Source organism: Xiphias gladius, chromosome 22 (genome assembly GCF_016859285.1).
Source record: "Xiphias gladius isolate SHS-SW01 ecotype Sanya breed wild chromosome 22, ASM1685928v1, whole genome shotgun sequence".
In the NCBI taxonomy this organism is placed as follows: Eukaryota; Metazoa; Chordata; class Actinopteri; order Istiophoriformes; family Xiphiidae; genus Xiphias; species Xiphias gladius.
Window position 1 is genome coordinate 9,118,463 of NC_053421.1, and position 72,089 is coordinate 9,190,551.

General features: G+C 39.3%; 2 long non-coding RNA genes across 3 annotated transcripts; both read right to left on the bottom strand.

Annotated features, from left to right (window-relative positions):
- Window positions 1-6,900: 6,900 nt before the first annotated feature.
- LOC120784546 lies at window positions 6,901-42,093 on the bottom strand. Of its 2 annotated transcripts, none has more exons than XR_005706460.1 (4): window positions 42,023-42,093; window positions 40,952-41,012; window positions 17,810-18,014; window positions 6,901-7,062 (listed from the first exon to the last, which is right to left on the bottom strand). It is a non-coding gene; the product is annotated as an uncharacterized LOC120784546 (long non-coding RNA). The 2 variants fall into 2 exon arrangements; XR_005706459.1 differs by lacking the exon at window positions 6,901-7,062 and adding an exon at window positions 17,556-17,600.
- Window positions 42,094-42,723: 630 nt separating this feature from the next.
- On the bottom strand, window positions 42,724-44,260 carry LOC120784661. Its single transcript, XR_005706472.1, has 3 exons — window positions 44,236-44,260; window positions 43,253-43,356; window positions 42,724-43,154 (listed from the first exon to the last, which is right to left on the bottom strand). It is a non-coding gene; the product is annotated as an uncharacterized LOC120784661 (long non-coding RNA).
- Window positions 44,261-72,089: the final 27,829 nt, after the last annotated feature.

Here is a 72,089-nt window from a genome sequence, read left to right on the forward strand (position 1 = left end):
CACACCACCATCGCATCTGGGTCATAAGATCCTGTAACTTTTTCTGACGTGTACACACGATAAAAAAATACTAAAGAAAACAGATGAAATGCCCAGTCATTATTTTTTACTATGTATTTTACTATGTCTACATAATTTTTTATTTTTTTTCAGACATTTTACTGTACATATAGGATACATAAAAATAGGGGTACAGTACAGTTTACATTTAAGAAATACTGGTACTACAGTCACAGTTTTCATTTTTATCATATTTATTCAAAAACAACTTGAGCTATAGAAGCCGTGATTTATGATTAACACTTTTTCAATGTCCTTCACTAGCAATTGAGACACAAATATTTCCCGTGCACAGAGCAAATGCTTGGCTTCTATTGCTCTGGTGATTTGACATTTAGTTACTCAGAATGCATATATCAGTCCAAGATGATGGAATGACTAATAATCTACAGAGAATTCAAGAGAACATGGGATTTAAAATTCTGATTGATTGATTACTCCATATATAATTCCAGATGAAACATGTCATTGTATCCCCATACACTTTTGTCTTCTGTCCTCTTCTGACATCCATCTTCTTTAACAACTTTACAGTTCTGATGCCAAAAGATTGAACTCTAGTTGAAGTTTTTATGTCATGTGTCATGGATTTGTCGGGTGTATATGAAAAAGCTTTTTAAAGTCACACAAGAGCATATATTGAAAACGTTACAGACGTTAACTGCGCTGCGTGCTCCGCCAGTTTTATACATGAAGTTCAGCTTGTAATGCTGAACTGACGCAAAAGCCCGACTGAGACTAAAGGCGGTGTAAACGTTCTGTAAAGTCTTTACTGAAGCAAAGGTCAGTACACAGGCAGCAAGTCAGGAACAGGCAAAAAAAACAACAACAAAAAAAAAAATAACAGAAGGCTACTCAAAAGACGAGGTCCAAAAACAGAAGAGTCCAACAGAGAATACAAACACTACCAAGAACGTTGGAACGCCTGTTTCTGGGAATGAAGACAAACTGGCACAGAGGGAAGGGAGCACAGAGACTTAATACAGTAGGAAAGGGCAGAAACTGACACCCAGGGGCAACTAATTAGTGCGGGGCAGACAATCACAGCGGCTGAAAACACACAGGGGCAGGAAGTGAGGATATGGAAAAAAGAAGAAAAGAGGGTGAGAACACAAAATAAAACAGGAAATGAACAATACTCCTGAAAAAGACACCCTGATGTTGTCATAGTGATGTCATTAGGGTTACCTCTACTTGGGCTTGAGACTTAAAATGTCTAGCAGAAAGCCTGTGTTACAAACTGGAGGTGTAGAGTTTGAAAGAATAGGGCATTTAGGAGGCAGGTAGGGTCTAATTGAACCTACCGAGTTGCATCATGGGAAATGTTGGAACCAGTGTTTTGGGGGGTTGACAAATGTTAGGCACCAAAGCTCAGGATATCTTTGTCTCTGCCACTTCGATTTTGACCATACTATTTTAAATCTGTTTCTCCCAAGTCCCCCGATTTTATTGAAGTGCAATACTAAATATCTGGAGGAGCCCTTTAATGCCTAAGCAGCCACTCATTTCTCATTAGCTTTGCTTTACAAGTTTATTAGATCACATGTAATTTTTTTTCCCAAAAAAATCAACCTCTCCTCACACTTCCCTTCTGTCAGTAACAGGGGGGCACACACTCGTATAACTGTTCAGGTCTGAATGACATGTGTGAAGCAGGAAGTCAGCTGGTCATTCTTTACTGCCTCTGCTGTCCTCTCCTCTGCTTCAAAGAGTTGCTATTATCAGAATAATTGTTTTACTCCGGGGACTCAGTGGCTTTTATCTGTGAGCTAAATGATGGCTATAAATTAGTAATGGGTTCTTTCTGACTGGCTGGAAAACCGGTGGCATTGCTTGGTTGGCTGTGGAGTGATTTGAATCAAATACCGTGTCTTGTGAGTACGTGTTTTTACATATTTTGATCTGAAAACAAATTTTATTGAAAGGAGATGTTGTGTTTTTTGTGATAACTAAATAGGCCTCAATGTTGAAAGATTTACTCAGAAAATGACATAAGTGTTTGAAATTCGTGCTAATTCTTTGGCACAGATCAATCGTCATTATTCTCTGTTTTCACATTTATTTTCAACTGTTTGAGAAATCTGTTTCTGGAAATCTGTTTGAAATCTGCATTCTTTCTCACTCATTCACTTACTCAGATAAAACTACATTCCAGTCTTAGCTGACAAGCTAAGGTGTTTTGAACTTATAACACTTGAACTAATATTATTCTCTATCTGATTCTCCGCCGTAAAGACACAATGATCATTATAGACAACTGGTGGCCTTGGGTTAAGGATTCATCATAAGCTGAAGCTGGTTATAAAACACTTCCAGACACTGCAGCCTTTGTCTTTAAATGAGCATGACAGCATTTTTCACTAACAGCTGTGAGGCTGGAAGTGGGTATTAAAGAGAAGCAGGCCTCGTTGTGTGTTGCTTCCTGTAATGGATGCTACAAAGCATGACAAAATTACTCCCTATGAATTGTGAGTCATAGATGTAAATGATGACTGTGAGGGGTGGATGACATTATGACTACACATTCTCTCATGTGTTATCAGTTAAATATTGTTCACGTTGTAATGGATGCTTATTATCTCGTTAGTCTTCAGCATACACATGTAAAGTAGGTTAAAGTAACAGTAAACTTCTTACTAGTTTGTAAACCACATTCATTTCTGTTTTTGTGGTCAGCTGATTTTAAATGATAAGAAGTGAGACATTTATGGTGATGAAGGCCATAAAGGGAAACTAGTGGGATTTTTGCAGGTACCTATGCAGGATGTTATGGATCTATGCCTCATAGACAGCCAGTATAACTAACTTCATATAATAGCCAAGAACCTGATCTGCGACATGGTGTTACAACCTGCTCCACTGCAAAGGAATGGCAGAATTACTTGTAGATTCAAGATATTCATTTTCTGAACAATTAAATTTATATTAACACTGACAAAAAAAATCACAAGACCCTTTAGTAGCTGCTCTAGTAATTTCAATCACAATCTTTTTTAGGAGATGGAGTTTGCCCAGATGTGATGGAATAGTTTTTTTTTCTGAGCACTTTGAGCACACCATCAATTTTTCTTCCAAGGTCAAGAATTAACTCCCAATGTCATATCAACTTTGTTTTACAAGCACTACAGATTTTAAACTTTGTACTTATTAATGACTCAGATGTAGCAAAAACTGTTATGAAAGACCTCAGACAAACCACCTCTCCGCATTACTGCCAGTCACCTTCTCCTTGCTTTTCAAGCCATTGTGGATCCAGTGAAGCTGTTTGCAGTTATTTCTATAAACTGCAAACCAGAGTCTATGAGGATACTGAGGGCACTTGCTTGGTAATTTTGTTTGACTACAAGGTATTTCTGACCCTCTTTTTACAAATCAAATTAATTCATCCTGAAATACCAAAGTACTGTCAAAAAACAAGTACTGGTGGCGTACCTTACATTTGACTCAAAAAGTCACATTTAGATGGCTATAAATGCGCCATTTAAAAAATTCATAATAAATGTCAGACGTGGTGTCAGCCCTTCAGAAACCAACAGCTAGGGTTTCTAGGGTTTCTATAGCTAGGCTATAAGACGTGTTTTTCACTTTTGTTTGGGTGGAACTCACGTAATAAAACAGTCAATTAATCAATTAGTCAATCTTCAGACAATTATTTAGACAATGTATTAATAGTTTCAGTCATTTCCCTGCAGAAATGTCCAACATACGCTGGTTCCAGCCTCTAAAATGTGAGGAAACGCAGCTTTTCTCTGTTTTATATAATTGTAATCTGAGTAGTTTGGGGGGTTTGAACTGCTGGTTGAACAAGCTATTTGAAGATGTTACTTTGGACTCGGAGAAATTGTGGTGGGTATTTTTTGCACTACTTTCTGACATTTCATTGATTAAACAATGAATTGTTAAATTGAAAAACTAATCAGCAAATGAATCGATAGTGAAAATACTCATTACTTGCAGCTCTATGTATCTTTTTACTCTGCTCAGAGAGCCGTGGAAAGGTAAAAAAAAAAGGGAAAAGGGTGTTCACAAACAGTGACAACTTCTCATCATAAAATGACTCTGCAATAAATGGAATGTTACACATCAATGATTGATGGGCAAGACGACTGCCTTTGAAGGGCTGCCTGACTGACCAACCCCTAACACCCCCTCTCCCAATAACCCTAACCCAGAATAAAGCGGCATTAAATGACCCATGAAAAGCTTAAAATGTGTAGACATAACACGCAAAATGTCTTGAAAAGCAGCGTGCTATTCATAAACCATCACATGATATCATATAGCAACACATGGCAATCACACTTCACCAAGTGAGACCAGCCTTAACTCAGCTGCACAATCACAGAGTGCACAGAGGGTGAATAATGATCATAAGCATGACATTAGTTACTGATGTTTCACCAGAGCCCTGCCCTCCATATATCAAAGTGTGTTAGGTACGAGATCCCCATAAGGTTACTCAGGCGACATGTAGAAGTAATGTATGTATTCATTGTCTTTTAAAATTAGAGGGTGTGGAAGTGCCCACCATGACGGTCTAAATTTACCACTTGGTTGTTCCTGTTTGGAACCTGCAACCTGAATTTGAAAAAGATTCACATTAGCATTAGTTCTACCATTAAACTAATGCAAACAGTGGGGCTAGATGAGAAATTTGGAAGACACAATATAACATGCAATAAAGGACATGAACTGGAAATGAACCCAGGCACACATGCGTATATAATGTTCATTCTGGAACACTCCATTAAAGGGATATCCTGTGGCTTCATACTTACACAAATTAATTTTGGAAAGTTTCTCTACTTTATGGGGGCTTATAATAAGAGAAGTAGGACAAAGAAGACAGTTTTTGTGCAACAAACTAAGCCTGCTGCTTATCCACCCTGTCTTTGTTTCTGTATTAGCTTTATTGTTGTAGGCTAAATGTCATCTACATCTTACTTTCACCTTTTAATTAGCTTTATCTTCATGTTGTCTTAATTTAGAGATTTCTTGATTGCGGTTCTCCTGCAGCAATGACACAATAAAAGCACTTAATCTTATCTCACATCTTATTTGACGTCTGCATAGGAGCTTCTGAAGATGTTGGCAAGTGATATGTCGGCTTTAAACCATTACATTATCAGTATGTCCTGCTGTCTGACCACTCCGTGGACCTTTCTCTGTGCTCCTTGGTCTTATCTGAACAGACAGGCAAACATGTGACAGACCTGGACCCCTGCTAGTCCAGGATCAGAGGAAGTTTGCGTCAAATTCTTCTATCTCTGCAACACCTCCACCTTTGGTGTGAGAAACACTGGTTCTGTCATGCAGAAATGCACATACCCACTCTCTCTCACAGACACGTATACAAACAGGAACCACCTCTGCGCCCCTGCATTTCATCCTGAAGTTGATTTGTTGACTGGGTGGCCACACACTCGCACATAAACCAAAGCCCTGCTTTCCCTTTGATTCAGACGTGGTCAGTGGCCAGACATAATCGCCTGCGTGATCTCTAGCCTCAGGGGTTAGAGTGCAGAATGTCAGGTCCAGGGTCCCAGAAGTTCACGGGTCACATTTGACCCTCCAGGTCTACGGACGCAGAACCAGCTGGAAAGTCATGTATGAAAGAGCTGCAAAATGAAGGGGTCTTAAAACTTTGTAAGCCTCCAGCAAAAAACAAGAATGTCTAAAAAGACTGCAATATTGAGAGGTCTGGACCTTTTTTGGCCTGTGGAGAAAATTTGGGTATTTAGAAAGTATTAGTGTTGGTTTTAATTTAATTCAAGATGAATATCTGTGTAAGAATTTGCACCAACTCATCATTACACACTGATATACACTATGCACAATTGCACTTGAACATGAACATTGTATCAGAAAGCCAGGAGCGCTATTGTTTCCTCAGGGATTTCAATGCTATTCTATTGGATTCTATTTCTCTCTTTTTTTGACATAACTCTTCTAGTTTTAGCATGTATATGCCTGTATTGTTTTATTGGGAATCAGAATACGTCATTATTGTCTTTCCTGCATGTGATGAAGTCATCCACCTCAGTTTCCTCTGCTTCTGTTGGTCTCAGTCTCTCCCAATTCAGGGTTTAGAACCTCATGGGATCTGTTGATATGAACATGGAAGTGGATAATGTAATACAATGACTATTATCATCTGTAGTTTTATTTTGGCATCTTGTAAAGACCCCTGGAAGCTCTTGTAAAAGTCTGGGCAAAATAGTCACTGAACCATACATAAAAACAGCATGATTTATATTAATTTGGATAATGATAATTCTTTACTTGTGTGATATTAAAACATACAATATCTTCGTTTAAGTTGCAAGTATTGCAAGAATTTTATGCATAAAAACAGTGCAACAATGGGAAAAATAAGGAATTTAAAAGAAACCAAAATTAGATTTATTAAGTCTTTTTTCATTAGCTTTTCTTAAGTCAGTTTACACACTTGTGATAATCACACTAAAGAGACAAAGTGGCCATTCGTGAAGTTGTGTAAAGATCAGTGGGTTAAAAATGAAAACAGAACATAAAATAACCACAAAATTGTACAATAAAGCATAGCAAGGATACTGCAAGAGTCACTTATCTGCATATGGGCCATAACAGCTTTGAGATTTCACCAAAAATGCTCTATTAGTACAGTGCTACAGACACCAAAGCACACCCACAGAGAGGCTATCAGCTCTAAATCTCACAGATACATCACTGTCAGTGACCTGTAAACCCTGCTTCCTACAAAGGGAATCCTATATGTTTTAGTACTGTCATTCCAAACAGTCATCCTTCAGGATGTCTGCTAAGTTAGTGATAAGAGAATAAAAGAGCATCCATGATGTAATACCCAACATCTTACAAAGGGGAATGCATACCTGCTAATGGGAAGGTATTTAAATTACGCGTCTTCAGCCTTCATGTTAAAGCCTCTGCAGTCCTGTTTTGTCACAGCTTTTAAAGAGAAGGACTGTCAATCTTTCGTTTTTTATTCCTTTCCCAGCAGGCCTGGCGGAGATAAAGAAGGGAGAATATAGGACATGCTGTTGAAGCGTAGGTATATTTCAACCAGAGGTCAGAGTGGACAAGCCACAGCTGTCCAGGGTGGGATGGACTGGTGCCTGCAGTGATCAATAATCCGGAGGTTCCAGCCACCGCATCCCACCCCCTCTCTAAACCGCTGACCCACCCGCTGATCTCTCACTCAGTGGCTCTCACACCCTCTCATTCATGGTCACCTGATCTTTCACACCAATTCTCTCTGACCCAAAAATTAGACTTACTTATTCTTTACTTTTTTTCTTTCTCTCAGCCTGTGTTCTATGTGTGTTCCTTGTGTTTAGTGTCCATTCTATCATTATCACACGTTTTTTTTTTTTCTTTTGTCATCCTGTAAACGATTTATTTTCCAAAGGAAGTTTTGCATTGGGTTTTAGATCAAACAAACTTAGCTTTGAAGCACACAAGATTTATGATAGAGAGTCTTTTTTTCACCAAGGCTATTTCCAAACGTCAACATGTTTCCAACCATTAAGATAATTCAAAAAATGTGAAACAAGACAAAGGCCACATTCAGACTGACTTAAACCCCGCATGAATAAACTGCAGCCCATTCAGTCATTTGAATAATACCAGCTTCTTGGATAATTTTCCAGAGTTACATTTGCCAATTAGCACTAAACACAAAGAACAACTGAGACTGTTAGAAATGTCATTAGTTTTGCTGGTAACTGGTCATAAACCAAAGAATTGGACAAAATCAATTTGGATCATGTTGAAACTCATTGAGGTTCATCTGAAAATAAGATTGAGGTCCCACTGATAAAGTAATACTTTACACGAGGAATAGTGTATATTAATGTCATATTCGAAGGGAATGCTTAATTTATTAACATAGCATTTTTTTCCAGCATTAATAGGCAAATTCAAGCATGTATTTAAATAAGACAAAAACCTGGAAGTACTGAATTAAATCCAGAATATACTTATTTTCAACATGATGATATGCAAAAACTCTCTGTATATATTTCACAATGATGCAAATCTCTGATTTGTTCAGATTTGTAGTAATTACTGGTTTGAATTATGTACTTTTACCACTCATTTACGAACAACAAAATCATTGAAGAAGCAGTTCTGGTGGTATTAGTTTAACCCTTGGAGTAAAGGCAGCTTAAAAGCAGGATGTTAAGATAGGAAACAAATGACTTAAAGTATTCTGAAATGAAAAGTCGAAGATGGCAGTTGTATGACATATATCCTGCCCTTTCCCACAAAAGTCAATCATCTGCTTTATAATAGCTGAACTGGTAACATATCAAGCCAATTGTGTTGCTGCGCTGACGCAAGCAGAGTGGAGTATAAAATGCGGTAGAAAGGCATTTTAAATGTTATTTTAGGGCAAAGTCACCAAAGTTTTTAAACGGTTTTCATCAGATTTGACTGTTGATTCTATTTCTCCATTGAAAGTTACGGCTCGCTCCGCATTCATTTACATAGGGGTCTGGTCTTGTTAGCATGGAATAACTGCCCGTGGGCGATGCCAAGATGGCTGCTGAGTGAAGAGACTTGCCTATAAGGGCTTTTATCAAGGTCAGCTATTATCAACCTTGGCTCTCATGTTCCCATTCTAAAACGCTTGCATGTCATGTGAACATACGATGTGAAGTCTCTTTCTGGAAGCGGAAGTACAGTTTAGTACTGTGCTAATCGATCTTTGCGAAGTTAAGTGAATCATGTTTCAGCTAGATCAGTTTGCCTTGTCTTAGTGTGTCCTTTGAAGAGGTGATTAACCACTTCCAATTCATCTTCACTTTGTGTCAGACATGGTACGAGTCAATTCAGAGGGGTAACATCTTTTTTGCTGTGTAATACTTTGCTTAGACCACATCTATTCTCACTAAAATCAACACTTTTACCCTCAGTTTTGGCCTTAAGTCCACTCTAGACTAATGTTTTTCACCAAAAAAAAAACGATATGTATTTATGTTTATGTTGCAAGATAATTTTGTGAACATAAAGATAACTTAGTTTTAGATTGTGGCTTTTAGGTTGAAAACAACCTAAAAACTGGTCCGGAAACCATCTTTTTTCATACGTATGAGAACAGAACCTGCCTGAAACACTGCCAAGACAAAAGTTCAAAGGGTGTGGCTAACATTTCAATTGTTACAGATATACTCTATTATACCAGCCTGATTCACATCAAATATTGATTTGAAGTGAAAGAAAATAAAACCAAAATAGATTTTCTACACATGTTTATTCGATATATAGTATCAGCCCTTGAATCAAGCCAGACAATTCTTTCCAATGTAAATTAAACTGAATTTTTTTTAAATTAAAGGCAGTTACCATTAGCATAGCAATTAGCATGTTATCACTGATCAGCCAATTCTTGACTGAATAAAGAACTGTTTGTTCTACTAAATGCAACATGCTACAGAAATGATTTATATTTATATTTGTGTTAACACAAGAGCATCTTTACCAGACAATGTGGCATTGTGAGCAAGCACAGCAGCCTGTCCCTTTTATATCTTAAAGAGATCTATTATGGCCTGATTGCTATCTGGTCAACAGTCACTTGATTTGTGTGTTTCACCACGTGTGGCACATTGGAATCTATGATCTTTTACTCTTTGTAGTATCCAGGCTACTCAGGATCATTTCATTAAGCCCAACATTAGGGACTTATCAGTTCCTTTCTGGATGACATCAGATTTACTAGTGTATCCTCACAAGTATTCTGGTCACTGTCATTGGCCACCCCATACACAATGGTAAGCATCCTGTCAGTGTTAGGAAAGTGTACGGTCTGGATGGAAATGTCTCATAGGCCAAGATAATGCGGGCACAAGGTGCTTGGAAATCTGGCTTTTGTAACAAGTACGTGACAGTGGGTGAACGGGGGCCATGAGAAATCAATATGTTACAACACTGCTAACCTTACTTCCCCTCTGTTGTACTTCATAAACCCCAGTAGATTTTCCAAGGAGAGGGGCCTTACTGAACAGCAAGCATCTTATCTTGCAGTGGCTTCTCTAGATATTTATTTGCTGGCTGTTTTACAGTAAAAGCATGGACAGAAACAAAACCAAAATTATCCAGATTCCTCTTGTACAAGGGGGGATACAGATCCTGCAGTGCAGCAGTAGTTAAAGGTCAGAGCCAAGTCTGGGCACATACTAACAAAATGTGACCTACCTGGATTTTACCTGGTGCTCAGCACAAAAACTGGGCTCTGGATCTTTGTAATCAGCGCAGTTGTATTTTAATTTGCATCAAGGAATTAATGATTCATAGCATATGGTTATTCCATCAGATTTTGGGGAAAATGCACTGGTTTTTAAGGTAGCTTGCACACTCAAAACTTGAAGAATTAATCCCCCTTACCAAACACGTATATGAATATTAAATCTTTGTAAAGTCAGAATTGGGGTCGTAGGGGGAGCTACAGCAGTAAACGGTGTTGGGATGAGTGTATCAACTGAGTATCAACTGAGAAATGTCAGATTTTAATGGTCACACTGTACACCTGTATGAATTTGATTTGAGCTAATGTTGGTGGGATGTCGCTGTTCTGCCATAACTAATGCTGTTCTCCACTGAGGTATAACTAGATGTGGTTGGCTGATCCAATTGCATTTTAATCGCAGTGCATTCTGTCTGCATTCAAACCTTGACTTTTTTTACATTGTGAATGACACTGTCGTATCTGTACTTGTTCAAAACAACGTCATATCCACCATGACAGTATTTTTACAGTGTCATTCTTAACAGAAGGCGAAACTGAATCTGCATCATCTCAAAAACTGCATATTTATGGAAGATATGTAATAATTTCACAAGAGCCCAATAATCAAAACCATTATTTTCTAAAAATCAGCGAGGCTCCATGTTTCCAAGAGTTTTACAATAAATCCTTTATTCTGTGAACAGATGCAGAGATCAATTAGACCAGTGACGTCATGATGTTCTGAATGCGTCACCAGCAGAGTTGCCTTTGGTAATACTCAGTCACACCAAGAAAATGGTCTGTGTGTTGTTATAGTGTGAGGCACACTATTACAGGGACTCAGTATTAGAGAGAGTTGGCTGTGGCACAGCAGCGGTACACTTGAGAACTCTTGTTTCATCCTCTGATTTCTCAACACTAAGCATGAACATATGAGTTTCAGAGCCCTTTCTTCTCCTTCTCTCCCCCAACCTTTGGGGGAGAGAAGGAGAAGAAAGGTTGTGGAGTTACCTTCTTGTGTTACACCTTCTGTCTACCTTCCCTTTCCTTCTCTCTCTAACTTTCTGCCTGGCTCACACAGGGGATAACTCCAATTCCAAACACTGCAGAGTTAAAACAAACCCATTTTGCCACAGTCAAAATAAACCGTTCTCCTTTTTCTCTTTCTCTCTCTCTCTTCCTCTCTTTCTTCCTCTCTCCCTCAATTCCTCCTATTTAGCCACAGTGAAAATAAACTTCAGTTTCTATTTATTTTACATAGGAAGACCTGACCACTGCAGAGATTCCTCCAGGCCATTTCAACCACATCCTGCTTAATTTCCCCGCTAGAACAAATTAATCTGGTACTTCATGCTGCTTATTTGTGACATGCAAATGTATTAGGGAGCCCATTAGATGTTAGTTTCCTTAAACGCCAAAGTCTACCATCCAGATTTGGTGTTTACTTCTTACTTGAACCCAAAGCAGACATGATTTCCGAAGTAAAAGAAATTTTGATTTAAAGTGTAACATTGGCAGTGATGATGCATTGTCCCATGTCAGAATTCTTTGGAGTTAGTGGTGAAACTGAGCAGCTTTTTCCTCTATTCCTGAAAAGGTGACACATTACAGATGCCAGGAAATGCAGCATGTATGTGGACGTAAATGATCCCCAGTCTCATGCGTAAGAGATGCAGGGAGAATAATGATAGGTTTGCACGTGTGTTTGTTACAGCCAAATATGTGAGGGGGTTTCAGCAAGTGTTAATGACCCAGTAGTCCCAGGACACACTGAATTTACTCGTTTTGGCTTCAGAGGGTGAAAGAACTCAGTTGCTGTGGTTACATGGGCCAAATGTTTTCTCTCCAAATATAGTTGATGACTACCACCAAAGTTTTTCATAAGCATTGAATAAAATGATGGGATAAGGTGTCCTGTTTACATACTTCACAGTAAGTGATTAGAAAGACGAGCTCTGACATACATGAAATTCTCAATCCAGCACTCCAACATGGGCTTTACAAATCAACGAAACCTGTCTCAGCTGCTCCAATACTGGTTTACACGTGCTCGTCAAGAATACCAGCAATGACAACCACCATGTTTTATTTCGTGGAAACTAACTGAAGTTGTATGTGTAAACATGGATCAGAATAATTGGAGTGTTAACATGACTATTTTAATCTGTCTACAAACACTTTGAAATTTCTTTGGAGATGGGCTACTAAGGTGTTTACATGATGCATTTTTTCTGATTGGGTTTATTCTGATTTGAATATTCTGATGATTTAGGAGTAGAAGATTTCAACTCCACTAAGTGACCATGCCATGCATTACAGTACAATATATGTCAGATATGAACATATTTGCGACTTGCCAGATACGTAAATTGACAACATATAATTGTTTTTAATAAAAAACATAATCCAATCAAAATTACGTTTTGTTCACAACTTCTTGACTGTTGCAGTTCAGTTGTATAAAAACATAATTTTTAGGGGACAGCTCTCCTATCGGACTACCCTCCACGCTGCAAAATGACAAAGTGGCTAAAAGGGTCCCCAGTGTGTTAAAAACTGATGCCAAAGGGGCCCTGACCAAGCGTTTATATGTGATGAGTAGGGAGTGAGAAATACTGAAGAAGACTGGCAGCTTGATACAAACCACACACAATTCTTTCCACAGAATTGATTTCTCCATGTTTTATTTTACGAATTTTCGCATGCTATACTCCCATGTGCACCTTTACATTCTCCCTCCTTTTTTTGTTTTTCAGCATCTTCCCACCGCTTTCTTACGTTGTCTCTCTGTCTCACCAGCAGACTCCCTTTGAACTTCTCGTACTTTCATATTTATCTCCCTCCAGTTCTCATCTTCCCATCCCACTCCCTGGGAGCTCCCAAGTTGTATCTGTTTCTCCACGCCTCTACATCTCCCTCTCACATGCTGCCAACTCTCCTCGGCTCTCCAGCTACACCATTATATCATCATCAGCATGCACATGCAGCATAGCACATTGTTCAGCAGTGAAGCTTGAACTGTGTAAGGAAAAGACAGACTACCTTTTGTCTTGTAAAATCACTACCAGGTTGTTTCCAGTTTGTTGGCCTGGCCTGTATTTGGTTGATAAACAGCACTGTCTCCTTTTCCCAGAATTCCATTTACTTTGAGCTGGTTGTTACTCACTGAATGAATCATTAATCACTTTTTACCCTCTTTGAGCATTTAAACTTTGGAGATAACATACACATTTGTTTCTTTCAGAGGGTTTAATATGTTAGTTTTTTGTTTAACATTATTTTTTCCAACTTGAATGTGTCTTTGTCCTTTGCTTTTCTTCTTTTTAGAATGAATGGATCTGTTGTCCCTGTTCCCCTCAGTGAACATATTTCTAACAAATTGCCATCGTCTCTGACAGCTTACATTGTTTCCCCTAAGACAGTGGTGGTAAAGGCTGAATGTGCCACAGATATTGTTCATCAAGCCAATGTGTGCTTGAGTTTGTGCTCTGAAAGGCTCCTATTCTTTTCAGGACACTGACCTCAACTCAAATGAGAAAAGGATGGTTGGACCGTCAACTCCGTGCTAACAGCATGTTAAAAACAATGCATAAGGGCGCACAAATGCTGTATGTAAAATGTGTACGGGGTATATGCATGTGTGTATGTGTGTACACTCTTCCAAGAAATCTGGACAGAGTGCACATTGATCTGTGTTAAATTTGTGAGTTTTTAAACGGAGATAGTGGGTCTGTGGTTTGTCACTTTGCCTGATCAAATGAGGAACACAATGAGGGAAAAAACTGTGTGTGTGTGTGTGTGTGTGTGTGTGTGTGTGTGTGTGTGTGTGTGTGTGTGTGTGTGTGTGTGTGTGTGTGTGTGTGTGTGTGTGTGTGTGTGTGTGGACAACCACCTTGGTAACATCTGGTCATGCATCATAGCTCGTTTATACAGAGAAAGACAGCATTGTTTTGAGGCCATTAGACTAACACATACAAACATCCTGCAGCATAGCATGTGTGCACGTGTGTGATTGACCTACCTGAATGTGTGCATACATTGGGATGCTTAAGTGAACATGTTAGTGCAGGACAGCCAGTGTTCGTATTTTTCACAATTCAACATATCACTTGTGTGTATGTAGTTGCCAAAGCTGAGTTTTAGTGTCTGAAATTGTCAAAGATTCATTAAAACATGTTAAACTTTATCATTTTTTCTCATAACCTAGCTTCCCACCATTTTGCTACCTAAAAAAAAAAAAACTCACAGCAAACGTAAGGATCAGGTGGCCTAAAATAATCTAAAAGGCTGTTATCAAGCACCGTGAAGCAGTGCTTTCTACCATAACTATCTACTGCTGCAAAGTGCAACTGATAATCTAAACTGAGTCAGTGCAGCTCTGGGTTTACATTGTACCTGTTGCCTTGACAACATGACCCATGGCTGCCTTATGACATCATTGCTGGGTCTAATTAGGTTGCTGGGGAAAATCCCCTGCTCTCAGCCCAGACAGCCAGACCACCACGCTTCACATCAGCTAGCTAACCTTCTAGGAAACACTCTGTGTTTGGGTGGAAACTCGTACAAACATTAGCACGTGCGCGCTCTCTAACATGAAGATGCACACACAGACGTTAGACATGCTATAAAGCTGGTTTTGCAGAAAACATACATAAATAAACCTCATAATGTACAAATACTTTTCAGGTTCAATTATATATGCATACACATTTATTAGTGTTTATGGTAACACACACACACACACACACATACATGCACCCAGACTTAAGCAATTGCAGACCGCAGCAGCTGGGAGCAAAGACAGCCAAATACTGAGTGTCTCACTTCTTAGAAAGAAGGTGACTGCTCCAACTTTTCCTACTCTACCAAGAGTTTTAAGGCAACACATGCATGCTTCAAACATACAGCATGTCACTTGTACAGCATAAAGGCAATCAGATTCTCCTTCATTGTTTTCAAGAGCAGAAATTGTTCCTTCATGAGTAATCCATTATTTTAATCCACTATTTTTTTTCGTTTTTTTTAACTTAAAGTTTGTCATTCTTGCCAATTCCTCCACATATCTACATATTTGCATATGTTTAGAAAGATTTGTACAATGCCTCCAAATTTGTAGCTGTCACAGCTTAGACAAAAGACAGACTTTTTTTAAATTTAACTTTCCAAGCATGGTGCAAATTTATTTTGCAGAGATGAGAAGAGAAATATTCTGGTACACAGTGGCATTACTGAGCCAAGTACCAAAGACATAAACAGAAACAAAGTCATTGGGATAGAGTGATGTCAGTGCCACTTTTCACGTAGTACCACCTGTATTAGGGGACAGGGCACTGCACAAGTGCCCGTAAATCATGTCCAGTGTTTTCTATGCCAATTTTCAACACCATATATACTCTGCCAGAGTGTGCTGCCTTGATCGTTGTGCAAATTTATCTGCAAATGCATGTGTGTGTGAGGGAGAGTGTGTGTATCTCAGTCGGGTATGTCGCAGTATGTTTGAAAGATGCAAGGGATGAGAGAGAAGAGGGAGGAGGAAGATGTCAAGATAGATGAAAAGTGGGAACGGAGGAGAGAGGAAGAGGAGGATAATAAAGGAGAGGATGATCCGAAAAGCAGAGGGACAGAAAAGAACAAAAGAAAGCAGCAGATTGGGGGAAGACGGAGAAGGGTACATCCATTAACATTTGGTTTCACTGACTGATTGATTGATTGAATAACTGACTGAATTATTGTCTAATTGCCTTAAAAAGTGGTGTTATAAAAAAGGAAAAAGTGTAGTTCTAGTAAATAAAAACACAGTCAACAGCCCGAAAGGCTGATTTAGTGTTTTTCTAAATCTCAAGTATGATAAAAATCACATCGTAAAAAAGAATTTCAACAAAAGAATGAAAAATATTTTTAAGACTCATTAACAACAATATTATAAATTATATTAACGCAGAGACTACCTAACTTAAAGCTAGTATCAGCTGGCCAAGCACTGCGTTGGCCAATAGGGCATAGTCCTGGACGTCTCGGTGTAATTCTATTGTTTACCGTGCAATTGTCGAGACAGAAGCCCCCCCCCAAACCTTCCAGAGCCGAAAACCCAGTCTAATAGTATAATCCGTTGTGCTTTGGCATCTGATAAGCCTTTAGACTAATGGATCTAGAACTCAAACTGGCCTCTGTAGACTGCATTTTATTTTCTCACACGTAGCTAAAGCAAACACATCCCAACCAGTGCTGTCCCTTGCGTTGCTAGCTAAGTTTTCAATGATGACGCTTGAAAAAATATACATTTAAAGATTAAATTATAGAGGCAAGAGCCAAAGGCCACATCACAATAACTGAGCATCTTGAAAAGATTTTAGACTGAAAACAGCTGAAGTCTCCCTTAAAGGTGGAGTAATTGTTGATATTTGAACTCAACAGCCATACAAGTACAGCCCTCACTCCAGTGCTTCTTCAGCAGCTCCCCCCTCAAATTCATGGACGTGCATTGCCAGGGAAACGACACTAACAACTGGGCTATCTTATCAGAAGAGAAATATGGCGGAATCTAGGGCGTCTGCTGCCTGAGGGTGAATTAGCATGAATAAGGGGATGGAAATTTTTATTGCTATAAAAATACAGGTGGCATATGTTTTTGTAGTACTGTAGAAAAAGTGACAAATCAGCCTGTGAATAGTTAAATAGGCGCTGAAACCAAATACTTGTCTAAGCCAAGGAGTATTTTTAGCCTGTGCATCAGTAACATTATCACTAGTAACCAACAGTTATACTAACTTACACTCTACCATCAGTGATACATGGGGCAACATTGTTTGTTGTGAATTCCAGAAGAACAAGGAAGAAAAGAACATGGCAGGGTTATATCTCTGTGGTTATTTAGATTTTATTCTTACTATGGTGTAATTCCACAGAAGAGCACATAGGCGGGACGAGTAATGTTACACAGGTGAAGACGTGTAATTCAGATGGAATTAATGTGCAGTCTGCCGTAGCAAGTAAAATGTTTTATACCAAGTCGTCAAGGTAATTTCTTTGCTATGATGCAGTTCTTTTCCTTGTGGGCGAGGACGTGGATGAGGGAGAGTAGCCAGCAGAAGCAGAGGAAGAAGCAAAGATCAGAGTGCGACTGGTTCCAGCAGCCTGTCCTGTGCACAAACGCCTCCTGTTGCTGATTGGCTGGAATACTTTTTTGTGGCTCGTTCTGCGCCACTTTGTTTGTTTCCCATTTACAGGGCCAGGGCTGTGTAGGAGTATTGGATTTTTTTTCCAGCGCACACACAGAACAGACAGCTAACGGACCGTGAGGGGATATTTGCTGAATTTGACAAAAAGTGTATTAGATTAGAATCGTTGACTATATCTATAATTAGGTCATATTTACAAAGTCAAAAGCCCCACTGAACTTAAATAAATAAATCATATCAAGTACACAATTTTTACTCGAAAGTCAATTTCATATGTGTGTTGAAGTGGATGAGATAAAAATCATTCTGATAGTCTTAAAAGTAGAAAATGTATACGTACAATGCACTGTACTGATGCCAGATGGTTTGTAGGCAGTCATTAACTGTTTCTGTCATCCAGAAACGTGCTTGCTGAATGCTGTCACCCCACTCTATTCCATGATGCCATTCCTCTTCTAGCAGGGCTGTTGCTTTGGCTAATGGCTCCCATGAGATCACTTCAAAGCCAGTTTCGAAGCCCGTTGAAAACTGTCTCTTGATGGAACCTGGGTCAGAGTGACACATATACACAACATTCACACATCCAGGCATCCGTGGACCGACACACATGGTCACATGTTCAGAGTACAGAGTCCGTCTGTCCGCGCTGCCAGCTGACATCACCTTTTTATGAAGTGCACCCTGTTTTACACTGGCGAGGGCCTTGTTTGGATTGGGCTGAGCTATGAACTGGGCCAGGCTGAAACTAATACTGCTGAAGGGAGGATCCGGGAAAGGAAACCTGGAGCTGTGACTAAGAGAATGTAACCAGACCTGAGACCGGGGCATTTTAGGTCTGAGTTAGTTGGGGCTAGAGCAAAGGTTATTAGGCTAGGCAGAGCATCTAAAACTGGAGATGGGATTGATTTAGTGGTGGAAGCGGGGAGGCTCAGGTTCTGGCTTTGAGCACTTAGAGAAAATATGGGTAGTTTGGGGGGCTTAAGGGCAGGACCTCAAAAGGGGGAAGGGGTTTTGAGGTCTGGACTGTTAAGTTTGGTTTGGCCCTGAGGTTGGTGGATATAATTATGAAAGGAAAGATGGAGCTGCAGAGGTAAAGAACCAGCAAATTTACTCATTTTATTTGATTTATAGTGGGCTCTGACTACATTTTAGACAGCACTTGTTTGGAGGAGGAGAAATCCAGATTCTGTCTGTCAGCTGGAGTTATACCAGCAACCATCCAGGCATCTTCCAAACCAGACACTGGACCTGGGGTGGAGAATGAATCTGAGGCTGAAACTCCTGGAGGTGAAGTCACATTATATCACATCATTAATCTCACTCATTTTACACTACTAATCATGGCTCTGACGAGGGCATGGCGCTGCAGTTAGCAGGTCAGAGTGTTGAGACACACATTTTCCAGCAGGCTCCCTGCACACTCCGAAGCAGGCGTTTTAAAGGATTAGACGGACCTTGTGGTATGGTGGTATGTCATACCTCAGCTGCTCCTACCGCAGTTAAGAGGTTTTTGTTAGAATGCCTCTGGGTGGGTAGCTGTGCGCACTTGAGTGAATGTGTTTGGGTAAAGGTAAGAAAGCCAGAGAAAAGAGACAGACAGAGCAATTGAGATAAAGACAGGTCAGTGAAGCACTTAGGCAGAGTTGAGGAAAACATTTAGTTACCCTCAGTGTATTTCTCTATTACTGAAACCTCACTTTTTTTTTTATTTGATATAATTTCTTTTCAAACTTTTATTGCACTACACTGTTGCAGAGTAGTGGTCACAACAAACAGATACTTGCTTTTGTAACAGTAACAGTAACTATTCAACTTCTGCAGCCTCTGATTAAAAAGAAAATGAACTGAAAAAGGCCTTTTTTCACCAGAAGACAGCTTAACATGTTGCAGTAGAAAAAGCACAGGTTTTCATTTTACAATAACGAAAAGGTCTATCACCGCCTTGTTCCAATAAGCCAAAGCATAAATGTATTCAATGAGAATTGTGAATAATGTCCACAGAAAATTTTTTAGTTCACCATTGCATTTTTAATAGTCCACCAAGCAACTGCATGTGTCCAGAACTTATTGCGGCAGCCCTGCCCACCGCCAAGGTGCAGCATTGGGATGCAATGACCGTCCATGGCACATTGCATGCACATCGCATGCCTCCACCTCCCAAAATTAATTTTCAAGTGAAAGAAAATTAGACTCATTATTATATTATTTTTATTTTACTGTTGCTTTACACCCCACTCTCATGTCCTGTCCCTGACAATAAGCTTATTCTTTCTTGTGTTATTAGGAGCAGATTACTACAGTGTCCTGTAGTAATCTGTCTGTAGGCCTATTGATCTGTTGTGTCAGACAGTTTCATATTCAAATAGCCTATCCAGCATAGACAAAATTCATTTAAAGTCCAGCTTTCAACCAACAGCAGCACTTAAAAAGTGAAGCTTTGACACACGTTTGACTCTGTGCTGTCAGCATAGTTATCTTGGATTTTTTCCCAACTATGTTGTTTTTATATCTTCATATTGTTTCACTGATATAACATCATGGTGTTGTAGAGATGTGATTTACTATGTTGCAAGGTATAAAAATATAACTGTGTAACTAATGTTGTGGTTTTATTTGCTAGATGGCAAGAAAACCACATTGAAAAATTGCAGATCTTGATACAGCAGATGCAGCGGCCTCATATAAAAATTAAATGAACAACTCATCACGGGTCATCACTTTATCCTTGAATTCTTGAAATCTGAATTCCAATATTGTAGAAATTAAATGGAAATATTGACAGTATTTCCATTATTTCCTACTATTGTTTTTAATTATCTGAATGCAAAAAAATGTTAATATGCAGCTAGATTCTGAGGTGATATTAAAATTAAACAATCGTCATTTTAACTCTAAGACTGTATGAATAAAATAATTACCATTTACACCAGCTTACAGAAAAATATAATTGCCATGCTGCTTGGCACCAATACAAAAGGCTGAAAAACTTGAAAGTTCAGGTTAATTAGAAGCATCAACTTGGTACATCGTTAATTAAACACAGGATTCAGTCTTAGGATGAGTATGCTATACTGTCTGTTATGGATCTCTCAGATTTTCTCTTTTTGTCTCATGTCCTAAAGTGTAGCATTGTTTCCTCACCGTACACGAGCCTGGTGTCTGATCTGACTCGTGCAATAAAATTCTATAGTTGGGCGTGCTTTAATTTATGTGATCATACTTTGCAAAACAGTTTGTTACTGTGGATACTGTGCGGCTCATAGTGATTAACAATCATCAGTGATTCAGCTTGTCATATTTGATCATCTCCATGGATGCTTTTCTCACGTACTGACCTCAATTTCAAAATCAAAACAACTGATCGGTCATTTTAGTTCAGGCCTGAGATCACTTATAGGTCTCAAATGAGTTGAAAAAGAATACTCTGCTATAATGTGAATGGCGTTTTTCTTTTTTTGAGGCCATAGGTTGCTTGCTGAATTTTTCTTTTTTGCGGGGTTTGGAGGTTAGAGGGTCTATACTAAATGTCCAATGGTCGCAGTCTTCCACTGCCTGCGATATAACATGTTCTCCTGTGTACACCAGCTGGACCAGAAGTAAGAAATGGGATCTCCCCATGGTTTCTATTGTACCTTTTTGTTTTTCCATCTTATTTACCTTTTGTTGGCCATTTGTTCACACTGATTATTTATGAAGTCACAGAAATATACAGCCATATTTTTCCCACTATTTGTACTGAGCAAATGAGCTGTGAGAGCTGTGGTAATGTTTTGAATGTCAATTATATTGTCAAAAGGTCTTACTGGCAATTTTACATAAATTTTCTTTAACAGTGTATGATTCCTTCTCCTGATTTTATTCACTATAACTTTCAACCTCACATTACGAGATGTAGGGGAAGGCCCTTTAGGGAACAGTTTACCTACAGTCAGTAGAAGAAATCTTTCAAACAACTCAATCGAGTTTTGAAGTCATTTAAATTCATTTGAAATCGATTCATTTGATTCACTTTTACAAATTTTCCCTGCAGCTACAGACATTCTGTTCACCATCTGCCCACCTCGTGAAATAATGACTTGGATGAATTAGATATTTCAGCATATATTACAGAATAAAACTCCAGGATGTAAAGCACATATGAAAATGCCGCGCAAATTTATTTCCGCATGTCTGAAAATCTTCAGTTGCTATGGGAGGAGGTTGCAGCAAAAGGAGAAACACATTTGAAATTGAGTATATTATATATATATATATATATATATATATATATATAAGTTGAAACGCTACACACCATATGATCAACAACTACTGATTTCCCACTATTAGTGGTATTGTGGCTGACTATTGTATCGCAGTTATTCACCACTAGCAAAGATTAGCATAATTTGGTTTTGCTTTGGCAAAGAGACACTTCTTTTTTTGAAGACTGCTGAGAGAAGTAGAAGTAATGCTAATTTAAGTGAGTGATTTATGGTAGATCCTCCTTGTTGTTCAGTGAGAAAGTGGCTGACTGAGATCGTTTTGGTTATGAATATGTCCTCTTTTCAAATACAGAGTGAGTGAGTTTCCATCATTTGCAGAAATATACATGCAGCTATTGATATAAGACTGTTGACCAATGCAGTCAGTTGTAGAAAAAACCTTTGCAATGCTCCATTATGACCACATCTCAGGTAGGCTGCTAATAACAGAGACAAAAGATAATTAAAGCCAGTGTTATGATAATTTGTATATGATTAAAAAACTGCAAAAGAGAATTTAGGACAGGTGCACTGTACCATACACAAAAATTGTTTACAGGCATCTTTTTTTTTGTTTGTTCTCAAATTGGTCTGCTTGTTAATAGACACACTTTTGAAGAGTGATCTGAAAATAGGGTAAATCATCTACGGATTGATGGATTTGAAGAACCCTTTATTTTTTAAAGCTTCTGGGAATGCGCTGAAGGGACTAAGTGGTTTCACGGTTGATGTTTGCCAACAGGAAGTGCTGATAGGGATCATGGTCAGTTTACTTTGCCAGCATTGGAATTGGTTTATGACAGATTGACACATTTTTCAACACAGATTTGGTCCCATTTTCTGTCAAAGGAGCTGTCAGACTGATCCATCTGCTTAAGAGTCTCTGGTCAAAACAAAGTTTCCAGAAAATGTTAGTCATCTGTACCCCCAGAGTGAAGAAATGCAATGTGATGAGGGATGGTAGCAGACGAAAATTGGTAATTACACTTTCTCTGAGCCAGAACCGTCCGCAGAGCTGAAAAGCATATATCTTCTGAGTGTTTGGTAACATAAAATGTCTTACTAAGGTGTTGGACAACCACGTGCCGCCAGAACAGCTTCAGTGTTCCTTGGCATTGATTCTTCAAGTCTCTGGAGCTCTGCTAGAGGGATGAACACCATTCTTCCAAAAGATATGGTGTTTTGATGATGGTGATGGAGAGCTGTCTAAGATTGTTACAAAATCTCCCATAGGTGTTCAGTTGGGTTGAGATCTGGTGACCGTGAAGACCATAGTATGTGACTCACATCATTTTCATACTCATCAAACCATTCAGTGAACCCTTGTGCCCTATGGATGGGTGTATTGTCATCCTGGAAGAGACCACCCCAAACAGGACAGAAATGTCACATAATAGGATAAAGGTGATCACTCAGAACAACTTTGTATTGATTAGTGGTGATCATTCCCTCTAAGGGGACAAGTGAACCCAAACAATGCCAGCATAGTGCCACCCATAACTCAACAGAGCCTATGAATCCCCTCACTGGAGGGGTCAAGTGATCAAGCCTGTACAGTTCTCTTGATCTACACCACACATGCACTCGCCCACTTGTCCCGAATATTGTGAAGGATGATTCATCTGACCATATTGCTTTTTTCCAAATCTCCGTAGACCAGTGCCAAGGGTTTTTGCACCACTGAAATCTCAAATGTACAGTTATCTTTGTAACGAGGGGTTTATGCACTACAACCCTACTATAATATCCCTCTCTATGTATTTGTTGACGAACTGTTCTTGTTGACACAGTCTGATCACGTCCTGCATTGACATTCTCAGTTGCCTGAAGAAGAGTTGCTCTTCTTGTTTTCCATCTCTCCCATAGATCTAAATGCAGTTGTCACTTTAGTCACTGTTCCCACTGTTGATTGCTTAATTGTACCATGTGGTGTGCCAGTGTGGATGCATCTGTATTTGTTATGTTTCTCCAGTCATTTATTCAGGTTTTTCCTTTAATTTGTCAACCGTCTTGAGGTTGATGATTTGTCATGAAGCCTGATCATTTTTTTCTAACTTAAGAGTCTTTATGTAGATATTTAGAATTTATCTCTGAAACTGTACTTCATTTAAAAGTGTGAAAGAGAGACAGATGATATGCAACACAGGTCATGAATGATTTGAAAGTCAAACATGTAGCATAATGGGCACATGGGAAATACACTAAGATGCTACTCTACAAATGTCAATTGGGGCTTTTTAGTCCGCAGTGCTGGTTTCACGCTGTTTATGTCAACTAAGTTCATTTAAATCCAATTACATAGCTATGAAGCTAATAGAACTTTTTGGTAATAATGATTTGTATTTCTACTGTTGGATAAATAAAACTGTTGGAGCTTTATTTATCTATTCACTGGAGAGTAGCTGACTTCTGTGTGAATTTTTTTGCCCCTGAGAGTTAGTTGTCACAGGGGTTATGTAACTTATGGTAGCTTTTGGAACATGTTGCTAAAAGCCGTGATATGCCTCCACCCCAACCGTTAAATTAGTGCAGCAATAAATCTCAGTAAATTTCAACCTTCTCCATTATTAGAAATAATAAAGTATTTGTTATCATGTATGTTCCACTGATACCTTTAAAAAATAAAGACTATTCACATATTCGGGCATGAGTGTGTTGACAGATGTTGCTGTCCAGGCATTATAGCTTAAATAATACGAACAAGATGCAAAAGGGTGTAATGGCTGCAAGAGTGGTCAGGACAACAGATATTGAGAATGAAATGTCAGTGTTCTAGGATAATATTAAAGGTTATTTTCCCAGTTTTTACAATCCCTGCAGTTTTCATCGGTCTTTATCAACTTTTGAGTACAGCTGGGTGATAAATTAAAGTAAACTGATTAATACCAAATTGTTGAATGTGTAAAATGTCAATAATGCCGAAATTGATGGCAACATGCACAAAAAGTTCTTTATTGAGTCAGAAAGTAATGTAAATGATAGCTGGCTACATTAACTGTTTTGAGTCTGGCTTCATGTCTAGCTGGCTGTGGCTGGGTACAAATAGCTGGCCACAAAGCAAAGAACTTTTTTCACTGGAGAGCAGGGTTTGCATCGTGAGTCCTGAGTGTGATTAGGTTTTGCCAATGAAAGCACTTTGGTCAAGAATAGGGAAAGATCATGGTTTCGGTTAAATGTTAATATAGTAATCACGCTTCATCTTGTGCTTCAAGTCACTGTAGACTTTTTCTGTATTTACCAAGACCACAATCATTTCCTGAGCCTAACCAAGGGCTATGAGCAGCTAAACATAGCCATAAAGAAGTTTAATAGCATTTTAGTTGCTAGGTATGAGTGGATATTATATTGCAAGAGTAGATATTGCTGGAATACAAATTAAATGCAATGTCTGTGAACGATTTGCAAATATGTTCAGTATCAACAATTTTCAACTTGCAATGTATGTTAATTTACAAAGTTTTATTTTCTTAAGAAAAACCAGAATCCGAACACTCTTTGTATCTCTAATTTGTATGTGACAGGGTTGTAATGACGGCCAGTCAGTTGACTTGTTTTTTTGTTTTTGTTTGTTTTTTCTTTTTTTCAAATGTTTGTTTTATGTATATCTCCTGTAAAAAGCATGTCCATAGGTCATCTGTTCAAGAGTGACAAAGTCCAAATCAGAAAGAGGGAGGTTGGGATGGATGGATGGATCAACAAAACAGGGATTTCACACAGAAGACCACTGGTTTCTTGTGTTAAACCAGTAGCTGTTTCTTTTATACATATCCATCCCACAACCCTAACTGCCTGATTATTATTTTTTTACCATGACGACGCAGGATGCCACAATAAGGGTGCTATTACAGCAGACTTTTGGGGGACGTATCAGAGGGTAGGGACAAAGGGTATATATGGTCATTCAGGTTGGAGGACTTGTTGCTTAAAAATGTGTTTTTGTCACACTTTAGGCTTTTTGTTTTGGTGCAGCAAAAAAATTGATTTAAATCATGAATTGTATTTATTTATTTATTTTAAAATATTGTTTGGGAGCTACATTTATTTTGTGAGGCTATCTATTGAAAAATCATTGTAAATTACAAATATTTCTCTCTGTCGTCTGGTACACATATTATTCAAATATATCCTTTTAAAAAATTTTTTAGCTAAATTAAATTTGATGTGGTTATCTGACAAACCTTTAAATACCATAGTAGATGGATCTGCCTGAAAGGACCTTTGGATTAACACTGTGACTTTTGCCCCACATTTGAGGCCACATCCTCTCCTGTGATCTCCTGTTTTAATGTTTTCTTTCCTTCCCCTCTCCCTTTACACTCCTCTCAACTCCTCCCGTGCATTCCCTCTCTTGGTTTCCTAAAACCTCCTGTTCTCTTCTTTTCTCTCCTCATTTCTTCTCCTCCCCACCTCCACATTTTCCTCACCTCTCCTCTGCCCTTTCTTCTACTGTTCTGTACTCTCCCTTTCCCTTCTATCCTCTCCTCTACTTTCCTCACCTCTGGTCCTTTTCACCCCCCACCACCTCGCCTCTTGGCCTGTTAGTAACTAATGTCCCTGGGGGGGCTGTTCAATTTGGAGAAAGCCTTACCCCCTGCATTGACATCTGTTGCCTGCTACCAGTGAGACACACACATTTCTCCCCTTTTTTCCAGCTCCCTCTCCTCTCTCCTATTTCTTTTTGTCCTGCTATTACCCCCCACTTCTGTCTTTATCTCTCCCACCACGTCTGTTAGGGGAACAGGGTAACCCCAAGACTAAGGCTTTTAAAAAGCAGATATTACACAAGAATCTTCCCCTTTGCCAATGCAGAGTCCTTCTGTTAAGATGATTCATATGTGTATATGTCTGGTGGAGGTCTAATGTGCATGGGGGCTGTTGACTGTTTCATAAGAATACACTGTGCATATCTTTTGTGAAAATTAGCTCAAGTGTTAAAGTTTTTATCTTAACCCTTGTTCATCCTTTAGTAAATAAACACATTTGAGTCATTATACACAGTAGTTGTTCTGTTGAAATGCCTATTCTTCAACATGATCAACAACATGCACGAAGAAATGCATTTTGCATTGTCATGATTACCTGCCAGTACCTCTGGTTTTGTTGATTTTAATAGCGTAATTTCAAATGATTTGCTTAATAAAATTGAACTCTGGCAAAAACAGACTCTGTTGGAGTTCTCATTTAATACAGGAAAAGTCAATGTTTTCTCATGCATTTTCTTGTTGGGCAATACAAAATAGTAGTACATGGATGCAATTTCAATGAGACAGAGTTGGACTATACACACTCATATGCCTATGCTTATTACTGAAAAGAAACACATCTCACAAATATATAAAACCAAAAGCCTCACACTGCAGAAACATCCATTTTGAGCACTTTTGTAAAAAGTTGGAATTATGTGTCTTATTCAAAGACACTCCAGGAAAAATGGGCACCGGATCAGCTGTTCCTAAACTGAAATTCAACAAATTCTGAAAGCACAAGGCCGCCCTGTTATATAGTTATACCCTGTTATACAGTTCTATGTATAACAATCGATTGAATATGATATTTAAAATAATGAAGTGTATTGAAAATCACACTAAAAATCATATTAAAGTTACACCACAAAAGTAAGAGTTAAAGTATCAGCCCTCTTCACATTTTATGTGCTTTTGATGGATGTTGTCTAAGGGGGACCAATTGGGGAGAGAGAAAGTCAGGGAGAGAGGCATAAAAGCCTCTTTCCATCACAATCACTGATCAAATCAGTGTCTGAGCCAAGTAAAAATCAAAACATCCCTCCATTTAGAATCATAGCAGGATTTAAATTAAAACTCCAGAGGGGCCAGAGGAACTCTTTGTACCTTAAGATAAGATTGAACAACCTCTGTTGCCTTCAGGAAGATCAATGGTTGGTCTAATACACTGGCTTTCAGTGGCTCCATTTTCATAATTTAAAGGATAGAAGAACAATCTGGCAACTGGCTCTAATCCTACAAAGAAAGGGAATAAGCTGCTGTATCATCTTACAAATAAATTCGTTATAAAGGAGTCCACAATAGAGTAGCATTTATCATAACACCCAGGTAAGGTATTTGTGCGAAGAGACTTGTTTAAAGGACCAGTGTGTAGGATTTAGTGGCATTTAGAGGTGAGGTTGCAAATTGCAACCAAGTGAATGGCCCTCCCCTCACCCCTCCCCTTCCAAGTGTGTAGGGGAACCCACAGTGGCCTTAAAGTAAGATAAAAAGAATGTGAAAGCCCTCTCTAGAGCCAGTGTTTGGTTTGTCTGTTACAGCCTCTGCTTGGGTTGAAGTTGGGTGGAGCTGGCCAGGAATTGCATGATTTCACCAGTCCTTATGCACTCATGAGGATGATAAAAGTGTAAGCTGTCTCAGCCTAACAAGTTTCACAGTGAATTAGGACAGAATGTCAGTCAACGACAGCCTATACCCGGCGGTGTCATTGTGGGTTTTGGGTCACACTGCCTGTCTTTGATCAATGAAGCTCAAAATTGTGTGTTGGTTGGTGTGTGTCAATGTTTGATATACAGTAGGACACCCATTAATTGATGACTAAAGAATACCATATTTCTCCCATCATTGTCAAAATTTTTCTAGGGCAACCGCTTTAAAGACAAATGCTGAGACTTTCTAAAAAGGCAATTTTCTTCAAAATTTGCACAAGCAATGTGTTACTTTACCATCTCCAGCCGCCAGTCTTAATCACTGTCTGTCTTTATGTGGTTACAAAGGATGAATCTGTAAGGCTCTGCCATGAGGGACTTGCAAGAATTGCAAAATGGATTTGGATCAGATTCTTGAGTCAATAATGTGTGTATAAAGTTATATTTATGCTACAATACCAGTAAACTAGTGCCTGAACCTCTGCTCTTGTATTCACAAGTTCTCTCATTCAAATTCCGTGTTTAGACAACTCCTTGAAAAACATGGGGCTACATAGGACATAGCACGCACAACAACATAACTATGCACTTGGGAATACATCAATAAATATGCTAATAGTCAAAACATGTTAATGATTTTATAGTTTGATGTAAATAACTTAACAGCAAGCCACATTGGGGAAAAAATAGTGCACACGTCTATTCTGTATATTTGCATAATACCACAGTCATGAATTTTATAGATTCATACATTTTTCAGACAAGATCAAATTAGACCATCGTCTTGGCGCGATTCAGTCTTAATTAAGCAGTTGTGTTTCTTCCTCTATGTCTCGGCTTAATTCTATGATGTTCAAAGCCGACCTCTCAGAGCACATGGCTGCAGTGGCAACGTGGTCTCACTCCCAACTCGTCACATATGGACACTCGGTGGGGGCCTCTTTAGTGTCATTTTTCAACTCGCAGGGTTTTTAGCAGAGCCGTCTCCTAAAAATTAGGTAATTACGTAGGAAATGTAATTGAGACCAGATTACGCTTTCTATTAACATAATGAGGATATGTTTTTAATTTAAATATTTGGCAAATATTTTGATACTGAACATATTAGTAAAATGACAATGGATTTGTTTTCCACCAGAATATCTGATCTTGCCATACAATATCCATTTGTAGTGACTATAGCATTATTAAAACTTCTTAATGGTTACATTTAGGCACTTACAGCACTTGGGGTTAGGTTAGGAAGAGGTTGTGGTCTGATTTAATACAGAAAAAAGATCAGAGTAACTTCAGACAAACCCCAATCTTTCCCTAACCTTAACCAAAGTGCTTTTGGTGACTAAACCTAACCACAGACAGGACTCTGCATGCAAACCCGGGTCTCTGGTGTGGCAGTACTGCGTTTTGTACACCCGCAATCCCCCCCCCTGCCACCTCCTGGCGACTCCGCAGCTGGTAATGAACGTAGCAATTCATTCATGCTGTAGTGTACCCTGCACATTGAAAAATTACTCTAAAGGGCCCCTGACCAAGTATCCATGTGAGACAACTGGGGAGTGAGAGCATCTATGCAATGGACTTTGGTACTTGTTTTGGATTAGCTACAGTAGTACTGATCTTAAATTAAGGAATGTTTTCAAAGTGTCTTGGCAAGCATAGTGAAGTATTCTTAAGTGTATTTGGAAAATGCTTTCACTTGGCTTGTGGTTATTCTACATTTCAAGAGAGATATTCACACATGCTGATGTTAGATGTATCAAAAGGGACAATAACAAACATTTAACACGTAAACCCATTCAATTTGGCAAAATACACCTACTGTAGTTTAGGTAAAGAAATGAGTGACAGTCACCATTCGCACCATGCCAAAATGATGGAAGACATCACCTACATTTTGTTTCTAATCCCTGTGAGTCAATGGTAAATAAATAGGAAATTTTGCCATAATCTTCAGCTTTTTGGTCAGATCTTACCAGTGCTGGTTTGAAAGTACTATCACAGCTACTTTGTTTAATTTCAAATGTAATCAAATTTGTGTGATTTTTTAGCTCCTCCTTAACCTCTTCTCCTCCTTGAGATTTGTTGGATCCAAGAAATAGAGCAGTACGTTCCTGTAGAGACAGACAATTGTCAAGTCATCAAGTCAAAATTCGAATATTTGGCCTTCAAACGAAGGTTTGAATAAATCTCTTGATGAGTCATACTTAGTACTTATGGACTATGTTCTTGACAATGATGTAGCATCCAGATTTTGTTGATTTTTGAATCTGCTTAATAGGAAAGACTGAATGAAGTTCTCTTGATGTTAAATAAAAGTGAATTTTTATTGCTAGAGAAATTAAACGACAACAGTTATAACTAGACTCCTGAGTGAATAAGACTCTGAGGAATGAGTCGATAACCATTGTTCTGCACAAGAAATTAGATTAACACATAATCCTGCAAATTTACACTTAAACTTTAAATATGATGCATTTATGATCACACATCCTGTTGTCAATACCCCTGGGAAAGTGAAAGTGAATGACTTCTGAATGCTTGAAAAAAAAAAAAAAGGTCTAATGGCAAAATTATTTTGGATGTGTTGAATGTTAAGATAGTAATCCTCTGTTACTGTCAGACATCTGTCATTCGAAAAAAAATGTAAAAATGTGAAAAGATCTCTTTTGTCACCATGTTACCTGTGAGTGTGATTCAATTCAATTGACTCAAAAATTCAATTGCAAGTAGATTGATTACTGAATTTTTTGTCCTAAAATGAAAAATCATTTGACAGTATTTTTTTAATGTTTTATTATGGGATTTTTTTTTTTTTTTTTTTTTTTACACAATACTTGCTTGGTATATACGTATTCCATTAGAAATAGACAGTAAGTACATAGTATTAAAAATTTGGATTTACAGAAAATTTGGATTTGGGCGTAGTTGAAAAAAAAATTAAGAAAAAAGCAAAAAAATCACTGCACAAAAAAACATGAAATACAGAAAATATTCATGAGACTTCAAAGAGTACATTTAGATTTTTAGTGATGAAACAAATCTCAGCACATGAAGATGTTGAAGAGATATGTTAATTTGGTGAAGCAACAGTTTAAGGCACTGTTATGCTTGAAAAGAATTAGCTCATATAATAATGAGTTCTCCAACCATGTCAGGAGGCAAAACTGTTTGTAGCTGTCTGTAATTAACACACACACACACACACACACACACACACTCACACACACACACACACACACGCACGCACACACACACACGCACGCACACACACACACAAACACACACACACACACACAGCAATAATTGTTTAAATATGTGAAAAATGCTGGACACTTTCAGGCAATCTTTCTGGGAAAGAATTCATAGTGATAGACTTGTTTGAACGCATAAAAAAGCAGCAGTATTGGTTGTGTCTTGAATAAAAACAGATTGTTGGATACTTTTTTTATGTCAGTTTGTTTGTTTCCAATAGTTACACAAATCGTCAGACTCAGTCCTCCCTGTCCCTGGGTGATCAGTCCCCCCAATTCAGACATCGGAAAGCGGAGATTAGGGGCTTTCAGATGCTGTTCTAGTATCCAACAAGGACTTTGGTTGAAGCATAACTGTGCCCTTAGTCACCAAACTACAAAACATTAACGCTTAATTCCACCAATTTTACACATCAAAGCCAACTTACATGTCTTGGGTAGGGCTACTACATGTGTGTGAAAACAGCTGTATAAAGCCTTTTGTGGGAGTGAGCTGTGTGAAGTCTGATAAACGACCGTAGGAGATGTCACTTGAGTAAGTGTTGGTTGGGGCTGGATGCTACAAGTTGACAATAAACAAGACTAGGTCAAAACCTAGCATGTGGCTGGACCGCCCTTTAACTGTTTGCTTCTCCCCTACTCTCTGCGCTCACATCTACAGTTTTTTAGTACAGGAGAAGTCCCAATAAAGATGTTCTCATTTATATGTTTAGTTACTGAAACGCAGCCCCTTAAGACTACATGTTAACCAGCAGTCACTCTCAGGCCATTTCCAAGCTGCACTAAAATCCTGATTTTATCATCACCATACATATAAGGTAAAGACAACGGCTGGGCTGTGATTTCAGCTATATTTACTTGTAAAATGATCACCCACGGAGAAAGTTAGAAGCTCATTCACATCTGTGTCAGCTGCTGTGTGGTCAATTGAATGAGACGCATAAGGAGGTGTGCAGGACAACAAGACCTTGCACTCACGATTCTCTTCTAAGGAAAGAAGATAAGGTTAGCCAGAGAGTCACTAGATTTTTCATTAGGTGCTTTTGTGAAGAAAAGTCACTAAAAAGGTGTGTGAAAAGTCAGTAATTCAACTGACAAAGGCGCTAAGGTAACACACAGCCTGTAATCGCCCCCTCATGATGCAATAGAAACTGTGTGCGCCAATTCCTTTTCAAAGAGCAATGGCCAATGGGGGGAAGCCCCAACACTCGGCCGGCCGACTAATGGTGTAACATCAACACTGATTCACACAGCTTTCGGCTAGCCAATGGCGTAACTTCATCATGCACTCACTCACTCACTTTTGCAGTCCAGCCAAAAAACATACCAGACCTCTGTAGCCCACTAGTCTACTCTGTTAGAAGCTAGCAGCTCAAGGCTACAGTAACCGTTACTAGGATAACACATGCAAGTCTCCAACCCAGCTGTCAGTGGTACAGTTGCTTCTTTTTTTTTAACTGTCTATCGTAAGTCTGACAATGCATAACATGTGCAATGCTAAATTGGTGGAGTACTCTATTAAAAGGAGCAAGTTTATATTGTCATAAAAAATGTTTTCTTATTCTATGACAAATGTCTGGCAAAGAAAATAAAAGAGTAACACAATAAGAGAATATCATTTAATGGTAATGTCTGCCTTTAATTAGTCCTAACAAGGAAATTCCACAGTTCCAGTGGATAATGTTCAGCCATTAGCCACCCACTTGGCTTTCTAAAAGATCTAGCAGACCAAGATGCACTCTCCTGATTCAGTCTCTTGGTAAAAGAGTATACACCGATCAGCCACAACATTAAAACCAGTTACTGGTTTTAATGTTGTGGCTTATCAGTGTAATTCACCAATTCTGTAACCTCTTGCGCATGTTTTACGACCAGTACTGTGTAACCATGATCACAGATCTAAATTTCAGTCCAGTCTTGCCTTTATATTCTTTGGACATGAGAGTGGTCTCTGTCACGGCCAAGTTATAAAAGGTTTCTTGAACAGCTACAGCCGTGCTGATGATAATGATACACAAAGCATCTGTTGGTGGTCTGCATCCAAACCAAAACTACATAGAATGGTTACACTAATGGATCATTTTGTCTCAAAGCAAATAAATCAGTGCTTCAGTACGGCGAGACCCCGCATGAGCTGAATTCTCACACACTTAAGTCTTAAATGTGTTCAGCAGTATGCGGGACAAAAAAAAGGATTCTATATCCTGCAGAAACCCCATAGAGAGTGGGATTTTGAATAACTGAAAAAAATGGTTCAATTTCCATTTGACCATTGTGCATCCTTGGCATTTTAAAAAGTCTTACTGTTGGCTTGATCCATTATTAAGGAAACATTCAGCTATGCAAAAGCAACAGGCAAAAATTACAGATATAAAGTTTTTGTGGGGTGTTGAAAGTAGAATACCTTTGAACATGGAAATTCAGTGTTCAGTTATGTCAGTGATCAGCATAGCAGGTGTTCATGACCAGCTGTGGGATCCAGGCTCCAAAAAAAATGTCTGTCATGTTGGAATAACCAAGAAAGGGATCTGTGGTCATCGTCATGTTAAGACAAATAATTTCTGGGGGAGCTGAAGAACCTGACAAGCACTGGATTATCATTTCTTGAGCCATTTATCTCTTTGTAGATCTGGATATCCAGGGTGTGACTATGGATCTGTGAACCTCTTCCATGATGTACAGTGTGTACTATGCATCCCACTAACTTTTATACATATGTGTATTTTTTGCTGTATACTTTAGGATGTTGGACTGCTCTCCACATGGGGCACGATGACAGATTGCTGTGTTAGACTGGACCTACATAAATCCAGATGTAATGTCCGGCACCTGGAGCTGTAGCTACAGTTACATATGGACGCGTACCTAGGACAGGATGTAATCCAAATGCTCAGTGTCTCATGGTCAAAGGGGTGAACTTTTACCTGGCTGGCTAGTGGTCAGATTTGGTTCTGCAGTATCACAGTGTCTTTCATCAGATGAAACAGGGGAAAAAAGACAACCAGTAGCTGTCCAGTTTTTAAAGTCTACCTGTAAACCTTGATATCCTCCTGCACGGCTTGACCTGTACAATATACAGTATCAGTCAGACTGATAATGTTAAACTGGTTAGTGCAATTTTAGATTTATTTCAGAATATAATTGAACTCACTTTAATTCTTAATAGTCTCGTGGATAGTATTCCTTATTTTTATATGGATACTGTTTTCAACTAGACACATTTTATTGCCTAATTTATCTTTTTTTGCAGTCTGAAGACTTGAGGCATCAGTACCACTGTCACTGGACTGGACACCACCAGGAGACGTTCTGAATTTTACTATGACACATATTCCTGTGAAAAAACAGGCAGATATCTTTAAGAGCCACTCAGAAATCTATCCTCATTGCTGTTACTCACTCATTTTCTTTATTTCTTTTTATTTGTTTTATTTAGAGCAATGTTTGTTTGTAACAGTCTTATCTGACCTGGCATAAGTTTAAAGCCAACCAGTAGAAGCACAGTGAGACCGTGATGCACATGTGCACAGGAAACATTATAGAGGACTCTTCTTATGCCAATACATTGAGCTGTTAGCGTCAAAGCATTGTAACAGTATGCCTGTAACACAATAACCTGCGTGAACACACACAAAAACACATTCACCCTTTCATCCTTGTAAACGCATTCAGCTGCCCAAAGTAACCCATCTGTTGTTCCCACACCATCTCGCACTCAGAGGAAATTAAGGACCCCAGTGTTGATCTTAATTGCTTGCATCTGATAACATACATGGACACACACACAGGATACGGATGCACATACGGCATGGGCACTCACAGCCATGCACATGCAAAGTCACAGACACACCACAGTGAGCAGAGCGCTGCTGCATAATCTTATCAGAAGAGACCGGAGCAATTTATCTAAAGTAAAAGGTCTAGTCAGACCACTGGTCAAGCTCCCATCACACCTTTTCTTATCACAGAAGAGAAAGAGTCCTGGAGTCCTGTAGGTCAGGGACAAATGAACCTTTGTCAGAAACCAAAGGTAAAGCTATACGTGTATATCCAGCACATGTGTATTATTTAAATATGTTGATTTAGTCTTATGAATTAAAAAATGAGGTAAGAACATTAACTAATTGTATGTAACTAAGCATCACATAGTTTTTTCAGTGTATACAGTGGTGTTTGAAGTTGTTTATCAGTAATGAACAAGGAAGCCTGTTTATAAAGACTTTGAGGAGACAAAAAATGAAGAACGCAGCTTCCCTGTATAAACGTGTATCATTGCAGTTGTCATCAAGTTTGATAAGAACAGAAGGTTGCTTTCTGATGCACAAACTGGAGAAGGATTATATCAAACTAATCACTTTGAGGTAGTTCTAGGATTTTACCAGTAACTGATTGGAGTGATGGGAGTTCGTAATCTCTATTTCACATTTAAACCACGCTAAGCCTACGCAGCCACCGAACACCAAACTCCATTGTCGGTTGTATTTATTCAGGGATTTGGCCATTCTCTCCTTTTCATCAAGCGGTGTGTTATGACTGGCGGCCACGTTGAAAAGTAAAGATGCAGACAAATTTAAGTGATTTTCATTGTGTCAGCTTAGTGTGAGCTTGTCCAGAATGAGAAATCAGATCTGTTATTATTCAAATAAAACAGCAGTGGGAAACTTCAAAACTGTTCAATTTGTGTTTCTCCCTGCAGACGAGACAGAAGCACCAATCCAGCTGGAAAAAAACCCTGCAGTTTGGGAGGAAAGATGTTCTGCCAAATCAGTATGAAGGAATTACAAGACAACCAACTTGTTAGGATTGTTATGATTCTAGGAGAAAAAGGTTCACAACTATTCAAAGATATTTTCATTTGTGGTCAACATTTCACTCAGCATGATTATTGTGGTCACATTTGGACTTTACAATTAACCCTCTGAGCTCATAACAGGGAATAGATTTGCTAAATAAAATTAGGAGCAGTTTCATTTACGACGGAACGATAACAATTGTCAGCTTCTATGGAGTACTTGCATTAGATTAAACATTAGTTTAGCTTTACACCTGAAATTTAGTACCATATACCAAATACTATCCAGCTAATTAAGCTAACATTATAGCTCCATGAGCTGTTTAAAAATTCTGTCTCAGCTCACTTGTTTTAAAAACAAGAATCCCATTACTGGGTCTTAATTATACTTAATGGATACATACATGATATTATGTAAAAAGACTGCGGCTAAAGCTACTTGTCCCAGGCACCGTCAGCAGTTGAAGATCCATATAGCAGAAATAAATAAAAGGCATTGCTTTCTGTGTTGCAGTGTTAGCCCTATTATTAAATGCATGACGAGGAAAAAATGTAAAATTCATTGTGCTATTTCATGCTGACATAACCCTGTCTGGAAATAATTTTTTCTTCATATTTTCAAACAGTATGTTTAAATTTTAGCTCATGTTAAATGTGTTTGGTAAATGTAATGCTCGGGTCATATTTCAGATAACAAATTGCTGAATTGTAAATTTCCCGAAATCCAATAAAAAGTAGGACAGAGTTACTAACATTAGCCTCTGATAGGCTGTGGTATCATCCAAGACCGGCTTTTACACGGTTTGCTGATCTCTCTTAGCTTCTTTATTGTACTCTGTAACTGCATAAAATAATGTAAATTGCTAATGATGTGCTAACTCGATGCCTTGGAAGTACCTCTTGTTACTTCTGTAGGTATTGAGCCAGTTAGCTGGTCATGCTAATGTTTGCATCTTCAGTTAGAGCAGAGTCTTTAAATGCTTAGTATCGTTCTTATTACAGCACCGTGCACACTACTTCAGCATATAGAGAAAGTAATCAGGCCTGACGAGCCTACTTACAGTTGCTAAGCCTTAACTGGGCAGTTACTATTTGGGGTTCGGGGTTTAGCGAACAATAAATTGTGTTCTTTGCATTACTCCTTACTTGCAGAGCAACAGGGCTTGTTTTTTTTGCCTTCAGAAGCCATTTGTCGCTACTCCTTTCTTGCACAGTAGAAAAACAACTTCCACAGACCTTTAAATTGCCTGAGCTCGCTAATCCATCACAGTAATGACAAGGCCTTTATTTGTTTTGTCAAAGTTGCTATTTTATCATTATTTCATTTTGACTAAGTTGATCCACAGGAAGAAATGGAAGTCTTTGCCAGGAAATATTCCCTCACAGTATGAAATTTGACAGCTTTTTTTACTCTGAGCTTCTTTGTTTACATTGACATCAAAATATTTTTTATTATTTATTATTATATTTTATTTTATATATAAGAAAAAAATATTTTTACACAAAGACTACATTGAAAAATAGGCTAGAAAATTCTGAGTAGATGGTAGCAAATGAGACGTAAGTCTAAAAGAGACCTAAGACACAAAAAACTTGACAATTGATCTCTTTGTTTGATGCAGAAAAAGGATGTCAAACTAGTAGTCTCCACTGTTAACCCCATTTCGGCATGGCTGAGTCGGTTCTGGGATTCTCATCTGTTAGATAAAGGTTGCTGCATGGTACCTTAGAATGCAGTGCATGGCTGTAAATGGATACGAAGAGGAAACTAAGTGGGTGATCATGTTGTTTCAGCCTTGTTAACAACACATAAGCAGGGACATCCCCCACCACACACCCAAACTCCTGTTCCCAAGCTGAGTGACAGTCTGTAAATACCATCAGTCAACATGCCAGTAACGGTCCAAGCCATCCAATCAGCTGGCTGCCCAGTCGCCTATAATGTATTCTGTTAGCCAACTAGCAGGTCAGATGTTTAGCTAGTCAGCCACCAAGAGAGCAAGTCACAAATCAGTGGTTCTGTCAGTCAGTCAACACCTTTTGGCTCTTGCTAGCAGCAAGAATTTCCTGTCACTGTCTTCTCCACCTGGAGACACACACACACACACACACACACACACACACACACACACACACGCATGCAGACACAGGCACAATCCAGCCAAATGACTACTCCTGTCACTCTTTGTTACACTTTGTTCTTAAAACAAGCAGCAGTGCCTCCACTGAAGTCTCACATCTATTCACCAGATGTTTCTCTTTCAGGTACTCAGCCAGTCTACCTGCAGAGCTCCGCAGTTTCTCTGGCTCTCATGTATTCCATTATGTAAAACCACAGGACTTGGATGATTTTCTGTAGTGTAGTTGGCTGTTTTAGCTCATAATACTACACAGCGTGACTTACCATGAGTCAGCAGGGTGGCTTCAGTGTTACTGCAGTTGGGCTATCACAGGATGAGCAGTGACACTGACATTTTCATTTAATTTTAGCATTTTAAAAGGTTACTTGTTGCATTTGTTAATTGTAATGTTATATAAAAGGAATAAATCAGACTCCTCTTCCTCTTTACAATCATACTTTACAAAAATGTGCTGATTTCACTGTATTTTTTATTTTTTATCTTTTACCATTTCAAGCATGTCTTTTAAAAGATTTTTAAAAAGGTTACAAAAAAGAAATGTTTGAAAAAAATGATATGTTTTAAATGGCTAAGAACATTGTATGACAGCTTTTGAATAAATTTTTAAAAATAAAAAAAAGGAAATTCAGGAATATTTCACCAGCTAAACTTAAAACCATTGTAAGTTAAAGAGATGCAGGGTCATCAGTGCTAGGCAAGTTACTTGAAAAATGTAATCAATTTCTTATTTCTCATTTAAATTAATTACATTAATTTACCAATTACTAAACAGCAAAAGTAACTAGTCATATTACTCATTATGTTACTCTTGTTTCCCAGCAAAGCTCCATCAAAGGTGCCTTTAAATAACTCCAAACACAAGTCATATATTCTGGAAGTAACACATGTATAAACAAACTGAGAAACCAGCCTACAGTTTGGAGATATAAATTAAGTTAGCCTAGCTAGTTAACACTGTACGTAGCCCCACGGCTCTTCACACACCCTCCAACTGTAATCAAATCATGTGATTTCTGAATATAGCTTTACTAGAGGCTATTGTTAGCCAGCCACTTAACTAGCCAATTCGGAAACTCATCCAGAAATTGTAAGGTTTTAAATGTTAAAAATAAATAAATCTGAAAATACTATGGTCTAATATTGTTCGTATAAGCAAACACAGAAATTATTTCAAGCAGTGCCTTCTCTGAATACTTTCCTCCGTCTCATAAACTGCAGCTGGTCAGATAAGAATGAGGTTATCTTTAAGGCTAGAATGTATTTAGCTCATATGACCTCTAGATAATGACTGTATGATAAAGTCAAAAACAAACAGAAGGGCTCTGCACAGGTGCAAAAACACACACACACACACACACACACACACACACACACACACACACACACACACACACACACACACAAAGAGAGAGAGAGGGAGAGATGCCAAGCAATTCATGCATACACATAAACACAAGAAGGACTTCACTTACAAACAGGAGACACACATCAGCATGTGCACACACACACACACACACACAAAGCTCCAACTACAAGCACACGTTCACACAAACTCATTCACATACACACTGAGCAGGTGTATCCACATTCCCATGAGATAAACTCAAGCCAAAACAACCAGGAAGCAAATGGCTACAGCCAATAAAATAGTCCAATGTCTCTAGTTCTTCTTTAGTTACTTTTTTGTCTAGACAGAAACATTCATTTTCTAACGGCCTTCCCAGAGTCTGAAATCTTCTGTGAAAAGTATTGTGAGCCAACCTGATTTCTGTTTTAAATCCTGCTCGTAATTTCCCACCTCTTTTGCAACCATAAACAATTCTTTCAAAATTGCTTAGCTGAAGGTCGTAAATCTATAACTGTGGTATATGAAAATGGATATATGTCCATTATATTTCAAGTACCTCTGGGTATTGTGCAAATATATGGGTTCTTAAGGTCTTCTAATTATGGTTTGGACGATATTCAAACTTGTGTATATTCACTTTTTCTACATTGTCTGAGCAGGTTTTATGACCATGAGACCAGCTGAAACCAAAAATACATCACTGTCATTGAGCAAATACTTTTCTTATTCAAATGTGAATCTTTTCTATGTAAATCCCTCATCTCTTATACAGTATATACAGATATTTCATAGGAAATCCATATTGAAATTAGAATAATGTGAATTACATACATTATGTGTTACATACTGTACATGGTACATGTTCTATATGTTGTTTGATGATGTGTGAAAGGAATGGAATCCATCAATCATTTCTCTATAAAAAGTAGATCTTTGATCCAGCAAACAACCGTAATGCTGGAACAGCTGCTGTTTTATCAAGGGTTAAAGGAGCCTTTAGGCTCAACGTTTGTACTGCAGGCAACATTGTGTCATCATCACAGCAGCGCTTTCCCAGCTAGTTTGCTGTTTATTGGCTTTCTCAAGCCTGGACTACACACATCATGGTAAACTGTAGCAACAGGAGCCAGGCATATGGCACCAATAACATTAATAGTTGGGAAACACAGGAAAGATCCGACAAAAGACAAAGGAAACCATTCAGATCTTGTCTTACAAATCAGTCTGGTATACTTTCCATGTAGTGCAAAAAAGATATGGAAACAGATAGCAGTTTTCCAGCAAATGTTATATTCATGTTTAAATGCAGTTTACTTACAGTATGTGAATGTCTCTTTTACATCCGGAGTTTTGACCATCAGATGGCCATGTTTTTTCACCTTGTGGCAGTGGGAAGAAAAAAATAAAATAAAAGGGCTCGTTTGACAGATTTAAAGAAGTAAACAGTTTGGCAGGTATGCCAGCATGTGTATGCTGTGCAGAGAGAGCTAAAAAGGTAAATTATAAAGCCATTTGATAATTAGCTCCCACCTCCTAGTTTCCTTGCTAGCTCATATTGGTTACTGCTGATCAATATTCTTAAAACTTGTATTGTATTTTACCTAAAAAAAAAAAAAAAAAAAAAAAATTTTTAAAAAAACAGCAGCGAGGACAGCTTTATGTGTTTCAGCTCAGACACAAAGATTTTGTACATATATTTTTTTGTATGGTTGATTTCTTGTTGGTTAGACTATTGCAGTGCCTGCGGGCAGACTAAATAATCCAAAATGCTGCTTCCAGAATCTCAACAAGAAAGAGCAAATTTGATAATATCACACCTGTTCTCCAGCCTCTGCATTGGCTTCTGGTTAGTTTCAGAAAGGATTACAAACTTTTACTTGTCTATAAAGCCCTAAAAGGCCTTGCTCCATTGTACTTCTTTGACATATTCATTCAGAATGAGCCTATCAGGACTCTGAGGTCTTCGGCTTTAGTTATTCTAGTTGATCCTGGGGTTGAGTCAAAAGTTGGTGTAGTAGTTTCTGTTTTTTTTGTCCAAGCTGCTGTTTTTATTGTGACCGATTGTATTAGATGAGCTCCAACATTAACAGTGTTTACAAGCAGACTGAAAACTGCCCTATTCTACTCTGCAATTTATTACTTTTCTTTCATTGTGTTTAAGTGTGTCAGATTGTTATTGCTCATTTCTATTGTTTTAATATACAGTGTTATGCATATAGATAGATACACACACACACAGTGTAGACATGTGTTTTTATGTGAAGCACATTAGATTTCCCCTGGATTGAAATCTGCTATATGAATGAAGCTTGCATGGCTTTGTCTTGGACAGAAAAAAAAATTATGGATGTATATAGAATATGGAAGTAATGATAGAGCCATGGCTTACCCATTCATCTATACTTGGAAAACACTGCAGTGATAGGGTAGATACTAAAAGGAGGATATTAGAGGTGTAAGAGAAAAGAAGAAGAAGAACAAGAAGAACAAGAAGAAGAACAAGAACAAGAAGAAGAACAAGAACAAGAAGAAGAACAAGAACAAGAACAAGAAGAAGAACAAGAAGAACAAGAACAAGAACAAGAAGAAGAACAAGAACAAGAAGAAGAACAAGAAGAAGAACAAGAAGAACAAGAAGAAGAAGAACAACAAGAAGAAGAAGAACAAGATGAATTTATTCAGGTGTCTAATGAGTGGACTGGGTTTCCACAATCTAGTAGGACTATCTTACAGCGCTGGGTTGTACTAGCAATTCCTCCCGTCTTCATGAATTACTGCAATCATGCAGCTAGAAGTCGACATGCTAAAGTCCTCAGCTCCGTTTAATCAATGTACACATGGGGAGTAACTTTAAAGTGTGAGCCGTGTTTCAACATTACAAGGCCTTGGTCATAATGCCTCCTACTTGTATTACAATGCTTAGTGCAAGCTTGGGACATAGTCAACTCAGTGTCTGCTACTGTGCTTAAGTGGTAGGTTCAAAAAAACAGAAAAAAAAAAACATTAAACTTATGAGGACTTACAGTATAAGAATGGTTTATTTCCCCTTTTACACTGGCAATGCAAACCCAAGCATAATAAACTGTCCTTTTCCTTTATTTTGCCACTGGAAAAAGTTAAGTTACCACTATAATCTACAACTATTGCTTTAGGACAAAAGCCTCAACATTTTTTCTTCTGTGACTGAGCAAAAAATACTTGCTTTTTTATGTCACAAAGGATTCACCAAGATTACATATCAAAAAAACTTACACAAAGTGAAATACTTCACACAGGATGGAGTTATTGCAGACATACTGTATGCTTCTAACCAATGGCATGATTTAGAATTTGCATTTGAGGAAGTATTCTCAAAGAGACCGTAACATATGGGGGGGGGATGATGGTGCTGTGGCTGAGGGTGGAGACCAGTGGAGCAGGCTTGGGTGATGGCTAGTGAGATGGTGGCAGCTTGACCCACAGAACAGGGAGAAGGAAACACAAGGACGATGAGGGGAGCCATGGAGACAGAACAAATGAAACTGCAGGGGAGAGGAGAAAAGGGTAGAGGCAACAGGTAAAGGGCTGAAGCAAAAAAGCAACTCGCAAAGCACCAAAAAGGCTGGAAGCGTGAACTGACTGAAGCATCTGGCAGGTCGGGAGTGGCAGAGCTGGGTATTTGTAGAGGGCTTGATTACGGTGATGAGGTACAGCTGGTTTGGCTTTTCTCTGACTCCAGCACACCTACTTCCACTCAGACAATCACAGACACAGGGAGAGAGAAGGAGAGAGCCACTCAGCAAGTGACAACAGGTTAGGAAGACACAGAATGGGATGTAGAGGGAGTGTCAGGAGAGGTTGCTGAGGCAGATGTGACAATAACAGTTTTATTATAAAAATTAAGATGAAGGCGCATTACTACAATGCATTATTTAAGAGCATTTAAGTCAGTGCTAGCATATACTGCTTATTAATGTCATGATCTGATACATGGGCGTCGCTTGTCATAATGATGTGGTCCATCAACACCAGACAGATTTGGTATAGCAGCGTGAAAAACTAACCACCAACTAATCACCATACTGTAAAGTGTGCATGTTTAAGCTCAGTACACTAGCCTCCATCAGAGTGGGCTCCCGTGCAGAGCTGTAGCTAGTCTTGCTGTGGACGACAACTAAACTTGTTTCTAAAGAAGACTCACATGCATTCCTACGCCATATACAATAGAAGTTGTAATAGTGGTCCTTACCAGGCTATGGCTGTGGTACTGATTACATGTGCATGCTCACAATTAAAAAATAACACCAGTGTGATTCTATGCTTTTCTCACTAATTTGAAAAGTCCAAACCAAAAAAAAATGCATTCTGCCACAGTCAGACACTATAACGGGTTTTCATATGACTTCAGGAAAGACGGGTTTGACTCATGACTCCCAAACATCACAGACTCTCATTGTTTCTGAAAAAAACAGCTCACAGTTAAACGTACAGCAGCTTGACTCATGTAATACATCACTGAGAACAGCACATCTTGCAGTTTTTCCAAACATGACTTATTCACACAGCTAATTATTGAATTTAAAGGTGATTACATTACATTTTTCCATTACTATGCACAGTTACCTCTAGTGGTAGTGAAGATGCAAACGTCAAAGCTGTCGCACACCCACACAGGTGTTTTGAGTTATTGTAGCCAATTAAACCTCTGCTCAAGTTGATGATGGGTGGGGCCATGCCGCAAATTATGTGAGGTCACCAAACGTCATGATTTAATAAGAATGGTGAAGACGTAAGTTGTCTAACTTCAACAGGTGCAACAAAACTAACAGAAGAGTGAGGGAGATGTCAGACAAGCTCAGTCTGTCCACACCCATACAGCCCAGCAAGAGGAAGTCTAACCTAGCAGCAAATTGAAAACACCTGTGTATGTGCATCACTTTACCTTTACAACTACTCGAAGGCAGATACGTGCAGTGAGGCTGTCATGCTCACTTACAGTTTAGTTAAATAATTGTAGAATGACTTTAACACTATAAATTAAAGTTAGGACATGAAATCCAGATGCCGCATTAAATGATGGATTATCTATATATAAGGTGGAGATATAGTATGTGTATGTCTTAACAATACTAAAGGTCTGTTTAGAAAGAAAGCAAAGTGAATTTTAGAGGCAGTGCAATCGCATACAAAGTCAATGGAAAGACACAATTAGATACATATTCGCCCAGGGTGGCGTAAAGATGCAAAAACTATTTGCACATATCCTCGGGCTTTATAAATCTACTTCATAAACGTACAGAGTGGATAAGAAAAAGGAGAGACTGGAGGGCAATAACAGAAGAGTTAACCAGCATTCTAAGCATGCTAACATCCTCACAATGACAATGCTAACATGCTAACATTTAGCAATTATCATTTTTAACTTGTTAGTCATACGTTTTGAGTGCGTTAGCATGGTAACATTTGATCAGTAGCAGACAAAGTACAGGTGAGGTTGGTGGGGATGGCACAAAATTCAGGGTACCACTAAAGTCAGTATGAGTCATTCTCCGGGGACCATTAATGTTTGTTGAGATATTTCAGTCTGGACCAAAGTGGTGGATAGACATAGCTAGTGCTGCAGCTACTGTTGCTAAAAATAATCTTGTCAGTGCTGCCCTGCTGCGCTGTAGACCTTCTATTGAGGAGCAATATTTGGATCCTTTTTCAACTCCACGTTAATTGCCTCATCATCTCAACCACCTTTCACTCAGTAAAGATTCTTAACTTCCCGTTTTACAACCACATCTTATGGCCGTATTGCCTTTGTTCACCCTTAGCTAGTCCAATTGCTGTCCATGGAATTGCCCTTCTCCTCACTTGTATGTTAAAACAGTTTCCCCACACAGTGGTCATAAATAATCCTAGTAAGAGAGGAGAGACCACCAGTGGTGCTCTCTTACTGTAACAATTTGGCATGTTTTTCTGGACAGAGACAGGGAAACAGACAGCTAAAGTGTGTGGTAGATGAAAGAGCACTTAAAGACGTATGAAAGAGGACTAATGGGAGGGGAAAATCAGGAGACTGGAGGATCTGTATGTGTTGCAGCTTTTATAATGAGTTTTGAAACATCACAGCTCAGTTTACAGAGGATGGACACAGACCCAGCTGTTGAACTGAACCTTTTCTTTGTCCACTTTAACTCTCTTTTTCTTTCTTCCTCTCTTTCTTTTTCTGTTTTTTTCTGTATATATACAGTGTGTAGTGCTGCTGTTAAACTTGTGTATACAAATGCTTTGTCAAGATTCATATTATGTGTTACAGCAGTGCAGCAGGCCACAGATCATTTACAGTTAAACAGATTCACATGTGGGAGCTTCCCAGTTGAACCACAGTCCTGTGCGGTTGTCTGCTGAGCACCTCCAATGGGCACTGTCGAGATAAGTCCATTTTTCAAGGGCTGTTGTGTTGTTATGGAGTCAGTGAAGGAGGACAGGGTGATAGGTATTCATTTTCTCCCATTAAGACTAGATGTCATGAGCAGACAGGAGGATTTATCAACCCTCCTGTAGAAGTTGTTAACAACGATTACTATTGGAAGGACAACTATCATTCTGTGTTATTAGCACATTCCTGCTCACCCACAAGCATTGGGAGTGAGGTGGATTTGAGAGGAATTTGTGTCTTTTATATACCATTATAATCAGACAGTGGTTTTATTTGCTGCAGCAGTTCCAGCACAGGTCATAATGTATAGCACATGCTTAAATTAAATTCAGATAGGGGAGGTCAATGCTTCAACATTATTACCTAAAGTAACAATCTCAAAGTTTTTAATTTAAATAAATGTCTGTTAAGTTACTATTGCTGAATGAGGTAATGCAATGGTGACTGAGCCTGTGGCCTCCTGAGGAAAGTATTGCAATATTTATATATTTGCAGTATTACGAACTGGGTGTCTGTGGCGACATTCCCAGAATAATAATAATAATACAGAACATACTGTATTATGTTACTGCTAAAAAGCAAACCGCACATGTCCGACTGCTGCAGTTTCACATTAAAAGCATTTAACTGATGAAACACAAGTTAACTTTAATTATGAAGTAGTCAAAGGAAATGCAATGTGTTTGTCAGTTAGCTTAGCACTTATCACTATCTTTCATCAAAAAACGCGTCTACAAAACAAGACAACAGTCATTTGGGGCATTTCTTGACAGTGGATCAGTTTGAAAAATTGCAGAGGGTTATGGAACAAGAAGGAGCAGCCATAGTGAGCTGTTAGATGAAGAGCTGCAGGCGACAGGCTGCACAACTTCAACTCCTCAAAGAGGTAAACCATACCTGTCACTGTGCCCTGCTGTTCGCAGACTCATGCCATCTGCAGCATAAATCAGATCACAGTTGCTCACAAAATAATGGTAAAAGCCAATTATTGCCAGGCTTATTTATTAAAACAGCAACTATTTGTTTTGCTGCCCCCAGAATTCTGTGACCTTTAGTATATTAAACCACATTTGCTGGTACCACCAGTAACTACAGGTGTAATCAAATCAACCAAGACTGAAATCTTCAAGATTACCACTTTAAAATTACTGCCTATTGTATATACTATGTTATTTGGGTAGAAACTCTGTAATAGTGAACATGGGAACTACTAATAAGGGTCTACTAATTGTGAAGCACTGTACCTTATTCTTAGGTTGAAAAAGTGCTACAGAAGTGTTTTTTTTATTTATCTAATTACTTCTCTGGCTCTATTAGCACATCTATTTTGAGTGATTTATGGATGATGTACTTATGCTGCTTTGGGCTTAGATTTGTGAGAAAACAGGAAGAATTGCTATCTAATATCTAGCATGTGGCCCAATCACATGATAATCATTAGAACCTGGCTAACACTGACATGTTTAGGGGCACAACAGAACATCAGTGGTCATGAATAGTGTTTACTCCCAAATGTATAATACCCATACACACACACACACACACACACACACACACACACATAACTTTTGCACAGAAATGCAGTAGCTTTTACATTAGAATGGTGCAGACATATGCGATCTTGCCCATATACTTCACTTAAACGTGCTCAGATGCTACTGTACATTGATGACGTTCACCCTCAGGTTCCTAACATACCTAACTGGTACGTTTGCTTCCCACAGACCATTATCCACCATTTAAATTGCAGTTAGCAGTATGTGTGCGTAAATAGTGGCCGGTATCATAATTGAAAACAAGCAGGTCTCAAAGTGTTACACTACCTTGACCATGTGATACCAACTTAAACTGTTTAAGAAGTCCCGCCACTGAGCTCAAACTCATGGCACAATCCAGGGAGCAACTAAACAGATATTCAAGTTTCAGTTCATTAATAGCTGTACACAGCAAAATAATTGTCTTCTGGTTAATGTTCATTTTCAACAATAGCTGGGAGTTAGCATGGAGACACGCAGGCAATCTGAATGGAGCTGGAAGCAGACTCCGTCTCTTGAAAAATGTTCCTGTTTTTTTTTTCACACATATCAGCTCACCACACTTGACCCAATTTAAATTGTATTAAACCAGATAAGGGATATTTTTTTCTTGACCAAGGACACAGGAGTAGAAACTTAAATTCTTGTAGTGTTATTGTTTCCAATTATGTAATCACTTTCATGTACTTTGTGTGTGTTCTGATACAGAGTAGTGGTATTTACAGCGCAACAAGGGTCCTAAAATGGGTTTTGTTGACTCCTGTAAACCTACAACATCGAATGTACATAGTATTGTTTTATATCAACTGTATTATATGAAATAAAAAGAATGCAATTTTGGCGACTCTCCAAAATTTTAAAGCTACAGAAACACTGGTTGAGTATGAGTAGATGAGATCGCTGTGATGAGATGAGATTATTTGTGAAGTAAAGGTCAAACTTAAAGTTTCTGTTCCCTTGTGGGAATGGGCTGGTGGGTGCGGTACTTGTTTGTTATGTTCCTTGAAAAACAGTCACAATGTGATAAAAAACAGCTGCCCAAGGATACACAGTAACTGGTGTGTGTGTGTGTGTGTGTGTGTGTGTGTGTGTGTGTGTGTGTGTGTGTGTGTGTGTGTGTGTGTGTGTGTGTGTGTGTGTGCGTGTGTGTAAGCCAGTAGAAATAAACACAGGGCAACAGTCTAATTGTCTAGAATGAAATGGGTATATACAGCACACAGATTGAATGTTAATTAATTTCTGTGGATCACCACTGTCTAAAGTTTATTTGAGCTGTGGGCATGAGGCAATGATATCACTTTCAATTTGCATGTTTAGGTGTGTGAGTGCATGTATTTGTGTGTACATGTTTGTGTTGATGGGTGGATGGAAGTATTGAATGTAGATGTGTGTACATGTTTGTGTTGATGGGTGGATGGAAGTATTGAATGTAGATGTGTGTACATGTTGTCACTGACAGCTGTCATCTCCACATGTGAGAAAAAAACCTTTCTTCTCTACGGGGGTACTACACACAAGCAGACAAATAGACATAAATAGACACACACGAACATCTGAATGATTTATTTACAACCATGTCAATTTTGAATATCACACCATCTTGAACGATAAAACACACACAAAAAACAACAAGACTTGTCAGTTCTAGATGTGCTCATTTGACAATCACAATACAAAATGGATTGGCAGCTAATGTGAAATACAATAGCACCCTGTAATTCGCCCACTCACATACATACACTCAAACACACATTACCCAGTACACAATCAGTCAGTGTGGGTGGGATTGCTGTTGAGGCAGATACACTCCATCAAACAGAGCTGTGTAGATTACATTTTGAGCACATCATGTTGTTGATTGGCTGGCAAGAGTAAAGGTTACTCTGGGACAATACTCAGAGCGTTCTCTGTGTATATATTTACAGCGTGTGTGTTTGGATATGCGTGCAAGAGTAAAAACACAAACTTTCTGCACACTTTACTTTTTTACATTTCCTGCCCTGTTTCCTGGACTGCAAATGACCCATCTAAACGACCATATTGTAGGTCTCATGTCCCTTCCATCAGATACAACCCATAGGAGTGTACCAGCAGCATGCTAATGGAACGGTCACAGTCTGGCCAGGTTCAGGAACAAAAACTACTTGATTAGGTTTAGGAAAAGATCATGGTTTGGGTTAAAATAAATACTTCCTTAAGGTTAGAGGACCTTCATCATCATGGTCACAATAATAAACACGCAGTTCTGGTTTTGGAACTGTCATGGATAAAAGAAACAATGATTTTTATCCTGAGCTTTAAACTGCATCTCATGATCAACATCAACATGATCAACATCTTTTACCTAAATCTGATTCTCAGATTTAGGTAGAATGTTTTAAAAACAGTCAGTAAAATTTTGTTGTTTGTTGTTGGCTATAAATTTCCAACAACAAAAGATAAATCAGTTAAGGCTGCACACACTTTGAACATTCAACATCATTGAGTTGCAGAATATGAATATAACCCACCTGACAGTGTTTACCACCAATGTGTGTGTGTATGTGTGTGTATGGTGAAGTGTAGGAAAGCAGCTTCCAATGTTTATTGTAAACTTAATGAGAAATATACAGGCAAGCCTGTAACGCTGTACACATTCTATAACCTTGCCAAAATGTCTGTTAAGCTCAGAGAGATTGGGTTATAAGGGATACATTTTGGCCACCTATTTACTATGAAACACAATGATGCCTGCTGCTATGGATACCTCTTAACACTAAAACAGCCACATCATATGCTAGGTAACGGTGTGTAGTAGCCAATAAAGCAGGTACTTTCTGTTAGCAAAGAAATTCATAGAAAAGACAGAAGTGTATTTTTCATTTAAAATATTGCTATATACTCTAAATCAGTTCAATCTCAATAGACAACACAAATATAGAAGAATGCAGCTGCTTTATTTAATAAAGAGACTTTTTCTGTTCACCCTGTCAATTAAATCAATTTATAGGATTAGTACCCTTTAAAAAGTAGTCAATCTGTGATCCTTTTAGGGAGCCATACATGGGGCCTTTCCTTTATCTGAGATGCCCATTGTTTGACAGAGAAGCCCACAAGCAGATTGTGGCAAAAACACTGGACAATAAGTGAGAGATGGAGCCCCAGAGAGGTGACAAAATTAGAATGATAATTGTCTTCCTGGTCAAATTGTCAGGATCTGTATTTTTGTGACCCTCGATTCTGCCTGTTCCTGATCTGCCTTGTTGCCTGGTTTAAATGACTCCTGGTATTTTGACCTCTGCTACGTCTCTCGGATTAAAGATTTGGATTTTGGACATTGTACTTCGGCCTGACTCTCTCTCTCTCTTGCACTTGGATCCCCACACACCTGACCTTACAGTACAATCTGGCCATGTCGGACCCAGCGGAGGGAGAGAATGATCACTCTGGAAGCCCAAGGGAAGCGTCTCACCGATTTGGAGTGGGCAGTTTCCAGCCTGGGACCGGGAGTTCAGTCATTGTCTGAGCAGCTACAAGCGCTGGCTGCCCAGACTTGCCAAGTGGTTACTCGTCTGGATTCCATGTCTTCTGCTACAACAGGCCCAGCTGTTCCTGCTCCAACTCCAATACCCAGGGATCCTCCAGTTCATTTTTTAGAACCCAGAGCAGCCCCCATCGAAAGGTATGATGGCACTCCTGAAACGTACCGCTCATTTTTGACACTTTGCTTGCTAACTTTTGAACTGCAGCCTCTTACCTTTGCCACTGAGCGTTCTAAAGTAGCCTTTATGATCACTAATCTCACGGGACGAGCACGTGAGTGGGCCACGGCTGAGTGGCAGAGACATTCATCTACCTGTGACTCTGTAGCTACTTTTTCTGCTGCTTTGGGTCGGGTTTTTGGTCAACCTGTCTCGGGCCGTGAGGGAGCCCGTGCGCTTGGTAATCTCAAGCAAGGTAGAAGCCGTGTATTTGATCATGCCATCAGATTTCGCACTCTGGCTGCGGAGAGTCAGTGGAACGACGAAGCACTTGCAGACACTTTTTTCCTGAGTCTCTCTTAAGATATAAAGGACAGACTTACCATGGTTGATCTTCCTACAAGTTTTGAGGGTCTTGTGGAACTTGCTATTAAAATTGACAACCAGATGCAGGATCGAGAGCGGCTAAGAGGAGCTACTGGCCCTGGATCTGTGCCTTTTAGTCCCCAGGAGGAACCTATGCAGCTGGGTCGTACCCGTCTGAGCCAACAGGAATGCCAGCGGCCAACGTGAAGGACTGTGCCTCTACTGTGGGGAAAGGGGGCACTTCCTGGCTCAGTGCCCGGTAAAAGGGCCTGGCTCACCAGTAACCGGAGGCCTACTGGTGAGCCACACCGTGACTGCCTCTAGACCAGCATGCCCCTTGACCCCTGTTCAGCTCATCACTTCTCCCCAGAATTCCCTGGCCTTCATTGACTCCGGGGCAGACGAAAACTTCATGGATCTGAACCTGGCCCACCAGCTGAATCTACAACTCCACCCTTTGTCCAAGCCACGCCGGGCCAGCGCTCTCGATGGTCACCTGCTCAACTGGGTCACAGACCAGACCCCTCCTCTGTCTCTGTTGATGTCAAATACTCACAAAGAGACCATTTGATTTTTTATTATTGAGTCTCCTCAATACCCCCTTATCCTGGGTTATCCCTGGCTGTGTAAACACAACCCTCTCGTGAATTGGTTCTACTGGGAGAGTGTTACAGTGGAGTCCTACTTGTCAGTCTTCCTGTTTGTCTTCTCTGTCGGTTTCCCCGCCTGCTGATTCCTCTTCTGAGTTTCCAGACCTGTCCAGGGTGCCTGAAGTCTACCTAGACCTGAAGGAGGTTAATAAGGTTGGTGCCACGTCCTTGCCACCACATCGCCCTGGAACTCGTAATGTCAAACCAGATGCCCTTTCAAGGCAGTTCGAGGCAGGAGACCGCCCTCAGGATGCAGCTCCCATTTTGCCCCCTGACTGTGTGGTCGCAGCGGTGACCTGGGACATTGAGCAGGAGGTCCAGCACGCCCTTTCGGAGGCCCAGGTTCCTGATGGCTGTCCTCCTGGTCGGCTCTTTGTTCCAGACCCGCTCCGTTCCCGAGTCCTGCAATGGGGGCACTCCTCTCCTCTTAGCTGTCATCCTGGGCAAGGTCTCCCGATGCCCCCCTACTGGTCAGCCCAGGCCTCAGCCCCAGGTTCCCAGCTACCAGCCCCCCAGGCCTCAGCCCAGGCCTCAGCCCCAGGTTCACAGCTACCAGCCCCCCAGGCCTCAGCACCAGGTTCCCAGCTACCAGCCCTCCTACGCACCAATATTGGATACAAGAGGTCCGCTAATCGTCATGGCACACCGGCTCCTCGCTACCACGTGGGCCAGAAAGTATGGCTCTCCACTCGAGACCTGCCAGTTCGGGGGGAGTGTCATAAGCTGGGTCCCAGGTTTGTGGGCCCTTTCCCGATCTCGGCGATCATCAACCCTGCTGCTGTCCGCCTTCGTCTTCCTCGGACCATGAGGGTCCATCCCACCTTCCATGTTTCCCAAATCAAGCCTATCAAGACCAGTCGTTTGGTTCCTCCTTCCCTCCGACCCACCCCCTCCGCCCAGGTCCAGAGGAAAGGTCCTGGGTTCCTGCTCGGGACATTCTTGATAAAACACTGATACGGGACTTTCATAGACTGAACCCGGGCATTCCTGGGACGTCTGGGGACGTCCCTTGGGGGGGGGGTACTGTCAGGATCTGTATTCATTTCCTGTTTTATTTTGAAGTTGGTTCTGTTGTGTTACTGTTGGTTTTACTTCCTGGTTTTTCCCGCCTGTGTTGATTACTGTCTCCACCTTAGTGTCTTTCACCTGTGTATTGTTTTCTGTGTATTTAAACCCCGCCTCATTTCTCATGTGTTGCCAGATTGTCTTTGTTACCATTGTGTTCAAGCTCTCTTGCATTTAGTCCCGATTTTGATTCCCTGTGTATGATCTGTTTTTCCGGTATTTTTGTGACCCTCGAGTCTGCCTGTTCCTGATCTGCCTTGTTGCCTGGTTTAAATGACTCCTGGTATTTTGACCTCTGCTACGTCTCTCGGATTAAAGATTTGGATTTTGGACATTGTACTTCGGCCTGACTCTCTCTCTCTCTCTTGCACTTGGATCAACACACACCTGACCTTACACAAATTTGTGCTTAAGCTACATTAGAGGTACAATGTGGTGGTAAATAAAGAGGACTCCACTAATTTAGCTTTGCACTCCTATGACACTGTAGACTTACAGACAGTTTTTAAAAAGTATCAAAATTGATGCAGAATAACCAGAGATATTTTGTTTATTCTGTGCTTTCTTCTTCCTTGTCAAAACCCTGCACCCACAATGCAACGCCATCACCATCAGTTCAATCGGAGATTGTGTTATGCAAGTAGCAGGGAAAGTAGCCTCGAGCCTCTAGCCACAAACACAGATGAGGAGCAGGCTGGAGAGGTGTGGTAAACTCACTTCCATCTGACTCCACACCCTCAGATTTTTTTTCATTTTCAAACTTGTAGTCTTCAGCCCCAACTGACGATGACTCAAGTGACATCTTGGGCCACAGAAGACTTTTTTCATATATGCAGTAATACTCCCTGAGACCTGTGAACAGACTTTGATGTGTGAAATCAAAGTTCCCTGTTAACAGACAAAAACCTGTTAACTGTGGAGCAAAACAAAGCTATTGATCATGAATTACAGAACAGGACTTCATGTATGTCTTGGCTCCGTCTCAGATCTTCACTTTCGGTAAGATGAATCTGCTCTAATATTGTCATTTCAAATGAACCATTCTTTAATGTTTCTGTATCTCGTGGACTTCTGGGTTTATTGATTTTTGTCACAGGAATGGTGGTTTTACTTAATTTTGAATGTAATATGAGTCAGAACTAATGTATCGCTAGAAGCCTCAGTGACTTTACATCATGGAACTGCCAGTACACAGATACTTCTTATCCAATCTGTCGGCATCTCTGTGGCATATCTTCAGACAGAAGTTGAAACCTGGATATAAGTAAATAATGTTTGCTAATCCTCCAATAAAATCATGAGTTACAGGGACCTGTAAGACAAGCATCAAACAAGTGTGTCACAAACGTCATTATGATGTATTTTATGATGTAGAAGAATGAGAATGGTCACCGAGTCCATTTTATTTGTATAGTTTAGCCTAACTTTCATTTTTTTGAATCATCGAGTATATTGATGCTGAATGAAAGACATTGTGAGAGATATGTGTGTTTGTGTTTCTGAGAATCTTCCAGTAGCTGCCAGTAATTCTAGGAAGTTATTGCATTTCAGCCATAAAATCAGCAGAAATCCACAATGACACACAAGCTTGGATACATCTATCCTGTACATACAGTACACTCACAAGCAAATCACTTCACAGTGCAAGCAGGCATGGATGCACACACAAACTTGTGCGCACATGCACGCACCCACAGCTGTGGAAGTTTAGTTTGAGTTTCAATTTTCCATGAACATGCAGCAGGCATTACGCTCCCATCTCCTCTCTCAGCGCAGGAGACAGCTTCAGCCAAGACCAACACACTGAGTGTGTGTGTGTGTGTGTGTGTTAGTGTGTGTGAGTGTGAGAGAGAGAGAAGCGCACAGAGACAGAATGTGTATGAGCAAAATGTGCATCAGTGTCTGTGCATGCACACACATCATTTTTTGTATTTACATATGCAGTGATGCACATGAGCACGTGTGTGTGTGTGTGTGTGTGGGTTTATACTTTCATAAAGATGGCAGCTTCTCAAACCCCACAGATGACTAATACAACTGGGGAATTGTCTCTTTTTCCTCAATTCCCCTCTTCTCTCCTTCCTCTCTGCTGGCTGGATATTGTAATGTAGTATTTACCCTCAGTGTGAGATTTATGGGATGGCTTACAATAACTGTAATGTTTCATGAAGACTGTTGGGGAGGGAAGGAGACTTGTGTCTAACAGCATGGCTCCACTTAACACTGCAACTGACACACTGCTGGTGAAAATTATGCTGAATAAACAATATTAATGCTGATTCTGACTGAACCAGCACCAGCTGGGATGAACAGAGATTATCGTGTAACAAGAACATTGCCCACACTGGCTGTAATTGTGACTTTTTCACGTTTGATTTAGTCTTTTTTCAAATCAGGGCAAAATCATGTACTGTATAGGCAAATTCTAGAAAATGTGTGAATGGCAGTGAGATCAGCAACACCTGACACTCTGAATTGAGGAGAATCTTCTTGGTGTTGGGAGAAGTAGTTAGGCAAAGGGGTTTCCCTAACAGGTCTAGGAGGACAGAGTGTAAAAATGGACTCTTTCAACTTTTGGCTTGAGTTTTAAAGCTGCTCTAATTGATATATTCATATTAACAATGAGTCAAATGACTACATGTATTCTGAACAAGTTGCGTGTGATGACAAACCCCTAGCGAATCGTCACCCAGGTCAGCTCTACGTAGCCTTTTAGCGATTTTCACTCACTGTTTTGGTTTTCCAGCCTGCAGCTTTCATGTTTTGGTTCACTTTCACTGCTCTCATCAATGTTGTCTCCAGTCGCAGCAGGTAGTTGTTTTTAGCAACTGGAGTTACTCACCATGATGTTAGTGAACCCCAAACAGTCATGCAATAATTTAAAGGAGGATACAACGATATTGGCAGGGATCAAGAGAGTGTGGAATAACGCAACAGAATAAATATCTTACAGCTATACAAATATAGCTTACCTAAGTCATCTGGAGGTGACCACTTACTGTGGGTATGGCCACAGCACAGTTTATTTACATTTTTTTTAAGTTTATTACAAAATTGTTTTTTGTGTTTTTTGCCTTTTTATTGTGTGTTGCATGTGAAGGTGTGTTGCCATGGTTTTGTCTGTTTTTTGTTTGTTTGTTTTTCAAGACTGCTTTCAAACTGTATTCTGTGTGTGTGTGTGTGTGTGTGTGTGTGTGTGTTTCCAACTGACTTTCTTCTGAGCGTATGTGAAGAGATGCAGCTCTGACTCATGCACAGGACCCAGATAGTGAGCAGGGGAGGCTGCCAGTGGATCAGTGTTTGTAAGAGCGAGATCAGATCAACACTGAGCTGTGCGCTGTCTGTTGTTGTAGAATCCCTGCACAGCTCTGGCCAAACAGTTTCCTCAGCATGTTTATAACCACAACACTCTCACTCACACCTAATCATTTCATCACAGAGGATAAAACAAAGAAGACTATACAATGAAGACTAGAGTATACTCAGTGAAGTTGCCATACTACCTTGTGTTACTTTTTATTTTTCTTATCTTTATTGTATATTTATTTTAACTGACACTAAGTCCTTAGTTTAGCATGTAGGATACTAGCATCCTAATAGTCATATTGAAAGGTACTGAAATATATATTTTAAAGAAAGACCATGATCTCTGGAAGAAGGGCAAATGAGGGAAGGAGTGTCAAAGCCTGGATATGCACAGAATATAAATTGTCCACATCAAAGATAAGAGCTCAAAAAGTGTACAAGGATTTCCACTCAGAAGATGACAAATATTCTCTTGTAACATATCTAAACTCTACTCTGCTGTTGTACAGTTTGGAGTAATGTTATACTTCATACAACACTGTTCTGATTGGAGGAAATTGTGGAAATTGGCAAAGCAAAAACACTCATCTAGTCTACTCAAATCTGTAAATGATTTGTCAATTTTTCAACCACATAATATCCAATTATTTATCAATCATTAACAAATGCTCATAATTACCTCCAATGGCCTTTAAATTACTTATAATTTATTCATGATAACAATAAAGTGTTTATTGATCTATTACTAATGTAAATTAAGTAATTCTTTATGAGTAGTTGATCATTAATAGGGTTTTAGATAATGTACAATATATTTGTAATCTGATTGTGACTGTAAAGGGTTTACAAACTGCATAAAAAAACACTATAGTTGGTTCCTTTTCTTATTACAGAAAAGTAACATTAGAGCATGTGGAGACTGTTTCTCATCTCTTTCATCCACAGCCTTACACTATCACAACTGTATCAGTGGTTTGCAGCAAAATGTCCCCATACTATAAACTATAGACCTGGCATAAACCTGGCATGCTTAATCCATTACTCATGAACACTGCCCTACTCCTTATGATCACTCCTGACCTACTTTTTGGTTTACTCCGCACAGTCTCATCAATCACAGTCAACACACAGCTCTTTGGTGATATCAGTTTTCACAGATCTGCTCTAAAACAATTCCAACCATACAGATTAGTAATAGGGATCAATAAAAAACAAATGGGACTGTACTGTATTCTGAGCCAGCCAAACACAGAGTGACAGAATGTGCAATCCTTGTGTGCACACAGTTCTTTCAATATTATGGACATACACGTATGCTTGCAAACATGCACACACTTGTTATTGTCACTTCGGAGGACATCGGTTGAGTTGCAGTCATTCCCTGATGATTTCACATGACCTAATCTCAACCCATACCCTAATCTTAACTCTCAAACTAAGTCCTAACCCTGAGCTTTAAAGGACTATCTCAACCTTAATTCACTTTCTTGCCCAGAGTCAGATGACAAAATTGATACCACTCTCATATGTATAGCTGGAATCTTGTCATCACTGTGAGATTGCTAGGCAACCTGTGGAGACTCCAGGAGGTCACTGCATCCAGCCAAGAAACTGTTCGGCAGATACCTTGTTGGGGCACCCTGGTAGCCTATTGGTTAAGGTGGATACCACATAACCGCAACATCTACATCTTCATGTACCCACTCTCTATCCCTTACACTTTCAACTATCGAATAATGACAAAAATTTTCAAAAACACAAATGTACAAAAAAACACATCCTGCTGTTTTTACCAAGCCCCCGGGGAACAGACCTGGTCTGTCAGGTAATTTTGGTATATTGGCAGAACTAAAACATCAGCCCACATCACGATGGCCCAAAAAGGAGCAACTGTAAAACAGTGAATATCTTTTTGGATTATTACAGAATTTGATCCATTTGGTCCAGTTACAGTTGGAAAGTCTAGAAGAGTTATATGATTAAATTATTTTATCCCATTTGTGTCTGCAGGGAGCCAATAGAACGTCTGCCGGCTTGGCCAGTGGTCTCGGACGTGCATGCTCTCACATTTATGCTCATGCATGTTCTTAGTCTTTTGCTAGGCTCTAGCTATCATGTTTAGCCTACAGAATGGTATCAATCTTCTCATCTAAATCACGGCAAGAAAGCGAATAAGTGTATTTACAAAATGTCAAACTTGCGTCTTGTCTTAAATAGGAAGTTAGCCCCCAAAATGACTCTGTGAACAAGTTCTTGTACCCATAATGTGATTAATACAAGCACACAGAGGTCTGAAGCCTTTTAATGGTTGACAAGCGAGATGCTTTTCTATGGTACTGGAGAGAATATAGTATACTACAGTACAATATCTGGGGTATCATCTGCAGCAGGATAGAACAGGTGTAAAAGATTAGATAAAACAAAAACAGAGAATGTGTGGCTTGGAAATGAGGGAATCCTCAAGACTCCAAAATATATAGCCTACGTATCATCAAAGGATTTGACCTTTTCTATGACAAAACAGCTTGAAACAAAATGGAAAGGGAATCTCGTTTTTACCACACCCCAATCTAACCAAGGAGGAGATTATCATGTCTAGCCACAGACTAAAAGTCACTTAAATCATGTGGATCAGTTATAAGAAGCTGTTATGCACCCTATCATAATGTCCAAGGCTTGTTCTTCAGCAGGCCTGAGTGTCCGCCCTGCTGAAGTGTCCTTGGGCGCATTCCCGTGTAAATCAAACCCTGGATAACAGTAGAAGCCTTCAGAGCATGCGGATCCTGACCTGACCAACAGTTTGAGAAACACTGTCTCTCTCCAGCTTTTTAGATTTTTCTCACAGTTATCCATGAGGAACACCCGGGTGAGTTTCTTTCTGCCAGACCTCTACATATGTTGGCCAGACAGCAACACACACACACACATATTTAGTCCAGGTTGTGGAAGCGGTAGCACCACACCCTTCAAGACAACCAGCTCGTCAATGAATTTGCCATGTATCCCCTTTTCTCTTTCCTTTTTTGTGGAATTTTGAATTTTCGATTAACGAGGACGATTATCCAACAAAAGTCATGACACAGGTTTGCTTTTCCAAGCCAGAATCTGCGATCTTGCAGAAAATACTGATGCATAAATTTTAGGATGTGCATTTGGGCAGGTGTGTGTGTGTGTGTGTGTGTGTGTGTGTGTGTGTGTGTGTGTGTGTGTGTGTGTGTGTGTGTGTGTGTGTGTGTGTGTGTGTGTGTGTGTGTGTGTGTGTGTGTGTGTGTGTGTGTGTGTGTGTGTGTTGTGTTGTGTTTGTGCTGGGAAAGGGTGGTGGTAGGTGGAGGTTCCATGATGACCTCTTGCTGTTGTAGTTGGTCTCCGGTAGACTGGCAGATGTAGGTTAGGCCACAGACAACAGAAAGCGGTTTAGAGAGGTCAAGTCGGAGTTAAAGACAGGCTGGGTGGGTCTGTTTTTCCCTTCCAGGAAAATATCAAAGCTGACATCTGGAACCTCTCCCTCACAACACAGTAATAGCTTTCAATAGCACTTTGTAACTTGTCAATATAACCTCTATTCTTGTCGATTTTGTCATTTAAAAGCTTCATTGAACAGCACTTTGATGGTTATCATGATAATCATGATACAACAATATATTTATTCAGCCTCTACAGGAATAAAATAAAAATTTGGCTCCGTTCCATATCACTTGCAGAGAAAATCATACAGATGTAAGGAAAAACACACAAATAATGCATAAAACAAAGTCATAATAAAAAAAAACAAATGCAATCATAGGCCAGGGGTGGCTTGTAGGAAAAACAGTCTCATCAGCAGAACCAGCTGTGAGGTGAGTGGTCTGAGCGAGCAGTCAGCTGTGATGATAAGGAGAGTAGCAGGAGATAAAGAGGTTTAAACTGTTTGATTTGGCCTGGCCTGGTTTGACCTGGCTCTTGGCTGGGCTGCTAAAATAGGGTTAAGAGAAGACAGTTGGGGAAGATAAACATTTGTGAGAAGGAGAGACTGAGACAGAGGGACTGATGTTGACCAGAGGTGACAACCACACACAGAAGCACAAGGCGTCACAGGACTCGCTAGAGAGGGTGGTGTTTGTGGCCTGTTGGCCTTTTGGTTCTTTAGAGTCCCACTGAACTCACCTCAGGATAAATGTGTCTGTTTACAGTTTGTTTGACAGGTCAAACTTTCTCATAAAGGGATTTTTTTTGTCATTTTTTGTCACAAAATTTTATACAGTAAACATTTTATTTTATACAGTATAAGCATATTCTCTAAGCATTTATGCTCCAGCTCTTTCAAGGCTTATCATCCATGCAGAAGATTGATATAAACATTACACAAATAAAGTGTTGGATATTATTTTTATATAATTTTCTGATAAAACACCATCTCACAAAATTCTGTGGATGCAGGAGAGAAATTGGCTCTGCAGTCTAAAATATCCCCTGTCTGATGATCTCTGACTTTGATACATTTAGGAAGCCCTGGTTTATTAAGTACAGCTGGTGTGCTAAAGTCTGATTGAACCTACACATGCAGTGTGTGTGTACAAAACCTAGTGCAAGAAAAAAACTGAAATGAGGAATGAGCTTAAAAAAAAGGAGAGTGGGAGAGTATGGGTTATCTGATGAATGGTTCAGCTTTTTAAGAAAGACAGAAATAACCAAAATCTCCAGTCCTGCCCCTCCACAACTGAAACCTGAATCACCAAGATGACCTTTGAGGCAAATTAAATCCCACCTCGCCATGGTCTAATCGATTATCCCCAACATTTCATTTACATAGACCATATTTACTATATCAAAGTCAAACTGTCTGGCTCAACCTCCATCATAGAATTTAGCTTGGATAAAGAAAGCAGGGAGAGCTGTAAATCCAACTTAATGTGATATGGAGTTAAGAGTGATGGAGAAACAGGGAAAAGGAGACCAAATGAAATTATGTGCCGAAAGAGGTTGGTGCTAAGTCTAAAGTAGATGTGGAGCACGAAGGAACATAGACACAACAGTGCAACAGTATTTTGAAAAAGCAGCCTTGTAATGACTCCCATGGTTATACCAACTGAAACTAAATCCTAATCTTAGCCAGAGGGTAGACGAAATAACAATGGGAAAGGAAAGTCAGATTGTTTTTTTTAACCTCTATTATTACATTAGCAACAATATCTTTGTGGGCAGGCACGAGAAATCGTTGGTGATGTCACCAACTGCCACAGAGGCAGTTATCCAGCTGAGGGCCAACATTAGCCTTAATACCGTCTGTGAGCACTCCCTAAGTCACTCTGTGACCCCGCACACTCGTTACTCTGTGTTGTTATTCAGACCACGGGGCAACAAGCTCACAACAACAAGGAGTTGCTGTGAGCTTTGACAGTTTTGACGTTTACCATTACCGCAACTGGACCTTGGAAAGAGAGACAGCTGGCTAGCTGGACTCGTTCCTTTCTATTATGTGGTGTGAACACAACACTGACTGTGCAAGAGCTGCTAATGACTAATTAGGTGTTGAAATAACATGAATGAAAAGTAATATCTATGATAATATCTATCTATCTCTCAGTGCCAAGTAGCAAGCTAATCTAACCAGCTTTCAGAGTGGAATACAAAGTTAACAGCACGATGAGTCCTCCTAATGTTGAATGTTGTAAAAGGACAGACATTTTAAATTGTTAACAGTACATTATCAGTGCTATGTAGATTTGTTGAAAAAAGGGTAAAAAACGTTTGAATCATTTTTTAAATAAACTGTAAAAATGGCCACCCCAAAATTCTGTCTGAGATAAGATTTATGCATGAACACATTAACCAGAACCAGATACACAACAATGTAGCTCATTGGGTCCACTTTTACTTCTGATGCACTCCATGTTTAACACTACCTGTTGTTCACTGAGGGCCAGTGGACTATAGGTGACCTTGTATTACATAATCTACACAGACAAGCTCAGCTTTGTATCATTGGGCGAAGAATATCAATTTCACTTTTGGGACTCGGCTCTTCTCATTTTCTCCCTCTTCATATCAAACTGTCAAGTCGCACCTTCTCCATGCAGATCTACCTCGCCTGCCTGTAGGATAACAATATTAGTGTATATTGGTTCCATAATAAGTCTGCTATGCTCACAAATGTGACCTAGTTTTTCCTGTCGTATCGCTCTGTCGATCTGAGGGGCTGTCTGTATTGAGTTAGCGAGATTGACGGGTTGGTGCATTTGGGGGGCCTTAGCTGTCTTCTGTGCTACCACACACTGTCAGGCCTAGCTTACATATCCCATTAAGGGTGGAAAGAGAGATAGGAAAAGAGGGATGGAGGGGACTGGAGGGCCGGTAAGAGTCAACATAGAAAGAGAAAGGGATGGATAGAAGAATGAAATTGGAAGGGGTCAGAGAGGAAGGGGAAAATTTGAACCAGTGGGTCAGGAGAGGCCCGAGTATAGAGATGGGGATGTGATGTGGAACAAAGATCAGGATACAAGGAAATACGGATGGAGGTAAAGAAGTTTGGCAGGAGAAATGAAGTATTGGGCAATAGAATGAGTGATGTTGGTGATGTGCACTGGAAGAAATTTTGGGGGTAGAGATAGATGTGATGGAGGTACAGGGATGAAAGAACCTGGAATATGGGGCATCCTGGTGTCCTAGTAGGTATGATGCGTACCGTATAATCCCAATGTTCCAATGATTAGATGTTTTGATTCGAGTTTGGGACCTTTGCTGCATGTCATACCCCTCCCAATAAAAAGGAAAAATAACCCCCAAAAAAAATCTTCAACAAAAGAAAAAGGATGGGGTATCTGATGGAGGAAAAAGGAGTGAGTAGATAAGGGAAGGGGATTTGGGGAAAAGTTAGGTAAAAAGTCTTACAATTAATATAAAAGGCTAATTGTCATTATTATACAGTTGCAAAACATCTTAAAATGGTGCTCCACTGATTTAGCATTGCACTCCTATAAAGTTGTCAGGCTCAAGGTGAACAGTTGTTTTCAAGAGGGATGAAAACCAATGCCGTGGAATCAAAGATGTTGTCTTTTTATTCCACAAATTCTTCTTCCTTGTCCACTCCTACATTACACCCTAATGCAACTCAACTACCAGTTCTTCGGTTGGAGATTCAGGTGTGTTACGTTAATAGCGGCTAATGTAGCCTGAAACCACAAGCCTCAAGCAGAGATGAGGAGCGTGCTGCAGAGGTTTGGTAAGGTCACTTCTTTGTTACTCCACGCGCCCATATTTTTTTTCATTTTCAAAGTTGTTAAGACCCAACCGATGCTAAACAAAATATATCAGTTTACATACACCTTTTTTTCACATATGTAGTATTAGTCCCCCAGACCTGTAAATGAAGAGAGCACCCAAATAGAAACACATCTCTTGAAATCATCAGTGATTATTCTTAGGGCAAAGTCTTGAGTGACCAGGGTAGTTGTTTGGGTCACAACAATGTTCTTTTTTTTTCGTTTTGTTTTTTGCCATTAGCATGAGTCACCATGACCCTATCATTAACAATAGCAGAGGCAGACCAGAAAACAGTAATATAAATCCTTTTTGCAAAAATCTTTTTTTTTTACGTCAAATCAAAAACTCATATGGGTAATTTTGGAGGGCAATGAGAATCACTTTACTATATTTTATCGTTATATTTGGAGGATTTGTTGAGAAAAAGACAATGACAAAAAACAGTAGGGGGAATAGCAGGTAGAGGAAAAAACGGAGGGGAGCTGAGATGAAGAAAAAAAAGTAAGAGCAACACAGTGTGACACAGGGAAGACAAATTGGATTGGGGGAAAGGATGGGAAATGGGGCAAAGTCGAAATGGAGACGTAATGGGAGGTTGGGAGCTGGAGAGGGAATGGGAAATGGAAACCATGTGCAGTTACGTAAAACTTGTGTCTACCTTTTTCACAATAGGATGGTAGAAAGGAGAGAAGAGTTGTTGAGTGAAATATCAGTGGGTCCAGTGGTGTGGTTCCTCTTATCCTCAAAGGTTTTCTTTCTCTCTGTTAGATACCACCATCTGAAAGTAGGCCAAGGGGGAGAAAAAACACATGGACTTCATGCCTTTAATGATAAATAGTGCTTTAGGCTTCTCTGGTTTGCATTTTTGAAAGTAAAAAAACATTCTAATACAGACCACAGGGGTCAAAATTATGTTTCTATATTTTCAGCCAATCGCATCCTTAAATCTCAAAACTGAATCTGAAATGCCCTAGATTCCAGGTTATATGTAATATACTGATATATTGTTTAATAGTTCACCTCATAAGAACTATGATGAGCATTTGCAAAATGTACTGCAGAAAAAACGCTCAGATGTTTAGGGTAAATAATTTTAGAAAAAAATACAGACCTGGCGGTTTTATAATGTCAACCATACAGCAATGTTTGTTTACCACAGTTCCACAGTGAATCTGTTTCTTTATTTCAAAACAATATTAGTGTCTTGTTTTACTTAATTCATGCTCTGGATGGGATTGAGGGGCAGAGGAGGTGCCTGAGTGTGTGGATCAGATAAACTTCATCCAGTGCTCAAAGAAGAAAGACCACAAATCTACCAATAATAATAACTGAAATACTAAACACACATGTTACAGCAGCAATGCTTATACTTACCTTTATTTGGGCAATGATTTATTGAAGTTGGCCTTAAATATCTTTACATCCATCCCATGCCTATCAATTGCGAATTGAAGATGATATTCGAGGACTCTAAGAATAGCCATTTTATAGGCATTTAAATGGTTGATTTATCTGATTGTGTACGTGCATTGTTTGATCCCAGTATGGTATCTTCTTTGGGTTTCGTGCACTTTTTTCAGGAAAAAAGTCTGTAGTACAGCATAACTAAGTCTATGGTCAGACAGACAATACCACCAAGTGAAAAAACAAATCCTGCTCATTCATTTGAACGAAGCCACTGTGTAGATGCAGCAGGGATCCCAACGCAGAGGGCTTCTGCAAAAAACTTTTACCTAGCTGGGCTTTTGCTATGATGCAATGTGACATCATCTAGCAAGGTGCTGCATCAACCAATGTAATACTTGCAAGTGCACATTCCTGGTAATTACTTCCTAATGAGAACCATGTATTTCTGCTGTTTACCTGGTGTTCGTAACAACAGAGAAAAAATGACTGTCACTGCTTTTAAAATTTGACCGACCTTAAGCTAATAAATCTATTACTTAAACTGGCCTTACTAGATATTATTTTACCATCTCACCAGTAACAGCAGACGAAACAACTGCAAAGTACCCACAATGCTACAAACCATGATGCTGACTTCCAAGTCTTATCAGAGGGCTCAGGACCAATGAATTCTTCTTTTTCTTCAGCCAAAAATATTTTGGTAAAATCTGAGGCATATGCCAGACGGACATTTTCATATTGTACAGATTTGCAAAATGTAACAAAAGACCTTACATTTGCATGGTCCATCAATATCTGTGTGTGGCAACTAAAGTGTAGTTAAGATAAGTGAATCGAAAAGCACTTGGCTGAAGGTACACCAGATTTTGTTAAAGAACTCAGTAGCATAATCCTAAAAGTCTTTCCGCTATTTTGTTTGAGTTTAGAAAATCAACACAGGACATTAGGTGCATAAACATCTTTAAGGCTAAGGAAGGATCATGTTTTTTCTCTAAAACAATGAGCAAATACTGACCACAAGTTTCAAATAGGACACACACCAACACCGCCTCTGTCTAAGGCTTGTGTTCCTGATCACGGGGCTATGTCTGGGGGCATGAGCCCAAGGTTCACGGATGAAAAACAGTCCCTTCACACATTATGTTAACCTGTTGCACTTTTGATGTGGCACATTAAAGCAAAAAAGATCTGCTTTTACCCTTTGACCTCTGAATGACCAGCTAAATGATTTGATTCAACCACCAGACATCTATCATCTTTACTAAGTCACTTCCACATGCTTGACAGAGAAACTACTTCCAAGAAAGGGCCACATGTGCCAGTGGTGCCCTCTGAAATCAAGCATTCTCCACTAAAGGGATAATTTTCTATGTCACAGTAAGTTTAGTAGACGATGTAACTGTTCAGCCAGTTCATTTTATGAGATGGTGCTTTTCCCATTTGGCCTTTGAATGACTTGACAAAGCAGTATAGTTAACCATGAGCCTTATATCATCTCTGCTGCACCATCTGCACATGCTGACTTGGTACAAGTTAAAAAAAGAAATAAAATGTTAAAGGAGCAGAAGGACATTAATGAAGCCAGTGTAAAGGAACACAGTGCCGTAAATTTCTGTTTCACTGACTGGAAAATTAATCCAAGTCCAACCACTGCTGGGAAGTGATATGTGGAAATTGATCACTCAGACTCCAGCTGGCATAACCTGGTGGCCCCATCTTCTGATTCATGAAAAGGGTCAGTTTGAATTGGTGTTACATAAGGAGCTTTGAAATATATAATAAGGCTGATTACACCCTGCTGATTTTGTTCAGTGGCTGTGACATTAGAGGAACGAGGAGAACAGATTTCAGATCTTCTTTAAAAAAAAGAGACAATTTGGGTTATGCCTACTTCTTGCTTTGACAATATGTATTTCAAATTGATCTTATTGTTAGCAATAGAGTTATTCCTGGAAGTATAACTCAATATTGCTGGGCAACAACTCAAGGCTTCCTTGAAATATTATCCACTAATGCACAGCTTCTTAAGCCAGAATCCTCGCTGAAAATATTTATTCTCATCTCGGGATCAAATCTGAAGGGACTATTCAACCTCTCTTATCATGCAGAAAACCATTTTGGGTCTTGAACAGTTCTGATGATTTAACATTGTATTACTTTTCATTTGCTGAACTGCAGCACAATAATCCATAGAAAAATATCTGTCTTAAGTAGTGGTTTGGTCTGGGAAACCAGTGGATCCAAAACATTCTGGATAGATTTAATAACAGGGGTGGGAGTCATACTGTGACGCTGCACTATAATACAATACAGCGCATCTCTTAGTGTGGTTGCAGCTCTACATCTGCCTGTCGCCGCCATTGTGTGTATGATTGAGTTTCTCCCAGCATTACGTGTGTCTTTCCGTGTATTTGTGTCTGTGTGTGTCTACATGTGTGGGCATCTGTGCTTGTAGCTCTTTAAGTTTTTGTAGAAAGCTGCTTCTGCGACTAAAAGCATCTGCTGATGCTTTAGTCGTGGCAAATCCTCTGGAAAAGAAACTCACTGAAAGAAGGAAACCACTGTTTTAATGGTTTGTCTTTGCATCACTGAGTCTGGCGCAGATAAAATAGCAGCTGTATTTCTCAGATGTGACAGATATCTTTATCCTTCTGAAAAAACAGCACTTATCATGGATGGATGGCCAGTTATCACAGTTGACACAGTTGATCTAAAGTTAGATGTTGTTATGCATAAATTACAATGACAGCGATGTACATTTACTTAAGTACTGCACACATGTACAATTTAGATTTTTGCTACTTTATACTTCTACTCCACTACCATGCAGTGGGGAATATTGTACTTTTAACTTAACCACATTTCTTTAACAACTCAATATTAGTTACTTTGCAAATTCAGATAAATAATACAAAATAAACAATTACTACATGATGATATATTAATATATGTTAAGATATGATTGAGTAGATAAGCAGTATATTAAGTACTTAGAATTAGCCACCTCTATCAGCTGCAACATTAAAGTGATACACACATTAATGCATCAATAATTATAATCCAATGATGTCATACACATTATTCTGAAATGGGCAAGTCCGCATAATGAGTACTTTTACTTTTGCTACTTTAAGTATATTTTGATGCTAATTCTATTGTATTATTCAAGTAAAATTTTGAAAGCATGACGTTCACTTCTATCAGAGTACTTCTGTATTGTGGTATTGCTACCTTTACTTAAGTAAGAGATTGGAGTACTTCTTCAACCACTACACTCAACTACAGTATCTTAGTGATATTAATGATGAAATGAAATAGAAGAATATTTATGTATATATGCTGTATGTACTCATTATACACTGATGAGCCATACATTATGACCACCTGCCTGATATACTGTTAGTCCTCTATGTGCTGCCAAAAAAACTCCGACCTGCCAAGGTGTGGACTCTACAAGACCTCTGAAGGTCCCTGTGGTATCTGGCACCAAGACGTTAACAGCAGATCCTGTAAGTCTTGTAAATTGTGAAGTGGAGCCGACGTGGATAAGACTTTTTCCAGCACATCCCCCAACACTCTGTCTCCAGTTCGGGGTCCGTCCCTCTTCGGACCACAATCAAACACGTCTATCCTGCCTCCTCTTGTGTTGGTTCAGATGTGGAGGCAGCCATGAGAAATGTGGCACGTAATGGAAGCTGTGCACATGGAACCAGTCTGCACAGGAAGAACGCTCAGATTAGACAGTTCTGCAGCTCATGATTTAACTCAGGAAGTATAGTGTCGTTTATGTACTGATGTGGACAATAAGGGTGTGGAGGTTGGGGTGGTGGATGCATGTGTAGTGTCCCTGACTTTACAGCAGAAACTAGAGATTAATGTTGGCTTTTTTTTTTTTTAACACAATATTTCTCTAAACTTAATTATAAAAGTGTACAAAAAGTAGACATTGAATGTATAAAAAAAACAGTTAAATCTGTGGTTTTGCTGAACTAATAGGTACAGTATCTGCTGCAGGCAGAAAAACTCCTGCCATAAAACTCAATGCAGAAGCGTCTCTGGCAGACTGGCAAAATTTGTTTATCACAGTATGTCAGAAAATTAAGAGGAAACCTCCACATGTTTTCTTTGTTCCCCTGTTTGCTAAAACAAAAAATGTTCGAATTATTTGGTCATGATATTATAATGACAAAGGTATCTTGTTACGATGAGTAAAGTATGCATTTGTTATGAAGCACCTTACCATCATGGCACAGTGTCATTATCATGTTCAGCTGTTCCCCATCACATCCCCAGGTCCATTACAAATGTTGTTTAGTAAAATTTGTACTGTATTCATGTACTGACATAAATACTTTATATATATATATATATATATATATATATATATATATATATATATATATATATATACATATATATATTGTATAGCTGTAAATGTGATTGAAAGAGACATGGGTAAAAATTAAGGAAAGAGTCAGATAAAATTAGTCTTTTTTTCTCTGAATGCCGTCCGTGTAAATTCAGGTCACTGCTAATAAGTTCAAGGCTCTGGTATTGTGTATGGTAGCCCACTGGAATGGCTTATTGTGACAATTAATGTAACTGAGATGCAGTAACATTATTAGTTACAGCTGTGTTTTTCCTGATTTGACAAGTCAAAATGTCTTCCATTAAAAAAAAGGTGCAATCAGATCCGCCCATATCCAAGTTTACTGGATTTAGTTACTGCCTGTGTTTGTTGAAATTTGATAAGTCAGCAAGATTTTTCTGTTTTCCTGTTGCCACACATACATTTACTGAAATATTATGGATAGGTCTGGTAACACTTACATATGGTATAAACATGACACAGTAATATTGAATATAAAGTATGTCATGTCTACTTGTGCAGTGTGATTTGAATAGATACCTATTGTATTCACTGGAACACTGATTGACCCTTAATCATGAAAACACAGGCAGAAAACATCTTTTGTTTGTTTGTTTGTTCTATCTTAAGCTGCCACTTGTCTCATGCACACAGGAACTAATCCCTAACCATAGCCCCTCTAATCTGTGGAATTAGCTGCACCTGTGCCGTGCTGTTTCAAGTTCCACGAGTAACAGCACTCTGTCTGGAACCACAGTGGTAACGGTCTGGGAGGTTATGCTAGTGACACTTGTGGCACTTACCCCTTTATTTGGCCTTTGATCCCTGATGAAGTGTGACTCGTAAGAAATTATACTGACCAAAACAATAACGGTCATGGTCTCAGTTGATGTTACATTTCTTTTGGTCCCAGTCTCAACTAGAAATGTGTTCCCTTGGTTATTCACTCTGTCTCAACCCCCTGCTTAACACACCAATAATCTAGATTCTGCATGGTCAAAATGGAAGAGAATTCAGCCCAGATTCAGCCAGCAGTAACCTGACTGTGATGGATAGATGCTGAGGGGAAAAAAAAGATACATTAGCCACAACTAACCTCATTAACCTCTGATGTCCTCACACAGCCTGACCTCCCTCAAACACAGGGTTAACTACAAGAGCTTTTTGAGAGGCAAAGTTGGTAAATTAGGGACTCACGGTGTAGCAGTGTAAACCTTTTGACCTGACGCCCTTTAAATTTAAATACAAAGCATGGCTGATTGGGAAAAACTGACTGTAACCAGATTTGTAGCGTAAAAATGACAGCATCAGAGTAACTGAATCCTTATGTTTCTACACAGTGGTTGAATCTGTCATCGATATGGCCAATCTGTGTTCAGTCCTAACAGCTGCAAAGAGGAAAGTTTCAGAAATCTCAGATCTAAACACCCCATCATCACTGGAGACATGATCATCCACGTGTCCTTGTTTGTGAACCAGAAAGTGACACAGTAAATATTTGTGTTAAGTAATTGCATTGAATAATTAAACAGTTCCATAGATTTTTTCACTGCTCTGCAACTGCCAAATGTCTCAAATTCTGGTTAATATTTCACATTTGTTTACAGGTCACACATGTATGTGACTGACATGCTTATCAATGCAGTGTTTGTACAGTAGGCTTTTGTATTGTTGAGTTCAGCCAATCATACTCATATGAGTGTGATAAAAACACTCGGTAATATTAATTATATGTGATGAGAGCTGCCCAGGACCTAAAAGCTACAAGCTACCTGTGCAGACATGGGTCCACAGTAGCACTGGTTGTAATTATGGCAGTGCTTGAGCTTTACAGCTTCATCCTGTTTATTGGAAAGGAAACCATAACCTGCTACAAACCATGTGGACATATAAGTTTAGCTTTGAGTTAAAGAAACCCATACATGTGGCTTTTGCTCATTATCACCAAATGCTGTAAGATTTTCCACTAGTCACCCCTTCTGTGGTGAACTGTAAACACTTTGTCAGAACACAATTAACAGATGATTATTATTCTGGTAAAACTTTACTAATAATGGCCTGCATGGTGTGTTTGTGTGCGTGTGTATGTGTTTATGTTTATGTGTGTACAAAGTTCATGCATTCAAATTCAGGGAATCATAACCGCCCCACTAGTTAGAAAATGTTGTGAGCAGATCAAGTTTTATTTCTGTGAAAATCTGTGTTTGAGTCTCTCCTGCTCCCAGGTTGGAGATCAGTACTAAAAATGGAGCTGGATCCTTCAAAATGCCAGAAAAGACATTTCCCAACACTAGTACACAAAGTAAACACCACGGGTTTCTCTGAATAGGTTGTGCTAAAGCCAGATCTCCATTTTCTGACTTCATGGGAGTGACTGAGCCTTACACTGAAATAAATGGTGGGTAAAACCTCACAAGTCTACAATCAAATGCA